Below are 70334 nucleotides of genomic sequence, written 5' to 3'. Positions count from 1 at the left end.
GGCGCCGGCTTTCGCCACGGCAGCTGGAAGAGGTTCTTCCGCCGACGAGATAGCCAGGGCCGCCCACGGGCCGACCTCCAACTCTACGGCCTTCTGCCCGTCCTTGCCTCACGAGTTTGGGCATGGGCGAGGGCCTCTTGGCAGCAGCATCCGCCCTGAGGTCAGCGCTGCCGCTGTTCGGCCCCCCGGAGCAGAAGTCGTCATCGTCACCGCTGCTGGAGCGGGCGACGGTGAGCCGTCCGTCGGTCTTCTGTTGCTCCGCAGGCCCCCCCCCTATCGAGTGGGGTTGTTCGTACATGCGGAGGTGGAACCGGAGTTCCGTTTGTAATGGCACTTTGAATGCCAGTGTTTTTGTTCATTGTGGCTGTCGAGGCCTGAACATGTATGTATTTTTGGCACAGAGCCGTGTTTTTCCTCATTTTCGAGCACTAAGACTCGCCTGTTGGTTGTCTGTACCGCTTCACCAAGCGTGAGTCGCCCCGTGTAAAGGTGACGAGTGAGGTATCCGTATCCCGGAGGCGTAGGAGTCCCTCGGCTCGGTCGGCCTTGTTGTCCTAGGCTTCTCTAGCTTAGTTAAAGGAACCCCTCGGCCGCTCTTCGATGAGCCGAGGCCAGGGGTAGCGTATCAGCATGAACAGGGGCAGAGTTGGCTCGAAAAGGAAACCTGGTTAGCTGGAGCCTAGCCGGGTCGTCCGTTAGCGGGACCGACACCGGAGTTGACCAGCCGAGGCCTCGGGTCGGGCTGACGTTCTTGGAGGACGGCTGGCCGAGGCCCCGGGGTGACCGGCCGAGCCGCCTGCTCGGGCCGGATTCCTGGAGAAGACCCTGGCAGCGATTGCCCGGGCGTGGCGATGACGTCGTCCTTTAGAGTGGAGATCCTCGGACCGCGTCACCGTCCGAGGCTAGGTCGGACCTCGCCGAAGGTGTCGTCGATGCCGAGGGTGCCGCTGCTCCCTTCAGCCGTCAAGATCCGAGCCTGCAGGATCGGATTATCTTGTAGCGTGTGTTTTCTGCGGCCGCCGAGGCCTAAACACACCTTCGCCGTGTTGTAAAGCTGCGTCTCTTTTCCTCTTGTTTCGAGTATCTGGACTTTTTTGTCGGTAACAGAATTGTTTTGCGCGAGCGAGTAGTTGCTTCTCACGGAAGGTGATGAGTGAGGTATCCGTATCCCGGAGGCGTAGGAGTCCCTCGGCTCGGTCGGCCTTGCCGCTTACGCGCACTCTTGCCCGTCCATGGGGTTCTGTTCCCGACGCAGTCGAGAAGGCTCAAACAATCGCTTCAGCAGAAGAGCTTCCGAACGTGAAGACTTGTTCGGTCCGTGGAATCACTTATCCGAACGTGAGTTACTTATCGCAGAAGGTGATGAGTGAGGTATCCGTATCCCGGAGGCGTAGGAGTCCCTCGGCTCGGTCAGCCTTGGCTGCTTACGTGTACTCCGTCGTTTTCAGGATCCACTTTCGAAGTAGTCAAAAAGCACGAAAGACATTCTGGCAGAAAAGATCTTTTTTCGAGGAAACAATTCGACGCAGAGGGGGTTCCCCCCCTTTTAGCCCCCGAGGGAGGGTCGGGCTTTGCCGAGGCAAGGCTGACCCTTCCTTGATGACTAAACTTTGCGTGGGAGCGAGGTTTATGAACAACTTGAAAACATCTTAAGGGTAGAAGCGACGTAGCTGTTGGATGTTCCAAGCGTTGCTGTAGACCTCGCCTTGACTGTTGGCCAGCTTGTACGTTCCGGGCTTCAGAACTTTGGCGATGACGAACGGCCCCTCCCAGGGGGCGTGAGCTTGTGCCGCCCTCGGGCGTCTTGTCGCAGCCGAAGCACCAGGTCGCCCACCTGAAGGTCTCGGGACCGGACCCCTCGGGCGTGGTAGCGTCGCAGGGACTGCTGGTACCGCGCCGAGTGTAGTAAGTCCTTGTTCCGAGCCTCCTCCAGCTGGTCCAGCGAGTCTTCTCGGCTAGCTTGGTTGCTTTGGTTGGTGTAGGCCCTCGTCCTCGGGGAGCCGTATTCCAGGTCTGTGGGCAAGACGGCCTCGGCCCCGTAGACTAGGAAGAACGGCGTGAAGCCCGTGGCTCGGCTTGGCGTTGTCCTCAGACTCCAGACCACCGAGGTGAGTTCCTTCATCCATCGCTTGCCGAACTTGTTGAGGTCGTTGTAGATCCGAGGCTTGAGCCCTTGTAGAATCATGACGTTGGCACGCTCTACTTGCCCATTTGACATGGGATGAGCCACGGCGGCCCAGTCCACCCGGATGTGATGATCCTCGCAGAAGTCCAGGAACTTTCTGCCGGTGAACTGAGTGCCGTTGTCGGTGATGATGGAGTTCGGGACCCCGAAGCGATGGATGATGTTGGTGAAGAACGCCACCGCCTGCTCGGACCGGATGCTGTTCAAAGGTCGGACCTCGATCCACTTGGAGAATTTGTCGATGGCGACCAGCAGGTGCGTGTAGCCCCTGGGTGCCTTCTGCAAGGGGCCGACAAGATCCAGACCCCACACAGCGAAAGGCCAGGTGATGGGTATCGTCTGTAGAGCCTGAGCGGGCAGGTGGGTCTGCCTTGCGTAGAACTGACACCCTTCGCAGGTGCGGACAATTCTAGTGGCGTCGGCCACCGCCGTTGGCCAATAGAAGCCTTGTAGGAAAGCATTCCCGACAAGGGCTCGAGGTGCTGCGTGATGGCCGCAAGCCCCCGAGTGTATCTCTTGCAGGATTTCCTGACCTTCGGTGATGGAGATGCATCGCTGGAGGATGCCGAGGGGCTGCGATGGTAGAGCTTCCTCTCATCACCCAGCAAGACGAACGACTTGGCGCGTCGCGCCAGCCGCCGAGCTTCGGCTCGGTCGGAGGGTAGCTCTCCTTGGTGGAGATATTGCAGGTACGGGGTCTGCCAGCTTTGATCAGGCGTGACCCCACTTCGCTCCCCCCCAACGTGCAGCGTCTCGCCCTCGGGGGCCGAGGGTACCTTGGGCTGAACCGAGGATGCCTCGGGCCAAGACGAGGGTGCCTCGGACTGAGCCGAGGGTACCTCGGGCTGGGCCGAGGGTGCCTCGGGTTCGGGCGTGTCGTCGATCTTGACGGAGGGTTGATGCAGATCCCGGGCGAAGACGTCCGGGGGAACCGTCGTTCGCCCCGAGGCTATTTTAGCCAGCTCGTCCGCAGTTTCGTTGTAGCGCCGAGCGATGTGGTTGAGCTCGAGCCCGTAGAACTTGTCTTCCAGGCGCCGAACCTCATCGCAGTAGGCCTCCATCTTCGGGTCGCGGCAGTGGGAGTTCTTCATGACTTGGTCGATGACGAGCTGCGAGTCACCGCGAGCGTCGAGGCGTCGGACCCCTAGCTCGATGGCGATCCGCAACCCGTTGACCAGAGCCTCATACTCGGCCACATTGTTGGACGCCGGGAAATGGAGGCGTAGCACGTAGCGTAGGTGCTTCCCGAGGGGCGAGATGAAGAGTAGGCCTGCGCCGGCTCCTGTCTTCATCAGCGACCCGTCGAAGAACATGGTCCAGAGCTTCGACTGGATCGGAGCTGTTGGGAGCTGAGTGTCGACCCATTCAGCTACGAAGTCCGCCAAAACCTAGGACTTGATGGCCTTCCGAGGAGCGAACGAGATCGTCTCGCCCATGATTTCCACCGCCCACTTTGCAATCCTTCCCGAGGCCTCCTGGCACTGGATGATCTCCCCTAGGGGGAAGGATGACACCACAGTTACCAGGTGAGACTCGAAGTAGTGTCGCAACTTCCACCGCGTTAGGATCACCGCGTACAGCAGCTTCTGAACTTGTGGGTAGCGGATCTTGGTTTCGGACAGTACCTCGCTGACGAAGTAGACTGGCCTCTGAACGGGCAATGCATGCCCCTCTTCTTGCCTCTCGACCACAATCGCGGCGCTAACCACCTGAGTGGTCACGACGACGTAGACCAAGAGGGCTTCTCTGGCAGCTGGGGGTACCAAGATAGGCGCCTTCGTGAGGAGCGCCTTTAGGTTCCCGAGGGCTTCCTCGGCCTCAGGGGTCCAAGTGAAGCACTCGGCCTTCCTTAAGAGGCGGTACAGCGGTAGACCTCTCTCGCCGAGGCGTGAGATGAAGCGGCTCAGAGCCGCGAGGCATCCCATGACCCTCTGTATGCCTTTCAAGTCCTTGATGGGCCCCATGCTGGTAATAGCTGCGATCTTCTCTGGGTTGGCTTCGATGCCCCGCTCGGAGACGATGAAGCCCAAGAGCATGCCTCGGGGCACCCCGAAGACACACTTCTCGGGATTGAGCTTGACGCCTTTCGCCTTGAGACATCGGAATGTCACTTCAAGGTCGGAAAGGAGGTCAGAGGCTTTCCTCGTCTTGACCACGATGTCATCGACGTAGGCCTCGACCGTGCGGCCAATGTGTTCGCCGAACACATGGTTCATGCACCGCTGGTACGTCGCGCCCGCATTCCTCAAGCCGAACGACATGGTGACATAGCAGTACATGCCGAAGGGCGTGATGAAAGAAGTCGCGAGCTGGTCGGACTCTTTCATCCTGATTTGGTGATACCCCAAGTAGGCATCGAGGAAAGACAGGGTTTCGCACCCAGCAGTGGAATCCACGATTTGGTCGATGCAAGGCAGAGGGTAGGGAACCTTCGGACATGCTTTGTTGAGACCAGTGTAGTCTACACACATCCGCCATTTCCCCCCTTTCTTTCTCACAAGCACAGGGTTGGCAAGCCATTCGGGATATAATACCTCCTTGATGAACCCTGCCGCCATTAGCTTGTGGATCTCCTCGCCTATGGCTCTGCGCTTCTCCTCGTCGAATCGGCGCAGAGGCTGCTTGACGGGTCGGGCTCCGGCTCGGATGTCCAGTGAGTGCTCGGCGACATCCCTCGGTATGCCGGGCATGTCCGAGGGACTCCACGCGAAGACGTCGGCGTTCGCGCGGAGAAAGTCGACGAGCATTGCTTCCTATTTGGGACCGAGCTCAGAGCTGATCCGGACTTGCTTGGAGGCGTCACTGCTGGGGTCGAGGGGGACGGACTTAACCGTCTCCGCTGGCTCAAAGTTGCCGGCGTGACGCTTCACATCTGGGACCTCCTTCGAGAGGCTCTCCAGTTCGGCGATGAGGGCCTCGGACTCGGCGAGGGCCTCGGCGTACTCCACGCACTCCACGTCGCATTCGAACGCGTGTTTGTACGTGGGGCCGACGGTGATGACCCCATTGGGGCCTGGCATCTTGAGCTTTAGGTAGGTGTAGTTGGGGACGGCCATGAACTTCGCGTAGCATGGCCTCCCCAGTACCGCGTGGTAGGTTCCTCGGAACCCGACCACCTCGAACGTTAGGGTCTCCCTTCGGAAGTTGGAGGGTGTTCCGAAGCAGACGGAAAGGTCGAGCTGTCCGAGGGGCTGGACGCGCTTCCCGGGAATGATCCCATGGAAGGGCGCAGCGCCTGCCCGGACAGAGGACAGATCGACACGCAGGAGCCCGAGGGTCTCGGCGTAGATGATGTTGAGGCTGCTGCCTCCGTCCATGAGGACCTTGGTGAGCCTGACGTCGTCGATGATGGGGTCGACGACGAGCGGGTATTTCCCCGGGCTCGGCACATGGTCGGGGTGGTCGGCTTGGTCGAAGGTGATGGGCTTGTCGGACCAGTCTAGGTAGACTGGCGCCGCCACCTTCACCGAACAGACCTCCCGGCGCTCTTGCTTGCGGTGCCAAGCCGAGGTGTTCGCCGCTTGCCCACCATAGATCATGAAGCAGTCGCGGACCTCGGGGAACTCTCCTGCCTGGTGATCTTCCTTCTTGTCGTCGTCGCGGGCCTTGCCACCCTCCGCGGGCGGCCCGGTCCTGTGGAAGTGGCGCCGAAGCATGACGCACTCCTCAAGGGTGTGCTTGACGGGCCCCTGGTGATAGGGGCACGGCTCCTTGAGCATCTTGTCGAAGAGGTTGGCACCTCCGAGGGCTTCCGAGGGTTCTTGTACTCGGCGGCGGCGACAAGGTCCGCGTCGGCGGCGTCGCGTTTCGCTTGCGACTTCTTCTTGCCCTTCTTCTTGGCGCCGCGCTGAGTTGACGCCTCGGGGGCATCTTCCGAAGGGCGGCCCTGGGGCTGCTTGTCCATCCGAAAGATAGCCTCGACCGCCTCCTGGCCGGAGGCGAACTTGGTGGCGATGTCCATCAGCTCGCTCGCCCTGGTGGGGGTCTTGCGACCCAGCTTGCTCACTAGGTCGCGGCAGGTGGTGCCGGCGAGGAACGCGCCGATGACATCCGAGTCGGTGATGTTGGGCAGCTCGGTGCGCTGCTTCGAGAATCGCCGGATGTAGTCCCGGAGAGACTCTCCCGGCTGTTGTCGGCAGCTTCGGAGGTCCCAGGAATTCCTGGGGCGCACCTACGTGCCTTGGAAATTGCCAGCGAAAGCTTGGACTAGGTCGTCCCAGTTGGAGATCTGCCCCGGAGGCATGTGCTCCAACCAGGCGCGAGCGGTGTCGGAGAGGAACAGGGGGAGGTTGTGGATGATGAGGTTGTCATCGTCCGTTCCACCCAGCTGACAGGCCAGACGGTAGTCCGCGAGCCACAGTTCCGGTCTCGTCTCCCCCGAGTACTTTGTGATAGTAGTCGGGGGTCGGAACCGGGTCGGGAACGGCGCCCGTCGGATGGCCCGGCTGAAGGCCTGCGGACCGGGTGGTTCGGGCGAGGGACTCCGATCCTCCCCGCTGTCGTAGCGTCCCCCACGCCTGGGGTGGTAGCCTCGGCGCACCCTCTCGTCGAGGTGGGCCCGACGGTCGCGGTGATGGTGCTCGTTGCCGAGGCGACCCGGGGCCGCAGGCGCGGTGTTGCGCGTGCGCCCGGTGTAGACCGAGGCTTTCCGCATGAATCGGGAAGTCGCGGCATGAGGTTCCGAGGGGTACCCCTGCCTTCGGGAGGCAGAGCTCTCGGCCCGTCGGACCGCGGCGCCTTCCAGGAGATTCTTGAGCTCCCCCTGGATTCGCCGCCCCTCGGTGGTTGATGGCTCCGGCATCGCGCGGAGAAGCATCGCTACTGCAGCCAGGTTCTGGCCGACCCCACTAGATGCAGGTGGTGGCCTGACCCTCACGTCGTCGGCGACATGGTGCTGGAAGCCCTGGGGTAGATGACGTATTTCTCCGGCCGGGGGTTGGCCCGCCCATGCCTGCCCGACGTCCCGGCGGATCGGCTAAAGCGCTCCTGCTCCCTCGTCGAGCCTGGCCTGCACCCCGCGGATTTGCTCAAGCTGTGGGTCATGGCCCCCCACCTGAACGGGGACCACAGCTAGCTCCCGTGGGATGTCAACGCGAGGCACCGTCCTCCGGCATGCCGAGATGGTTGCCTTCGGAGGGACCCCCTAGATCGACGTGGAAGCATTCGCGACTTGGGCCGCAGTCCTCGTCGCCGAGGCTACGGCTACCGTCGGAACAGTCAGAAAGGCAGTAGTCGCATGCGGTCATGAAGTCCCGCATGGCACTAGGGTTGCCAAGTCCAGAGAAATCCCAACAGATGCTGGGCTCGTCATCTTCCTCGGACCCAGAGGGCCCGTAGGTCGAGACGTCCGTCAGCCGGTCCCAAGGTGACCGCGTACGAAACCCCAGAGGGTTTGGACTTGCCTCTACGAGAGCACCCGCCAAAGCGAAGCCGCTACGCGGGTCGAGGCTGAATCCGAAAGACGTGGGATGGGAATCGGTCGGTACCTTCTGGTCGACGGGCGGCGATGAGGTCACGTCAGGGACTGACTGCACCGTCGTCTCAGGTACGAGGGTGACGTCCAGCAAGCTTTTCGCGAGCGTGCTGGCGTCGTCCGCTTGCCCGGGATTGGCGTGTCGCGGGGAGATGGCGCTCGCCTTCGTCTCAAATGCGGGGTCGATGCCCGACGCGCCCCCCGTTGGGGCGCTGGGGCCGTCGACTCGCTCGATAGCCGACGAGGCGCTGCCTCCTGCTTGGCCTTGGTTGCCCCGCCTCCTCCTCCATCGGCGGGGGAGAGGACGGGGTGAGCTCGAATGTTGTTCTTCCACCACGCGGGGAAGACGTCGTCGATTCCGCCGCCGGCGGGCGGGCTGTCGGTCGCCATTGTCGTTGTCGCACGGCGGTGGAAGGAGTATCATGTCGTAGCTGCCATCATCGCCTATCTGGCGGAGCGAGCCAGATGGGACGCCGGTCTTGTTCCCCGTGGCCCGAGTTAGCTCGGGGTAGGGTGATGATGGTGCCTCCTGTTGACGTGGCTGGTCTGCGCCCTAGGTTGGGCGACGTGGAAGCTCCTCCGAAGCTGAGGTCGAGTCTGTCTTCCGTGGCCGAGGTTGAGTCCGAGCCCCCGGGTCGGGCGAGGCGGAGGTCGCCGGCTGATGCCGGGGCGGAGTCCGAGCCCTGGGGTCGGGCGAAGCGGAGTTCATCGTCTTCTGGGGCTGAGCCCAAGTCCGAGCCCTGGGTCGGGCGAGGCGGAGATCGTCGTCTTCCGGGACTTAGCCCGAGTCCGAGCCCTGGGTCGGGTGGAGTTCGCCGTCTTCCGGGACTTAGCCCGAGTCCGAGCCCTGGGTCGGGCGAAGTTCGCCGTCTTCCGGGACTTAGCCCGAGTCCGAGCCCTGGGTCGGGCGGAGTTCGCCGTCTTCCGGGACTTAGCCCGAGTCCGAGCCCTGGGTCGGGCGAAGCGGAGCTTCCTATGGTGCCTTCGACCGGGCCTGGCTGCCTGTCAGCCTCACTCTGTCGAGTGGCACCGCAGTCGGAGCGGCACAGGCGGCGCTGTATTTCTGTCAGGCTGGTTAGTGGAGCGGCGAAGTGACGGCGGTCACTTCGGCTCTGGGGGGCGCGCGTCAGGATAAAGGTGTCAGGCCACCTTTGCATTAAATGCTTCTGCGACTTGGTCGGTCGGTGCGGCGATTTGGTCAGAGTTGCTTCTTAGCGAAGACAGGGCCTCGGGCGAGCCGGGAACACATTCGCCGTTTGGGGGGGGGGCCTCGGGCGAGACGGAGATCCTCCGGGGTCGGCTGCCCTTGTCCGAGGCTAGGCTCGGGCGAGGCGTGATCGGGTCCCTCGTATGGACCGATCCCTGACTTAATCGCACCCATCAGTCCTTTGCAGCTTTATGCTGATGGGGGTTACCAGCTGAGAATTAGGAGCCTTGAGGGTACCCCTAATCATGGTCCCCGACAAGTTTGCATAATGTAAGTGCAAAGGTTGCTTGGAATTGAGACAATGTAAATTCTTACAAGATATGCATGGATTGTTTCTTTGTCTTTAACATTTTGGACCACGCTTTGCAAACTTTTTGTAAATCCTTTACAAAGTTCTTTTGCAAATAGTCAAAGATGAATGAATAAGATTTTGCAAAGCATTTTCAAGATTTGAAATTTTCTCCCCCTGTTTCAAATGCTTTTCCTTTGACTAAACAAAACTCCCCCTAAATGAGATCCTCCTCTTAGTGTTCAAGAGGGTTTTGATATACATTTGTGAAATACTACTTTCTCCCCCTTTTTAACACAATAAGATACCAATTTGAAATTTACCAATTGAAAAACTCTCCAATTTTAAAATAGGTGGTGGTGCGGTCCTGTTGCTTTGGACTCATACTTTCTCCCCCTTTGGCATGAATCGCCAAAAACGGAATCATTAGAGCCCTCAAAGTACTTTCTTCCCCTTTGGTCATAAATAAATGAGTTAAGATTATACCAAAGACGAAGTCCTTTTGCTCTCTCCCCCAAAGATGGAGAGTGACATGGAGCGACGACGAAGGATGAGTTACGGAGTGGAAGCCTTTGTCTTCGCCGAAGACTCCAATTCCCTTTCAATATACCTATGACTTGGTTTGAAATAGACTTGAAAAGCACATTAGGTATACAAATGAGCTATGTGTGCAAATCAGCAAAAGAAGTTTCTAGAATCAAGAATATTGAGCTCATGCCTAAGTTTGTTAAAAGTTTGTTCATCAAGTGGCTTGGTAAAGATATCGGCTAATTGATCTTTATTATTAATGTAAGAAATCTCGGTATCTCCCTTTTGTTGGTGATCCCTTAGAAAGTGATACCGAATGGCTATGTGTTTAGTGCGGCTATGCTCGACGGGATTATCCGCCATCTTGATTGCACTCTCATTATCACATAGCAAAGGGACTTTGGTTAATTTGTAACTGTAGTCCCGCAGGGTTTCCCTCATCCAAAGCAATTGCGCGCAACAATAGCCTGCGGCAATGTACTCGGCTTCGGCGGTGGAAAGAGCGACCGAATTTTGCTTCTTTGAAGCCCAAGACATCAAGGATCTTCCCAAGAACTTGCAAGTCCCCGATGTGCTCTTTCTATTGATTTTACACCCCGCCCGATCGGCATCCGAATAACCAATCAAATCAAATGTGGATCCCCTAGGATACCAAAGCCCAAACTTAGGAGTGTAAGCCAAATATCTCAAGATTCGTTTTACGGCCGTAAGGTGAGCTTCCTTTGGGTCGGCTTGGAATCTTGCACACATGCATACGGAAAGCATAATATCTGGTCGAGATGCACATAGATATAGCAAAGAACCTATCATCGACCGATATACCTTTTGATCCACAGACTTACTTCCCGTGTCGAGGTCGAGATGCCCATTAGTTCCCATGGGTGTCTTGATGGGCTTGGCATCCTTCATCCCAAACTTGTTTAGAATGTCTTGAGTATACTTCGTTTGGCTAATGAAGGTGCCCTCTTGGAGTTGCTTCACTTGAAATCCCAAGAAATACTTCAACTCCCCCATCATAGACATCTCGAACTTTTGTGTCATGATCCTACTAAACTCTTCACATGTAGATTCGTTAGTAGACCCAAATATAATATCATCAACATAAATTTGGCATACAAACAAATCATTGTCAAGTGTTTTAGTGAATAAAGTAGGATCGACCTTTCCGACTTTGAAGCCATTAGCGATAAGGAAATCTCTAAGGCATTCATACCATGCTCTTGGGGCTTGCTTGAGCCCATAAAGCGCCTTAGAGAGCCTATAAACATGGTTAGGGTACTCACTGTCTTCAAAACCGGAGGTTGCTCAACATAGACTTCTTCCTTGATTGGTCCATTGAGGAAGGCACTCTTCACGTCCATTTGATAAAGCTTGAAGCCATGGTAAGTAGCATAGGCCAATAATATACGAATTGACTCAAGCCTAGCTACGGGTGCATAGGTTTCACCAGAATCCAAACCTTCGACTTGTGAATACCCCTTGGCCATGAGTCGAGCTTTGTTCCTTGTCACCACACCATGCTCATCTTGCTTGTTGCGGAATACCCACTTGGTTCCTACAACATTTTGGTTAGGACGTGGAACTAAATGCCATACCTCATTCCTAGTGAAGTTGTTGAGCTCCTCTTGCATCGCCATCACCTAATCCGAATCTTGGAGTGCTTCCTCTACCCTGTGTGGCTCAATAGAGGAAACAAAAGAGTAATGCTCACAAAAATGTGCAACACGAGATCGAGTGGTTACCCCCTTATGTATGTCACCGAGGATGGTGTCGACGGGGTGATCTCGTTGTATTGCTTGGTGGACTCTTGGATGTGGCGGCCTTGGTTGTTCATCCTCCTTGTCTTGATCATTTGCATCTCCCCCTTGATCATTGCCGTCATCTTGAGGTGGCTCATCTCTTTGATCTTCTCCTTCATCAACTTGAGCCTCGACCTCATTTTGAGTTGGTGGAGATGCTTGCGTGGAGGAGAATGGTTGATCTTGTGTATGTGGAGGCTCTTCGGATTCCTTAGGACACACATCCCCAATGGACATGTTCCTTAGCGCGATGCACGAAGCCTGTTCTTCACCTATCTCATCAAGATCAACTTGCTCTACTTGAGAGTCGTTAGTCTCATCAAACACAACGTCACAAGAAACTTCAACTAGTCCTGAGGACTTGTTAAAGACTATATATGCCCTTGTGTTTGAATCATATCCTAGTAAAAAGCCTTCTACAGTTTTAGGAGCAAATTTAGATTTTCTATCTCTTTTAACAAGAATAAAGCATTTGCTACCAAAAACTCTAAAATATGAAATATTGGGCTTTTTACCGGTTAGGAGTTCATAAGATGTCTTCTTGAGGATTCGGTGTAGATATAACCGGTTGATGGCGTAGCAGGCGGTGTTGACCGCCTCGGCCCAAAACCGATCCGAAGTCTTGTACTCATCAAGCATGGTCCTTGCCATGTCCAATAGAGTTCGATTCTTCCTCTCCACTACACCATTTTGTTGTGGTGTGTAGGGAGAAGAGAACTCATGCTTGATGCCCTCCTCCTCAAGGAAGCCTTCGATTTGAGAGTTCTTGAACTCCGTCCCGTTGTCGCTTCTAATTTTCTTGATCCTTAAGCCGAACTCATTTTGAGCTCGTCTCAAGAATCCCTTTAAGGTCTCTTGGGTATGAGATTTTTCCTGCAAAAAGAACACCCAAGTGAAGCGAGAATAATCATCCACAATAACTAGACAGTACTTACTCCCGCCGATGCTTATGTAAGCGATCGGGCCGAATAAATCCATGTGAAGGAGCTCTAGTGGCATGTCACTTGTCATGATGTTCTTGTGTGGATGGTGAGTGCCAACTTGCTTCCCGGCTTGGCATGCGCTACAAATCCTGTCTTGCTCAAAATGAACATTTGTTAGTCCTAAAACGTGTTCTCCCTTTAGAAGCTTATGAAGATTCTTCATCCCAACGTGGGCTAGTCGGCGGTGCCAGAGCCAACCCATGTTAGTCTTAGCAATTAAGCAAGTGTCGAGTTCAGCTCTATCAAAATCTACCAAGTATAGCTGACCCTCTAACACTCCCTTAAATGCTATTGAATCATCACTTCTTCTAAAGACAGTGACACCTACATCAGTAAAGAGACAGTTGTAGCCCATTTGACATAATTGAGATACAGAAAGCAAATTGTAATCTAAAGAATCTACAAGAAAAACATTGGAAATAGTATGGTCAGGTGATATAGCAATTTTACCCAATCCTTTGACCAAACCTTGATTTCCATCCCCGAATGTGATAGCTCGTTGGGGATCTTGGTTTTTCTCATATGAGGAGAACATCTTCTTCTCCCCTATCATGTGGTTTGTGCACCCGCTGTCGAGTATCCAACTTGAGCCCCCGGATGCATAAACCTACAAAACAATTTTAGTTCTTGATTTTAGGTACCCAAACGATCTTGGGTCCTTTGGCATTAGAAACAAGAACTTTGGGTACCCAAACACAAGTCTTGGAGCCCTTGTGTTTGCCCCCAACAAACTTGGCAACTACCTTGCCGGATTTGTTAGTCAAAACATAAGATGCATCAAAAGTCTTAAATGAAATGCTATGATCATTTGATGCATTAGGAGTTTTCTTCTTAGGCAACTTGGCACGGGTTGGTTGCCTAGAGCTAGATGCCTCACCCTTATACATAAAAGCATGATTAGGGCCAGAGTGAAACTTCCTAGAATGAGTTCTCCTAATTTTGCTCTCGGGATAACCGGCAGGGTACAAAATGTAACCCTCGTTATCCTGAGGCATGGGAGCCTTGCCCTTAACAAAGTTAGACAAATTTCTAGGAGGGGCACTAAGTTTGACATTGTCTCCCCTTTGGTAGCCAATGTCATCCTTGATGCCAGGGCGTCTCCCATTATAGAGCATACTTCTAGCAAATTTAAACTTTTCATTTTCTAAGTTATGCTCGGCAATTTTAGCATCTAATTTTGCTATATGATCATTTTGTTGTTTAATTAAAACCATGTGATCATGAATAGCATTGATATCAACATCTCTACATCTATCACAAATAGACACATGCTCAATAGTAGATGTAGAGGGTTTGCAAGAATTAAGTTCAACAATCTTAGCACGCAAAATATCATTGTTATCTCAAAGATTGGAAATTGTAACATTGCAAACATCTAATTCTTTAGCCTTAGTAATCAATTTCTCATTCTCATCTCTAAGGCTAGCAAGAGAACCATTCAACTCATCAATCCTAGCAAGTAAATCAACATTATCATTTCTAGGATTGGAAGTTGAATCAATACAAACATGAGAATCAACCTTAGCAAATAATCTAGCATTTTCATTTCTAAGGTTGTCAATAGTCTCAAGGCAAGTGCTTAGCTCACTAGACAATTTTTCGCATTTTTCAACTTGTAGAGCATAAGCATTTTTAACCTTAACATGCTTTTTATTTTCCTTGATTAGGAAGTCCTCTTGGGAGTCCAAGAGATTATCCTTCTCATGGATGGCACTAATTAATTCATTTAATTTTTCTTTTCGTTGCATGTTTAGGTCGGCAAAAAGGGTACACAAATTATTTTCCTCATCACTAGCATTATCGTCACTAGAGGATTCATATTTAGTGGAGGATTTAGATTTAACCTTCTTCCTTTTGTCGTCCTTTGCCATGAGGCACTTGTGGTCGACGTTGCGGAAAAGGAGTCCCTTGGTGACGACGATGTTGGCGGCGTCCTCGTCGTCGGAGGAGGAGTCGGTGGAGCTCTCGTCGGAGTTCCACTCGCGGCACACGTGGGCATCGCCGCCCCTCTTCTTGTGGTACCTCTTCTTTTCTCTCCTCTTGCCCTTCTTGTCGTTATCCCTGTCACTGTCACTTGATAATGGACATTTAGCAATAAAGTGACCGGGCTTACCACACTTGTAGCAAACCTTCTTGGAACGGGATTTGTAGTCCTTCCCCTTCCGTTGCTTGAGGATTTGGCGAAAGCTTTTGATGATTAAAGCCATCTCCTCATTGTCGAGCTTGGAGGCGTCAATTGGTTGTCTACTCGGTGTAGACTCCTCCTTCTTCTCCTCCGTCGCCTTAAATGCCACCGGTTGTGCTTCGGACGTGGAGGGTTCATCAAGCTCGTTGATCTTCTTTGATCCTTTAATCATACATTCAAAGCTCACAAAATTCCCGATTACTTCCTCGGGAGTCATTAGTGTATATCTTGGATTACCACGAATTAATTGTACTTGAGTAGGGTTAAGGAAAATAAGTGATCTTAAAATAACCTTAACCACCTCGTGGTCATCCCATTTCTTGCTCCCGAGGTTGCGCACTTGGTTCACCAAGGTTTTGAGCCGGTTGTACATATCTTGTGGCTCCTCCCCTTGGCGAAGACGGAAGCGACCGAGCTCCCCCTCGATCGTTTCCCGCTTGGTGATCTTGGTGAGTTCATCACCCTCGTGCGCGGTCTTGAGAAGGTCCCAAATCTCCTTCGCACTCTTCAACCCTTGCACCTTGTTATATTCCTCTCTACTTAGAGAGGCGAGGAGTATGGTTGTGGCTTGGGAGTTGAAGTGCTCGATTTGGGCCACTTCGTCCGTATCATAATCTTCATCCCCTACGGATGGTACCTGTACACCAAACTCAACAACATCCCATATACTTTTGTGGAGTGAGGTTAGATGAAATCGCATTAAATCACTCCACCTAGCATAATCTTCACCATCAAACATTGGTGGTTTGCCTAATGGGACGGAAAGCAAAGGTGTATGTTTAGAAATGCGGGGGTAGCGTAGGGGAATCTTACTATACTTCTTACGCTCTTGGCGCTTAGAAGTTACGGACGACGCATCGGAGTCGGAGGTCGATGTTGATGAAGTGTCGGTCTCGTAGTAGACCGCTTTCCTCATCCTCTTGTGCTTGTCGCCTTTCCGATGCGACTTGTGGGAAGAAGATTTTTCCTTCTTCTCTTTGTGGTGTGAAGAAGAAGATCTTTTCTCCTTCCGTTTGGAGGAGTCCTTCTTCTTCTCCTTCCTCTTGGTGCGGGACTCTTCCGATGAAGTGCTCCCTTGGCTCGTAGTGGGCTTGTCGCCGGTCTCCATCTCCCTCTTGGTGTGATCTCCCGACATCACTTCGAGCGGTTAGGCTCTAATGAAGCACCGGGCTCTGATACCAATTGAAAGTCGCCTAGAGGGGGGTGAATAGGGCGAAACTGAAATGCTCAAAAATAATCACAACTACAAGCCGGGTTAGCGTTAGAAATATAATCAAGTCCGCGAGAGAGGGTGCAAAACAAATCGCAAGCGAATAAGGAGTGAGACACGTGGATTTGTTTTACCGAGGTTCGGTTCTCGCAAACCTACTCCCCGTTGAGGTGGTCACAAAGACCGGGTCTCTTTCAACCCTTTCCCTCTCTCAAACGGTCCCTCAGACCGAGTGATCTTTCTCTTCTCAATCACTTGGAACACAAAGTTCCTACAAGGACCACCACAAGATTGGTGTCTCTTGCCTCAATTACAAGTGAGTTTGATTGCAAGAAAGAAGAAAGCAATCCAAGCGCAAGAGCTCGAAAGAACACAAGCAAATCTCTCTCACTAGTCACTAAAGCTTTGTGTGGAATTTGGGAGAGGATTTGATCTCTTGAGTGTGTCTAGAATTGAATGCCTAGCTCTTGTAAGTGGTTGGAAATGTGAAAACATGGATACCATGAATGGTGGGGTGGTTGGGGTATTTATAGCCCCAACCACCAAACATAACCGTTGGTGGAGGCGTCTGTCGTATGGTGCACCGGACAGTCCGGTGTACACCGGACATGTCCGGTGCGCCAGCCACGTCACCAAAGGCGTTGGATTCCGACCGTTGGAGTTCTGACTTCTGGACCCGCCTGGATGTCCGGTGGCGCACCGGACATGTACTGTAGAGTGTCCGGTGCGCCAGCATGGGCGTGCATGACGCCTGCGCGCTCTGGCGTGCATTAATTGCTGTTGCAGGCGACCGTTGGCGCGAAGTAGCCGTTGCTCCGCAGTTGCACCGGACAGTCCGGTGTACACCGGACATGTCCGGTGAATTATAGCGGAGCAGCCGTTTATGATTTCCCGAGGCTGCCAAGTTCCAGAGCCACGTCTTCTTGGAGCACCGGACAGTCCGGTGAATTATAGCACGCCGGCTTCTGAAAATTCCCGAGGCTGAGGAGTTCTGCGCGAGGTCCCCTGGTGCACCGGACACTGTCCGTTGCGCCACCGGACAGTCCGGTGCGCCAGACCAGGGAGCCTTTCGGGATGCCTTTAGCTCTCTATTTTGAACCCAACTTTGGTCTTTTTAATTGGCTTGTTGTGAACTTTTGACACCTGTATAACTTAGACACTAGAGCAAACTAGTTAGTCCAATTATTTGTGTTGGGCAATTCAACCACCAAAATTATTTAGGAACTAGGTGTAAGCCTAATTCCCTTTCACTAAAGAGCTATATCTATCGAACTAAAATATAACTGCAAGTGTTAGATTGTCTCCAGCAGCGTCCCCTAAATTTCGTCCCCTAAAGGAATATTCTCTGTCCTTTACAGAACACTCTAAAAGATTATGTTCTCTATATATTCTCTGTCTCCACCAGCGTCCTCTAAATTCCGTCCCCTAAAGCTACAGTGTTAACAGATTCACATTTCCATTTCTTTTTCATTTTTCTTTGTTTTCTTCGCATTTCACGCTGCATAAATGATACGTAAAAATTGTATTTATTAATTTTGAAATTAATAAATTCGAATAGTCAATATTAATTACATTGCTTGTTTTGTTGTTGTGTAATTGTTGTCGATAAAGCACCACATAGTATAATATCGTTGGCAAAATATGTTTTCAAATGGACAAGCTTGCACCGTAAGCCAGTACTCTTCTTCGAGAAGCCATAGCCTAGCTTCCCTTGCACGGCAACCGCATGGCTTCTATCCGAAGCGTACTTCCTCTATAAATACCGAGTGAGCCTTCCATACTTCACTCAACCTTGCCTTTACAAACTCCACAACCATGAATCCCTACTTAGAAAACAATTTTCTTGTGCGGTTGATGGAAGAAATGGAAGAGGAAGAAGAAGAGTTGCAGTTGGCGAGGCACATGGTCAATAGGAGGCGACGTGCACGCAATGAGCGTCGTCATGGTGGTTCGATTCCAGGGCGTGTTAGGATTCATCGTGATCACATGAGCGGCGATGCAAGAATCCGAGCGGACTACTTTGGAGCGAACCCGGTGTACACGGATGCTCAATTTCGTAGGAGGTATTTACAATTACCACATTCTTTTTACCATGTACATAACTTCATGACCCCTATTATGACACATGAATTCTATGGTAGGTTCCGCATGTGTCGCCATGTGTTTGAGCGGCTTGTTGATGTTGTGCAACAAGTGGATCCTTATTTTATTCAGCGTCCAAACTGTGCGGGTGAGATTGGTCTTTCTGCTCTACAGAAAGTTGTTGCTGCTGTTCGAATCCTTGCTTACGGTATTCCGGCTGATGCCGTTGACGAATACGTACACATTGGTGAATCTACTGCTCATGAGGCATTGAAACACTTTTGCACGGTCGTCCAAACCGCGTTTGCTCCGTATTATCTCCGTGCACCAAATGCAGAAGATATCGCACGCCTTCTCCAAGTTGGCGAGTCACGTGGGTTTCCTGGTATGCTTGGTAGTGTTGATTGCATGCATTGGGAGTGGCGTAACTACCCAAGTTCATGAAAGGGCATGTTTACAGGGCGTGGTAAACATCCTACCATGATCTTGGAAGTTGTTGTGTCGTATGACCTGTGGATATGGCATGCATATTTTGGTCTGCCAGGTAGTTGCAACGACATAAACGTTCTTCACCGTTCAAACCTTTTTGAAAGGCATCTGAGCGGTGACACACCTCTAGTTTCATTCACTGTGAATGGTCACACGTACAATATGGGATATTACCTAGCCGATGGGATTTACCCTGACTGGCCCGCATTTGTGAAGACAATCTGTAACCCCTACGACGTTAGAACCCAACACTTTGCAACAATTCAAGAGTCTGCTCGAAAAGATATAGAACGAGCTTTCAGTGTACTCCAGAAGAGATGGGGTGTGGTCCGTGGCCCTGCATACGGTTGGAGTCCTGAACACATTGGGGACATCATGAAAACATGCATAATATTGCACAACATGATAGTAGAAGACGAAGGTCCATTGTCTTTGAACACAACCTTTGAAAACATCGGAGTGCTGGCAGACACAACTCAAGGTTCAATGGAAGAGCGCAACGACTTCGTCAATCAAAGGTACAACCAACTGAAAGACCGCAACAAATATACTCAGCTTCAGGTTGATCTGATACACCATCACTGGGCGTGACATGGATCCGGAGTTGCATAGGAAGCAATGAAACAAGTTGTGTCGTGTCTGTTCTTATCTACTGTCGAACTGTTATTGTGTTGACATGTTTAGTTTACATTGTTGTACTGTCTGTCGTAGTGTCATGTCTGTTCTTATCAAGTGTGTGTACTGTCTGTCGTAGTGTCTCATGCTGCTGTTTCAATTCAATAACAAGGAGTACTACTGTCATGCAACCACATGTGTGTACAAATGCTAAACAAAAAGTACACCAAGCTCACAGTTAATGAAACCAAATAGTTCAACACATATAGTAAAACATTCAGGTACAAACCATGACAAATAGTTCAAAACAAATACTTGAAAACAAATAGTTCAAACAAGACCTAAAAAAATCTGGTACAAACCAGATTAGGGTCTGACGACAGCAAGCTCACAGAAACAAGTCCGACTACGCCTCATTCATAAATGACAAACAAACATATTAAGTAAGGAACCATCACTGGCCAGATGAAGTAGACCCAGTAACCCTTGCCAGTATCTCTTGTTGCTTGGCTTCATAGTACTTGCGGAGTAGAGGGTTACATTTGCTCAAATTCATGCTTAAGATCATTATCTCCTCTTCCTTGTCCTCCTTTAGTTTCTGCCTTTCAAGCCTTAATTTCTCTAGGTTCAACTTCTTCTTTTCTAGGAGCAATTTCTGCCTCTCATTTCTGTTCATTGAATCCAACTTCTTTTCCTCAGTTGTAACAGCTGTTTTGTACACTGACAGGCGCTCCAAAGAAAGATCTCCCATGTGTGTCATGAACTCAGAATCTGATGAAGATGTGTCCACAGATTTAGTCCTCTTTGCCTTTTCCTTAGAAGAATCTCGACCCAGTGGCCTCTTCTATGTGAAGCTTGATGGTACAGATTCTTCTGCATCCACATCGACAGTGTTAGAATGTGTGGGATTAGGGTTGGCTTGCTGATTTTGTTGACCCATGTGGTTGTCCATCCATTTTGGTTGGTCCTTAAGAATGGCCCAACAGTGTAAAAAGTGGAAAGGCTTCTTCTCAATTGCTGCAAACTGAAAGTCGCCTAGAGGGGGGGTGAATAGGGCGAAACTGAAATTTACAAATATAAACACAACTACAAGCCGGGTTAGCGTTAGAAATATAATTAGAGTCCACGAGAGAGGGTGCAAAACAAATCGCAAGCGAATAGTGAAGTGAGACACGCGGATTTGTTTTACCGAGGTTCGGTTCTCTCAAACCTACTCCCTGTTGAGGAGGCCACAAAGGCCGAGTCTTTTTCAACCCCTTCCCTCTCTCAAACGGTCCCTTGGACCGAGTGAGCTTTCTCTTCTCAATCACTTGGAACACAAAGTTCCTACAAGGACCACCACAAGATTGGTGTCTCTTGCCTCAATTACAAGTGAGTTTGATCGCAAGAAAGAATCAAGAAAGAAGAAAGCAATCCAAGCGCAAGAGCTCGAAAGAACACAAGCAAATCTCTCTCACTAGTCACTAAAGCTTTGTGTGGAATTTGGGAGAGGATTTGATCACTTTGGTGTGTCTAGAATTGAATGCTGGAGCTCTTGTAAGTGGTTGGAAGTGGGAAACCTTGGATGCAATGAATGGTGGGTGGTTGGGGGTATTTATAGCCCCAACCACCAAACTAGCCGTTTGGTGAGGCTGTCTGTCGAATGGCGCACCGGACAGTCCGGTGCACACCGGACAGTCCGGTGCCCCAGCCACGTCACCAAAACCGTTGGGTTCCGACCGTTGGAGCTCTGACTTCTGGGCCCGCCTGGATGTCCGGTGGCGCACCGGACATGTACTGTAGAGTGTCCGGTGCGCCAGCATGGGCGTGTCTGACCTCTGCGCGCGCTGGCGCGCATTTAATGCGCCGCAGGTAGCCGTTGGCGCTAGAAGTAGTCGTTGCCCCGCAGTTACACCGGACAGTCCGGTGAATTATAGCGGAGCAGCTGAAATGAATTCCCGAAGCTGGCGAGTTCCTGAGGCCGCTCTTCCTTGGAGCACCGGACACTGTCCGGTGTATACCGGACAGTCCGGTGAATTATAGCGGAGCTGCCTCTGGAATTTCCCGAAGGTGACGAGTTTGAGTTGGAGTCCTCTGGTGCACCAGACATGTCCGGTGGTGCACCGGACACTGTCCAGTGGTGCACCGGACAGTCCGGTGCGTCAGACCAGAGGTGCCTTCGGTTGGCCCTTTGCTCTTTTGTTGAACCCAATACTTGGTCTTTTTATTGGCTAAGTGTGAACCTTTGGCACCTGTATAACTTGTACACTAGAGCAAACTAGTTAGTCCAATTATTTGTGTTGGGCAATTCAACCACCAAAATTATTTAGGAACTAGGTGTAAGCCTAATTCCCTTTCAATCTCCCCCTTTTTGGTGATTGATGCCAACACAAACTAAAGCAAATATAGAAGTGCATAAATGAACTAGTTTGCATAATGTAAGTGCAAAGGTTGCTTGGAGTAGAGCCAATACTTACAAGATAGACATGGATTGTTTCTTCATTTTTAACATTTTGGACCACGCTTGCACCACAGATTTTGTTTTTGCAAATTCTTTTGTAAATCCTTTTCAAAGTTCTTTTGCAAATAGTCAAAGGTAAATGAATAAGATTTTACGAAGCATTTTCAAGATTTGAAATTTTCTCCCCCTGTTTCAAATGCTTTTTCTTTGACTAAAACAAAACTCCCCCTAAATGAGATCCTCCTCTTAGTGTTCAAGAGGGTTTTAAGATATCAATTTTGAAAGTACTACTTTCTCTCCCTTTTGAACACAATAAGATACTAATTTGAAATTTTCCAACTTGAAAATCTCTATTTTAAATTTAGGTGGTGGTGCGGTCCTTTTGCTTTGGGCTCATATTTTCTCCCCCTTTGGCATGAATTGCCAAAAAACGGAATCATTAGAGCCCTTCGAAGTACTTTCTCCTCCTTTGGTCATAAAATAAATGAGTGAAGATTATACCAAAGTTGGAGAGATGCTCGGAGTGACGGCGAAGGATGAGTTGTGGAGTGGAGTGGAAGCCTTTGTCTTCACCGAAGACTCCAATTCCCTTTCAATATACCTATGACTTGGTTTGAAATAGACTTGAAAACACATTAGTCATAGCATATATAAAAGAGACATGATCAAAGGTATACTTATGAGCTATGTGTGCAAGTTTAGCAAGAGAAGTTCCTAGAATCAAGAATATTGAGCTCGTGCCTAAGTTTGGTAAAAGTTTGTTCATCAAGAGGCTTGGTAAAGATATCGGCTAATTGATCTTTAGTGTTAATGTATGCAATCTCGATATCCCCCTTTTGTTGGTGATCCCTAAGGAAATGATACCGAATGGCTATGTGTTTAGTGCGGCTATGCTCAACGGGATTATCCGCCATGCGGATTGCACTCTCATTATCATATAGAAGAGGAACTTTGGTTAATTTGTAACCATAGTCCCGCAGGGTTTGCCTCATCCAAAGCAATTGCGCGCAACAATGACCTGCGGCAATATACTCGGCTTCGGCGGTAGAAAGAGCGACCGAATTTTGCTTCTTTGAAGCCCAAGACACCAAGGATCTTCCCAAGAACTGGCAAGTCCCCGATGTGCTCTTTCTATTAATCTTACACCCTGCCCAATCGGCATCCGAATAACCAATCAAATCAAATGTGGATCCCCGAGGGTACCAAAGCCCAAACTTAGGAGTATAAGCCAAATATCTCAAGATTCGTTTTACGGCCGTAAGGTGGGATTCCTTAGGGTCGGATTGGAATCTTGCACACATGCAAACGGAAAGCATAATGTCCGGTCGAGATGCACATAAATAAAGTAATGAACCAATCATCGACCGGTATACCTTTTGATCCACGGACTTACTTCTCGTGTCGAGGTCGAGATGCCCATTAGTTCCCATGGGTGTCTTGATGGGCTTGGCATCCTTCATTCCAAACTTGGTTAGAATGTCTTGAGTGTACTTCGTTTGGCTAATGAAGGTGCCCTCTTGGAGTTGCTTGACTTGGAATCCTAGAAAATACTTCAACTCCCCCATCATAGACATCTCGAATTTTTGTGTCATGATCCTACTAAATTCTTCACATGTAGATTCGTTAGTAGACCCAAATATAATATCATCAACATAAATTTGGCATACAAACAAATCATTGTCAAGAGTTTTAGTGAATAAAGTAGGATCGGCCTTGCCGACTTTGAAGTCATTTGCAATAAGGAAATCTCTAAGGCATTCATACCATGCTCTTGGGGCTTGCTTGAGCCCATAAAGCGCCTTAGAGAGCCTATATACATGGTTAGGATACTCACTATCTTCAAAGCCGGGAGGTTGCTCAACATAGACCTCTTCCTTGATTGGTCCATTGAGGAAGGCACTCTTCACGTCCATTTGGTAAAGCTTGAAGCCATGGTAAGTAGCATAGGCTAATAATATGCGAATTGACTCAAGCCTAGCTATGGGTGCATAGGTTTCACCAAAATCCAAACCTTCGACTTGTGAATACCCCTTGGCCACGAGTCGAGCTTTGTTCCTTGTCACCACACCATGCTCGTCTTGCTTATTGCGGAAGACCCACTTGGTTCCTACAACATTTTGATTAGGACGTGGAACTAAATGCCATACCTTATGCCTGGTGAAGTTGTTGAGCTCCTCTTGCATTGCCATCACCCAATCCGAATCTTGAAGTGCTTCCTCTACCCTGTGTGGCTCAATAGAGGAAACAAAAGAGTAATGCTCACAAAAATGTGCAACATGAGATCGAGTGGTTACCCCCTTATGAATATCGCCGAGGATGGTGTCGACGGGGTGATCTCGTTGGATTGCTTGGTGGACTCTTGGGTGTGGCGGCCTTGGTTCTTCATCCTCCTTGTCTTGACCATTTGCATCTCCCCCTTGATCATTGCCGTCATCTTGAGGTGGCTCATCTCTTTGATCTTCTCCTTCATCATTTTGAGCCTCGTCCTCATTTTGGGTTGATGGAGATGCTTGCGTGGAGGAGGGTGGTTGATCTTGTGCTTGTGGAGGCTCTTCGGGTTCCTTAGGGCACACATCCCCAATGGACATGTTCCTTAGCGCGATGCACGGAGCCTGTTCTTCACCTATCTCATCAAGATCAACTTGCTCTACTTGAGAGCCGTTAGTCTCATCAAACACAACGTCACAAGAAACTTCAACTAGTCCTGAGGACTTGTTAAAGACTCTATATGCCCTTGTGTTTGAATCATATCCTAGTAAAAAGCCTTCTACAGTCTTAGGAGCGAATTTAGATTTTCTACCTCTTTTAACAAGAATAAAGCATTTGCTACCAAAGACTCTAAAATATGAAATATTGGGCTTTTTACCGGTTAGGAGTTCATAGGATGTCTTCTTGAGGATTCGGTGTAGATATAACCGGTTGATGGCGTAACAAGCGGTGTTGACCGCCTTGGCCCAAAACCGATCCGGTGTCTTGTACTCATCAAGCATGGTTCTTGCCATGTCCAATAGAGTTCGATTCTTCCTCTCCACTACACCATTTTGTTGTGGAGTGTAGGGAGAAGAGAACTCATGCTTGATGCCTTCCTCCTCAAGGAAGCCTTCTATTTGTGAGTTCTTGAACTCCGTCCCGTTGTCGCTTCTAATTTTCTTGATCCTTAAGCCGAACTCGTTTTGAGCCCGTCTCAAGAATCCCTTTAAGGTCTCTTGGGTATGAGATTTTTCCTGCAAAAAGAACACCCAAGTGAAGCGAGAATAATCATCCACAATAACTAGACAGTACTTACTCCCGCCGATGCTTATGTAAGCGATCGGGCCGAATAAATCCATGTGTAGGAGCTCCAGTGGCCTGTCGCTTGTCATGATGTTCTTGTGTGGATGATGAGTGCCAACTTGCTTTCCTGCTTGGCATGCGCTACAAACCCTGTCTTTCTCAAAATGAACATTGGTTAATCCTAAAATGTGCTCTCCCTTTAGAAGCTTATGAAGATTCTTCATCCCAACATGGGCTAGTCGGCGATGCCAGAGCCAACCCAAGTTAGTCTTAGCAATTAAGCAAGTGTCAAGTTCAGCTCTATCAAAATCTACCAAGTATAGCTGACCCTCTAACACTCCCTTAAATGCTATTGAATCATCACTTCTTCTAAAGACAGTGACACCTACATCAGTGAATAGACAGTTGTAGCCCATTTGACATAATTGAGATACGGAAAGCAAATTGTAATCTAAAGAATCTACAAGAAAAACATTGGAAATGGAGTGGTCAGGAGATATAGCTATTTTACTCAATCCTTTGACCAAGCCTTGATTTCCATCCCCGAATGTGATAGCTCGTTGGGGATCTTGGTTTTTCTCATATGAGGAGAACATCTTCTTCTCCCCTGTCATGTGGTTTGTGCACCCGCTATCGAGTATCCAACTTGAGCCCCCGGATGCATAAACCTACAAAACAATTTTAGTTCTTGACTTTAGGTACCCAAACGGTTTTGGGTCCTTTGGCATTAGAGACAAGAACTTTGGGTACCCAAACACAAGTTTTTGACCCCTTGTGTTTGCCCCCAACAAACTTGGCAACTACCTTGCCGGATTTGTTAGTAAGCACATATGATGCATCAAAAGTTTTGAATGAAATGTCATGATCATTTGATGCATTAGGAGTTTTCCTTTTAGGCAACTTAGCACGGGTTGGTTGCCTAGAACTAGATGTCTCACCCTTATACATAAAAGCATGGTTAGGGCCAGGGTGAGACTTCCTAGATTGAATTCTCCTAATTTTGTTCTCGGGATAACCGGCAGGGTACAAAATGTAACCCTCGTTATCCTGAGGCATAGGAGTCTTGCTCTTAACAAAGTTAGACAAATTTCTAGGAGGGGCATTAAGTTTGACATTGTCTCCCCTTTGGAAGCCAATGCCATCCTTGATGCCAGGGCGTCTCCCATTATAGAGCATACTTCTAGCAAATTTAAACTTTTCATTTTCTAAGTTATGCTCGGCAATTTTAGCATCTAATTTTGCTATATGATCATTTTGTTGTTTAATTAATACCATGTGATCATGAATAGCATTGATATCAACATCTCTACATCTATCACAAATAGACACATGCTCATCGGTAGATGTAGAGGGTTTGCAAGAATTAAGTTCAACAATCTTAGCACGTAATATATCATTCTTATCTCTAAGATCGGAAATTGTAACATTGCAAATATCAAAATCTCTAGCCTTATCAATCAATTTTTCATTCTCATTTCTAAGGCTAGCAAGAGAAATATTCAACTCATCAATCCTAGCAAGTAAATCAACATTATCATCTCTAGGATTGGAAATACAAACATGAGAATCAACCTTAGCAATTAATTTAGCATTTTCATTTCTAAGGTTGGTAATAGTGTCATGGCATGTGCTTAGCTCACTAGATAATTTCTCACATTTTTCTACCTCTAGAGCATAAGCATTCTTAACCTTAACATGCTTTTTATTTTCCTTTATTAGGAAGTCCTCTTGGGAGTCCAAGAGATCATCCTTTTCATGGATGGCACTAATTAGCTCATTTAGTTTTTCCTTTTGTTCCATGTTAAGATTGGCAAAAAGGGTACGTAAGTTATCCTCCTCATCACTAGCATTTTCATCACTAGAAGACTCATATCTAGTGGAGGATTTAGATTTAACCTTCTTCTTTTTGCCGTCCTTTGCCATGAGGCACTTGTGGCCGACGTTGGGGAAGAGGAGTCCCTTGGTGACGGCGATGTTGGCGGCGTCCTCGTCAGAGGAGGACTCGGTGGAGCTCTCGTCGGAGTTCCACTCGCGGCATACGTGGGCATCACCTCCTCTCTTCTTGTGGTACCTCTTCTTTTCTCTCCTCTTGCCCTTCTTGTCGTTATCCCTGTCACTGTCACTTGATAATGGACATTTAGCAATAAAGTGACCGGGCTTACCACACTTGTAGCAAACCTTCTTGGAACGGGATTTGTAATCCTTCCCCTTCCGTTGCTTGAGGATTTGGCGAAAGCTTTTGATGATTAAAGCCATCTCCTCATTGTCGAGCTTGGAGGCGTCAATTGGTTGTCTACTTGGTGTAGACTCCTCCTTCTTCTCCTCCGTCGCCTTGAATGCCACCGGTTGTGCTTCGGACGTGGAGGGTTCATCAAGCTCGTTGATCTTCTTTGAGCCTTTAATCATACATTCAAAGCTCACAAAATTCCCGATTACTTCCTCGAGAGTCATTAGTGTGTATCTAGGATTACCACGAATTAATTGAACTTGAGTGGGGTTAAGGAAAATGAGAGATCTTAGAAAAACCTTAACCACCTCGTGGTCGTCCCACTTCTTACTCCCGAGGTTGCGCACTTGGTTCACCAAGGTTTTGAGCCGGTTGTACATGTCTTGTGGCTCCTCCCCTTGGCGAAGACGGAAGCGACCGAGCTCCCCCTCGATCGTTTCCCGCTTGGTGATCTTGGTGAGTTCATCACCTTCGTGCGCGGTCTTGAACCCTTGCACCTTGTTGTATTCCTCCTTACTTAAAGAGGCGAGGAGTATGGTTGTGGCTTGGGAGTTGAAGTGCTCGATTTGGGCCACCTCATCCTCATCATAATTTTCATCCCCTACGGATGATACCTGTGCACCAAACTCAACAACATCCCATATACTTTTGTGGAGCGAGGTTAGATGAAATCGCATTAAATCACTCCACCTAGCGTAATCTTCACCATCAAAAGTTGGTGGTTTGCCTAATGGGACGGAAAGCAAAGGTGTATGTTTAGAAATGCGAGGGTAGCGTAGGGGAATCTTACTATACTTTTTGCGCTCTTGGCGCTTAGAAGTGACGGATGCCGCGTCGGAGCCAGAGGTGGATGTTGATGAAGAATCGGTCTCATAGTAGACCACCTTCCTCATCCTCTTCTTCTTGTCCCCACTCCGATGCGGCTTGTGGGAAGAAGATTTCTCCTTCTTCTCTTTGTGGTGAGAAGAGGATTTCTTCTCCTTCCCTTTGGAGTGTGAAGAAGACTTCTTCCCTTTGGAGGAGTCCTTCTTCCTCTCCTTCCTCTTGGTGCGGGACTCTTCCGATGAAGTGCTCCCGTGACTCGTAGTGGGCTTGTCGCCGGTCTCCATCTCCCTCTTGGTGTGATCTCCCGACATCACTTCGAGCGGTTAGGCTCTAATGAAGCACCGGGCTCCGATACCAATTGAAAGTCGCTAGAGGGGGGGTGAATAGGGCGAAACTGAAATTTACAAATATAAACACAACTACAAGCCGGGTTAGCGTTAGAAATATAATAGAGTCCGCGAGAGAGGGTGCAAAACAAATCGCAAGCGAATAGTGAAGTGAGACACGCGGATTTGTTTTACCGAGGTTCGGTTCTCTCAAACCTACTCCCCATTGAGGAGGCCACAAAGGCCGGGTCTTTTTCAACCCCTTCCCTCTCTCAAACGGTCCCTCGGACCGAGTGAGCTTTCTCTTCTCAATCACTTGGAACACAAAGTTCCTACAAGGACCACCACAAGATTGGTGTCTCTTGCCTCAATTACAAGTGAGTTTGATCGCAAGAAAGAATCAAGAAAGAAGAAAGCAATCCAAGCGCAAGAGCTCGAAAGAACACAAGCAAATCTCTCTCACTAGTCACTAAAGCTTTGTGTGGAATTTGGGAAAGGATTTGATCACTTTGGTGTGTCTAGAATTGAATGCTGGAGCTCTTGTAAGTGGTTGGAAGTGGGAAAACTTGGATGCAATGAATGGTGGGTGGTTGGGGGTATTTATAGCCCCAACCACCAAACTAGCCGTTTGGTGAGGCTGTCTGTCGAATGGCGCACCGGACAGTCCGGTGCACACCGGACAGTCCGGTGCCCCAGCCACGTCACCAAAACCGTTGGGTTCCGACCGTTGGAGCTCTGACTTCTGGGCCCGCCTGGATGTCCGGTGGCGCACCGGACATGTACTGTAGAGTGTCCAATGCGCCAGCATAGGCGTGTCTGACCTCTGCGCGCGCTGGCGCGCATTTAATGCGCCGCAGGTAGCCGTTGGCGCCAGAAGTAGTCGTTGCCCCGCAGTTACACCGGACAGTCCGGTGTTCACCGGACAGTCCGGTGAATTATAGCGGAGCAGCTGAAATGAATTCCCGAAGCTGGCGAGTTCCTGAGGCCGCTCTTCCTTGGAGCACCGGACACTGTCCGGTGTACACCGGACACTGTCCGGTGTACACCGGACAGTCCGGTGAATTATAGCGGAGCTGCCTCTGGAATTTCCCGAAGGTGACGAGTTTGAGTTGGAGTCCTCTGGTGCACCGGACATGTCCGGTGGTGCACCGGACACTGTCCGGTGGCACACCGGACAGTCTGGTGCGCCAGACCAGAGGTGCCTTCGGTTGGCCCTTTGCTCTTTTGTTGAACCCAATACTTGGTCTTTTTATTGGCTAAGTGTGAACCTTTGGCACCTGTATAACTTGTACACTAGAGCAAACTAGTTAGTCCAATTATTTGTGTTGGGCAACTCAACCACCAAAATTATTTAGGAACTAGGTGTAAGCCTAATTCCCTTTCACAAACCTAGAAGCTGCCAGTGATGTCTGCCACATAAAACAACTGGTTACAACAGGAACATACTAACAAACCTACAATAGTGATGTCAAAATGTTACATGAAAGATGTACCTTGTCTGCGTCACTGAGTCCACTAGGATTCTGTCGGAGGACTGCCATCATGTATCCAGCAAAAGTGGAACACTGTGTTTTGATAGTATCCCATCTACTCATCAAAGATTTTGTGGACCTTTCGGGCAATGTTCCTCGTCTTGAGTTGTATGCTTCAGTAATTCTACTCCAAAATCCTTGACGTTTCTGCCCTATGTTAATAATGGGATCGCAACTAACAGCAAGCCATGCATGGCATACCCTTGTGTCCTCTTCAGCAGTGAAGTTTGCTAGCTTAGTTCTTTGAGTTGGCTTTTTAGTTACAGCTGGTGTTCTTGAGCCCTCGGGTTGCCCATCAACTGGAAATTCAGAATGTTGTGTTCCGATAGGCTGCTCGTCAATCTGGCTAAGGAAGCTTCCATATTGAGACATCACCTGGTTCCAATCACTCCCCATTCTATGCAATAGAGGCAGATCAAACATGATATAAATGAGCATGTAGTGAACATGTAACATGGTATAAAGTAAGGCAAACATAGTCCAACAAAACACAATAATTATTGTAGTAACTGAACCGGTTTCAGTTTACATAGACCAGAACATTTAAATCCCCCAAAAGCATGATCATACCAACCGACAAGTAGACCTGAACAATGACCTGAACATGCTACAATACTTCTACTTAAGTTAAACCTAGACACTAGTAGGGATATGTGTCGTCGGTTGAGTAGTCACGACCATTGTCATAGCCCACAAGGTCTTCATAGTTAATTGGTGACTCTTTGTCTATCAGTAGGTCGTCTTCTGAACCATCTTCTATCAGAAGGTCCTCTACTGCTTCCTCTTGTTGTGGATGTTTTTTCACTTGACTGTTAGCCATATTTTCTACCTCCCACTGAGTTTGCACTGCTACGTCTTCAAGATCCTTGGCGAGGTCGTCAATCTCAACTAGTGCTCGGTTCAATTCGTCGACCAAAGGTGAGTTGAAAGGCTGAAAGGCTGATTTGACGACATCAACGATGTCACAACTACGCTTTTGAACAACTCTGAGCAGAGTAGCCAGTGCTTTACGGAGCTTTTCGTTCTCCGAATCCATGGCTACATCAAACATAGTGTTGAATTAGTTAACACCGACTACAAATTAGGTATCTTATACAAACTACTGCATAGAAGGGATTCCAAACTATGAGTACACAGTTGAAATGAACCCTTCATCATTGTACATTCCATCTATGTCAACCTGTTATAAATTTGCAGATTAGGTTACCATGGTCGCATAAAAAATGCATGCTGAGGTTGAGACCCGACAAAACAACGAGGGACAAAACAGGACTCCATTGAAGAATTAATGTTGAGTAATTTGAATCCGGACAGAACCTCATCATCTGGGACGAACAACCCCCCAAACCCGAAATGGATCCCCCCAAAACCGGTCTAAATTTAAGCATCCGGACACAACAATAAGCCATTGATGCATGAATTTGAAGCGCATTATTTAGAATGCTTCATATCCTAAACCCTAAACATCCCACAAACCCTAATCCATGCCTCCAAATACAAACAATACAATACGGTAATGAATCAGTACTAAACAAAAAGGATTTGTGTAGTTCGTACCTCGCCCTTCGCGGATCTGCCTCGGTGGACCGAATCGAAGAGGAAGACGACGGTGGCGACGAGCTTCTCTTCCTTTTGTCGGCTGCCTTGAACGAAGTCGGCGGACGACGAAGCCTTTTGCCGATGGCGACTCTCCGGCGACGAGCAGGGGGAAACTGGCTTGGATCTTGGGTTGCGGTGGGTCGCGCGGCCTCGGTTCGAAGGGGTGCGAGCTCTACGCCGGCAGACCCGCCTCCGCACGCCCGCTTCTCGCCCTCCTGCCTCGATGCCGGCGGCGAAGCACGCCGGATCGAGGGTTCGGCCCCGGAAGATGCAGTCGCCAGCGCGGGGTAGGAGGACGCGGAAGTTTCCTCGCGGCAGCTGGTGGAGGAGTAGCGCGGATAGTGCACTCTCGGAGGCCTCCACATTTAGAGTGCCTGCCAGATCCTCTAAAATTTAGAGGACGCTATAGAGTCCCTTGCTGGAGCCGTAGGGGACCTGACAGTCCTCTATATTTAACGGACAGGACCCTTTACAGGGTGTTGTTGGAGACAGTCTTAAAAGAGCAAACCACTAAGGGCCAGTGATACACTAATCTTTCTCCAAGGTTCGACTGTTTGTCGGTAACTTACATCCTCTATTAAGGTCTTGTTCGATTAATCCCGTTACTTATGGATTAGATAGGATTGGAAAAAAATATGAAGAAATTTGACTTTCTTGGATTTAAACCCACCTAATCTCACTCAATCTACATGAATTGAGAGCTAACCGAACGAGCCATAGACCACCACTTAGAGCATCTCCAACAATGCCTCAAACTAGTGCCTCAAATTGAAATATATAGCTCTACACAGAAAAAACTACTCCAACAGTGCCCCATTTCATAAAATTTTGTCAAAAAACTATATGGCACCCTCTCAAGTGACTCAAATATACTACACCGTAGTGGGCTGCCCTATAATCTAGATTTGAGGCTTTACTGTTGGAGCGGGGTGTTTTGTTGGTGCCCTAAATTCTATAAAATATACTTATTTTTAAATTATAGGACATTTTTATAGGTCACGTTGTTGGAGATGATCTTATACCGCACTGCTGAGCACACGCCAGTACGCCACCTGCAACGCAGACGAGCGGCCAACAAGACGTTCCGCCCTCCCCGGCTCTCCAACCTCGCCTGAGCCGACGACTACTATTTCTTCGCACTCCCACACGCATCATAAGACCCGTCACTCCACCACCACTCCAACTCGGTCTGCACTGCGCACGCGCCGCCCAGCTACTACCCGTCACTCACTCATATAACGACTCCAGAGTCCAGACGGTCCAGGAAGCCAATCGCCAGCCAGCCAGGAAGCGCGGCCGCACCAGTCCTGCACACGCCCAACGGCCTAATATTTGCGTAGCCGCTACAACCTACAGGATTCTCGATCCGTCATCCATCCGGTCCGGATCTTGATTCTTGCCAAGGCGTGCAAGATTCCTGCTTCGCCGAGGTTAAATTTTAGCCGCCGGCTGAGCTTCTGCGGAGAACCGGCAGGTTTGCTTGGTGCCCCCGATTTGCCTGCTACTCGTGGCGCGCCGCTCCTAGGCGAAGGGAAGGATCCGACTCAACATGGCCGCCGCCGCTTCTACCATGTCCCTGCTCCCGATCTCCCAGCCCAGGAAGCAGCAGCAGCAAGGCGCGGGCGCCGTGGTCGTGTTCCAGCGGCGGCCCTGGGACGCGCGGCGGAGGCGATACGTCGTCCCGGTACGCGATTCCCACCCGATCCCGTCTCGTCTCGCGCGATCTTGCTCCTTCCTTTGCTCCGGTTTCTGATGAGTGGGCAGGGGCTGTGGTGGTTGTGATGGATGGGTGCCCTGTTTCGGTTAATTTCTAGACGGCGAGGTTGTTCGGGCCGGCGATCTTCGAGGCGTCCAAGCTGAAGGTGCTGTTCCTGGGCGTGGACGAGGGCGAGGGGAGCAGCAAGCATCTGCATGCGCACCACCCGGCGCCGGCGCCGGCGCTGCTGCCGCGGACGTACACGCTGACGCACAGCGACGTGACGGCCAGCCTGACGCTCGCCGTCTCCCACACCATCAACCGCGCGCAGCTGCAGGGCTGGTACAACCGCCTGCAGCGCGACGAGGTGGTGGCCGAGTGGAAGAAGGTGCGCGGCCGGATGTCGCTGCACGTGCACTGCCACATCTCCGGCGGACACTTGCTCCTGGACCTCATCGCCGGCCTCCGCTACTACATCTTCCGCAAGGAGCTCCCCGTGGTACGTACGTGTACGTGTGTACCTGTTCTGCTGCCCCCACATGCGTGGAAACATGTACACGAGGATGCTGCAGATTGCGATTTGATTTCTCCGCAGGGCCCTTGTTGTGTTCAGATAATCAGATCGTTTAAGTCGTCAGTCACCGGCACCGCGGATGCTTCTTATCTTGCGGCTCTGCTTTTGGTGCAGGTGCTCGAGGCGTTCGTGCACGGCGACGGCGACCTGTTCAGCCGTCACCCGGAGCTGGAGGAGGCCACGGTGTGGGTCTATTTCCACTCCAACCTGGCCCGCTTCAACCGCGTCGAGTGCTGGGGTCCGCTCCGCGACGCCGCCGCCCCCGCGCCCGCCGAGGACGACTCCACCGCGCCGGCCGCCGCCTCCATCGCCATGGAGGGCCAGATGCCCGTGGGCGAGTGGCCGCACCGGTGTCCCCAGCAGTGCGACTGCTGCTTCCCGCCGCACAGCCTCATACCCTGGCCGAACGAGCAAGACATGGCCACCGCCGCCGGCCAGGTCCGACAGCAGTAGTGAAGCTGCACCTGTACCTGTACGTACGGAGGAAGAGCCTTTGCCGCAGCTAATAATACACTACTAGCGCGTTGTTTGGTTTGCTATTGCTAGATGCAAGCGTGTGCGTGCACCGTGCAGTGCAGGTGTGGAGTGGCGTCAACACCTTGCATGCACGCGCTATTCTTTAATTGGTAGCTTAGCTCAGCTCAGCTCAGTTCCACTTCTACACCTTCGTATTTGGAAGTAGCTTGGTTGAGGTTGGGGGATGAACATTGTGGTCTTGTTATGGATGCCAAACCTGCAAAGAATCTGCAGGTGCATACATGTTGCTGCAAAGTGGCACTCGGCACTCGGCAGGCAAAGTATCATCGGATGTAGTACTTACATATTTATGTACTCCCCTTCCCAAAAGGATAAAATAATGGTTTAAATGGTTCACATTTAATCAAATTTCTAATAAATAATATTTATATTTATAGTCATACAGCAATTTATTATATAATAAATTTTATAATTACTCTAATGGAGTAATGGGATAGATATATTTTTATTGATAATTAGTTACATTTCGGTGTTAACAGTTTTTCTTAATAATATCTCCGATCTCGACCGTCTACTAGTTTATTTGAAATTAAAACCTAATAAATAAAAAGAACGGATGTTTGTTTGAATTAAATCTTAATAAATAAAAAAGAAAGGATGAACTACTATTTTTACTAATAGGAACTCTAATAGATTTGTGTTTGTGAAATATCCGTACAAAATATATAAATGGCTAATTATTTATTCGACCGTACGATCCTCGTCACCCATGTCTCAGTCAGGATTCAGGAGGTGTGAAGCTGCATCTGGAACTGAGATAAGCGGTTTTGAGCGGCGGTGATTGATTTCTTGCTCTCTCTGAAATAAGTGTTATTAAATGTTTTAAATTTTATCCAAATACATATAATAAAATATTAATATACTATGTAAGTAGTATTACTTTATACCTTAAATTTATTTTTATAATATATTTATTTAGAGATATAAATGTTATTATTTTTAAAATAAATTTAACTAGTTTTTAGAAATGTTGATGGATAGAATATTATAGCAATATTTATTTTAGTACCCGCTCGTCTGCAGTTGTGCAATGCTAGGACTGGAGTTACGGTAGCTTTCAAACTTGCGTGCTGGTTCGAGTGTTCGACTGGCTGCGGAGTCTTCTCCCAAACTGATGGATTCCCATGTGAGTAGGTCGTTTAGGGCGAAAGATCGTCTTGTTTCTTTGCGTTTGCGTGGTGTTCTAGAATCGGCAACTTTGTCAGCATAGCAGCCGTTGATTGGCGTGCTTGTTAGGTACAGTAGAACGACTTGCAAGCATCTGGGAAAGAAATTACCAGAACCCCTCCCGGTATGCCGATGGAGAGGAAGGATGGAGGAAAGATACAAACGAAGAAATGAGCAGGCTTGGCTGTATGCGGTTTAGTCATTTTATATTCCATCGGCTTTGATTTTTTTTTTATGCCCAGATCTGACAACTAACCGATGGATGAAAGCGGCGAGACAGGAGTATACAAGACCTGTAGTAACTTTTTTAGTGCAAAAGGAGTTGCATGATCTTCATTTTCTTTGACAAAGTATATGCAAAAAGATGCTGGCACTTTAAACAGTTGTATCTACGAGTCTTGTGACCGTCAGAAGACGTCTCTAATACTACCTTGTAATAATAAGGGAATAGAGGAGTGGTGACTTAAAAATGAAGAACTCCGGCGAAGCGAAGCGTAGGCACACTGCTCTCCGGCGAGCAGCCAGCCGCCGGCGGATCGGATCCGGATCTCGACCAGCACTGGCATTGCCGCGACGGAGATGCCGACCCCGAAGCAGCGGCTCCCCTGCTCGACCTTCGGCCGAGGCGGAGGAGGGAGGCGCGCCGCCTGCGGCTCCGCCGTGCTGCCACCCGTGGTGGTCCTCGTGTTCCTGTTCGTGGTCGCGCCTTCGCTCTTCTTCGTCGTGCGCAATGGCGGTCGCGGCTACGGCCACGGCCACGTAGCCGTAGCCTCCGGTCCGATTCGCGTTCCCTCCTCGAGAGCACCTGTTGCTTGTGCCGACGCGAGGTGTTCAATTCTGCATTGCCTTGTTCGATGAGCGCCGAGATTGGGTGGAGCTCGGTGGAATCTGTCTAGGTTTTGGGATTGATGCGCTCTCCAGCCGTAGTTTGATGCGACTTAGTTGGATAAGGGGATCATCTGAGTAGTTTCAGAGCGGTTTAGGGCTTTTATATTTGTTACTGGCTGCGCTGTTGCTTGATTTCCCGTTTGGATGGAACCGTGTATGTGGCTCTAAGGAAATGAACCTAGTCACCCTAGGGATTGCAGAAATCATTATCCCCTGGCACTCAGATATTATTGGATTACAGGAATTGTTGTCCCTTATATGTTGATGTTTCTAGGTTGTATATATATGATATATAAGTGGGTAGCGATGGGTTAATGTTATGGAAATTGAAGTGCATGCATACAATAGTGACTAACAAAACTATAATGAAACTGTGTAATAGGTGGTCATAAGCATTAAAAGCATGCTGAACAATAATACATGGCATGGCCATTGTTGGCCGAAATGTAGTATATCTATATAAAACAATGTATTACTCCTCCTTTTCCAAAATGTATTTTGATTTAGTTTGCTTCTTAGTCAAAGTTCTGTAACCTTGGCAAAGTTTATAGAAAAACATCAAAATCGACGACATTAAATTAGTTTATTTAATGTCCTAGATGTTAATATATTTTTATCTGAACTTCGTCAAACTTAAAGATGTCTGACTTAGGACCAAACTAAAATGATATATATTTTGGAACGAAGGGGGTATATTTTTTGTGAATTTCAACATTGCATTATCTGAATGCATTGTTTTACACCTGAAATTGGTAAGCATTGACATATTTTGTTTGTCTGCAGATCCCAACGGTAAGAATGATGATCAGGTAGTTACCAACCCTGAAAGGGTTTCGATCGCTTAATGAGCGTAGTTTTTGACGATTCATTTCATCTTTCGATTTGCCTTGCAGGAACCAACGGCAATGAAGAACCTCAAATCTTTTTTGCCTAAGGAGGTCAGAATGTCTTGTGACCAGCCATGCAAGGGTTTCAATTGCTTCACTAAAAATACTTTCGATTTTTCACATTTCACATATCCTCCTTAGGTTAAAATGCTTTAGATACTTCTCCTATCGTACTAATACTAAGTCCAGCTGTTCTACTTTTCAATTATGTGTGTAGCTTATGCACCAAACTATGTCAATGGATGGCCCATGTCATAATTGTAGTGAATAAATCATAGATTTAGACCTTGTTAATGACCCAGTTTTTTGTCTCATTCTTTGCAACTGTTGTTATTTCCCTGTCTTATGTAGTTATCTGTTATAGAAAATATTATTCCCAGTCTAGTCTGTCTGACTAACCTTGTTCCACTATTTTTGTGCACTTTCTGTATTTGCCGTTTCTCCATTTCCTCTTCTTTTTTGCTTTCTGGTTCTATTTCCCTTTTCTTTTTCTGTTTGGGTCCAAACTTATTATTTGATCTTTTCATTATTTAACTTATTATCTACTGGCTATACTATTGGAGTCTGTTTATTGCAGGTTTGTGTTAATTCAGTAATTAGTATTCATGGTGTTGGTTGTGTTTGAAACAGCCGTTAATATCTTTTATGTGTCCTTAATTTTTTTGTGTTTGGATATTTTTTTTCGTCTTCAGGTGTTTGATGCTATAACTGCTAGACAACAAGAATCAGACACTTTGAGTCTTGATTTTTTTAGGAATCACGCATCGCCCTCTTGGAAAACTAATGATCTAGTCACTGAGAAGAGCATGGATGTCGATGACAAGGCTAAAGCTGAAATCAGTTTGCCAGAACATGATCTACCAACAAATAGATCACCCAAAGATCCAGGTACTAAACTAAACATGAATATCAAAAGCTATTATTGCTCCTCTTATGTGAACCAGAAAATAAAGTGTTCCTTTTAATGTAGATGAACATCAAGCTGACAATGCAGCAAAAGTAGCTCGAAGGGTAACATTACTATCCTTGTATACGAATTGCCTTGTTCTGGTCTCTGTGATGCACATTTCTTATGTTTACTGTAGAAACTTAGGGAGACAAGGCGCGAGAAGAGAGCAATGGATTTGGTTCATAAAGATGATGAAGCACATGTTAAGCAGGAGAATGCCGCTATTGAGCGATCAAAAGCTGTCGATTCTGCTGTGCTTGGAAAATACAGCATATGGCGAAAAGAGAACGAGAATTCAGATTCTACAGTTAGGCTGATGAGGGACCAAATTATTATGGCTCGTGTCTATTCTGCGCTTGCTAAATCAAAGAACAAGAGTGATCTATATCAAAAACTGCAGACCCGAATCAAGGAAAGCCAGCGGGCTGTTGGAGATGCTTCTGCTGATGCTGGCCTGCATCACAGGTGTGTATCTGCTTCACTTCTTTCCTTATTCTGGGAAAAACTGTTTCTTACTTTTCTCCTTTTAACTATCTACTTTGCAGCGCACCTGAGAAAATCATAGCGATGGGTCAAGTTTTATCAAAGGCTAGAGAAGAAGTTTATAATTGTATGGCAATCACTCAGAAACTAAGGGCTATGCTTCAGTCAGCAGATGAACAGGTCAGGTGCTTGAAGAAGCAGAGTACATTTCTTAGCCAATTGGCTGCAAAGACAATTCCAAACAGCATTCACTGCTTGTCTATGCGTTTGACGATTGATTACTATCTCCTCCTCCTTGAGGAACGAAAATTTCCAAGGAGTGAAAATTTAGAAAATCCAAATCTCTATCACTATGCACTTTTCTCAGATAATGTCTTGGCAGCTTCTGTTGTTGTGAACTCAACCATCATGAATGCTAAGGTATTTTCCATGCACTTTTAGTCAATTATTCAATTGCATTCCTCAAAGTAGTTCCTAACATTGATGTTTGGAATGTCCTTTTCAGAAACCAGAGAAACATGTTTTCCATCTTGTGACTGACAAGTTAAACTTTGGAGCCATGAACATGTGGTTTCTGCTGAACCCACCTGGCAAGGCTACCATCCATGTTGAGAATGTGGACGAATTTAAGTGGTTGAACTCATCATACTGTCCTGTGTTGCGGCAACTTGAGTCTGCTGCCATGAAAGAGTACTATTTCAAAGCTGATCGGCCCACCAGTCTCTCAGCAGGTTCTTCAAACCTAAAGTATCGGAACCCCAAGTACCTCTCTATGCTGAACCACTTGAGGTTCTATCTCCCAGAGGTCTATCCAAAGGTGGATAAGATACTCTTCCTCGACGATGACATAGTTGTGCAGAAAGATTTGACAGGGTTGTGGGATGTTAATCTTAATGGAAAGGTCAATGGTGCTGTGGAAACCTGTGGGGAGAGTTTCCACCGTTTTGACAAGTATCTCAATTTTTCAAATCCACACATTGCTCGGAACTTTGATCCAAATGCATGTGGCTGGGCTTATGGGATGAACATCTTTGATCTGAAGGAGTGGAAGAAGAAAGATATTACTGGGATCTACCACAAATGGCAAAATATGGTGAGAATTCAATTCTTGTTACTGAATTGCATGATTTACAAAAAAAAAGGTTTTGGAAATCTGTACATTATTATTTAAACTCATCATATCTCACATAGTCCTCCTGCTGTTCTATTCTGTTCTGTTCTGTTAGAATGAAGGCAGAGTTCTTTGGAAGCTTGGGACACTTCCGCCTGGCCTCTTGACCTTCTACAAGTTGACGCACCCACTGGACAAGTCATGGCATGTTCTTGGACTAGGATACAACCCAAGCGTAGACCGTTCAGAGATAGACAGTGCTGCTGTTGTTCATTACAATGGGAACATGAAGCCATGGTTGGAGCTAGCAATGACCAAATACCGACCATATTGGACCAGGTATATCAAGTATGATCACCCTTACATCCGTGGATGCAACTTGAGGGAGTAGTAGATATAGTCGTGCTGAAACACTGACAGATGAGGACGAGCCTGCTGGACAGAAGTGTTCCATGTCCTTGCGGTGCGTTGTTTTACTGAGCAAACTGGTACTACCTGAAGCTCTTGGTTGGACATAACGACATAGTTGCTCATGTGAGAGTAGACCAGACTTAGACACAATCACACAAGAGGATTCACTCACGTGGAATACATTTGCCCTACGTTGAAATTGATGCTACTTTGAAAACCAGTCTGCAAGAAATTAGATTAGTGAGGAGAAGATAAACCTGCGCACGGCGGCGTAAGAAACCAGAAATGTCCGCTGGTCGCCCGGCATTCTCCGCGCGCAAGCCCAACAGCTCAAAGCCAGGCACAGCCCATAGTGCGACAGCTTACTACCCCGCAAATCCAGCCACGCCCACGCGTCTCGACTGGAGTGGACCTGCGTCGCGCGGCTGGCCAGTTCGTTAGACGCGTGGGGATCAGCGATTCAGCGCGCTGGGCCTTGGCCGAGGCCGACGGAAGCGGACGAGCGAGAAGGATCGCACCGTCCATTCGTCCTCCAGCCACTGACCCGGGGCGACCCCCGCACTGCTCCCTCCGTGTCCGCATCCCCGCGCGGCAATCAGCGGACCGGCTTGCGCAGGCACGCAGCCGCCCGGGCAGGCGCATCGCGTCGCACGGGACGGGATGGGAGTGCGGCGCGACCACGCGCGCGGGGGTCAACTCGTGCGTGCGAGCGGGTACAACGAGTGACAGCGGCGCACGGCTCGAGGCGCGGGGCTGCTTGCTGCTGCATGCAGCCAACGAGCCTGCGCGCAGGCCCGGTCGCTTCCGGCTTCGCTTCATCTCAGGGGCCCGCCCGGACTTTCCCAGCAGGCAGCAGGCACTGCAGTAGTGCAGTTGCCCTGCAGTACCTGTGGGGGCAGTACTGTAGTAAACAACCGCTGCGTGCCTGTCGGTGGAGCTTTGTCGAGGGGACGGTGCCCGAGTATAATCCTGGTGGTAGTGCTGCTGCTGCCCCTGCTCCTGCACGGCGAGTTGTGACTTGTGAGTGACACGCAAGCAGCAAGCCAGCACCAGCCGCCTGGAAGAACAGAGGAACAGGCGATCCCGTCCAGAGCAGAGGAACAGGCGATCGGGACCAGGGACGAACAGTGCCCGGAATCGCGCGGTACAGCGAGCAACGTGAGGTTGCTGTAGTGGCCCGCTCCAACCGACATCCCGTCCGGTTTCCAATCTATCTATACCTACCGGACATGGATGGGAGTATGGTAGTACCGGCGCCGCTTTTCGAGCGCGTATACGCACGAATCTGTAACAGTGCTCAGGATTGCAGCATGTCTGGGAATGTCAAAACCAAACATCTTTACTACTAATCAACTCACGCGCGCCAGAGCCAGAGCCAGACACAGGCAAAGCAGCCCCCGCGGAACGTGACCAAGATATAGCTGTTAAGAACCCCTTGCTACCGAGTGTAGTCCAAGGGCTGCTTAACTGAATAATAGTAGAACACAAGAAGACAAGAGTGTAGAGAGGAACTGATTCTTTGTTACTATATGGTGCTGCTCTCCAAGGGTTACATAATATGGGGATCTCCTCTCTATTTATAGACAAAACTAGGGTTTCAGACATATGGGCCACATGGGCCTTCCTGGCCCAAGAAAGGTTTCTTAACACTCCCCCTTGGCCCAATGCCGCGAGATGCATATGTCCCAAAACTCCATAAAAAACCCAGTGGGAAAAAATTGGAGAAAGAGTACATAGCTCACACTTGCTGTGTCGCATGAATTGCCTCATCAAAACCTTAGTGAGAAACTTTCATGAAAACTCACATAAAGGAAAAAGAGTACAATTCACCCAATATAACAATTTAATCTTCTAGATTATTTGGGTACTTAAAATTTACGTTTAAGATTATTTGGGTGTGTGTGAAGTTTCTCCCCCTGAGATCTGCAATTCTCTAAGTCTCATCATTCCAAGTCCTCGGACGCATCTTTCAAAAGATGACGCAGGGAGTGACTTTGTGAACATATCTGCGAGATTTTCACATGACTTAGAGTGCAATATTTTAATCTCATTCATCTTATGCAGCTCATGTGCATAGAAGAATTTAGGGTTTATATGCTTCGTAAGATTACTTTTCACATAGCCCATTTGAACTTGTGCGACACAAGCTGCAATATCTTCATAAATGATTGTGGGTGTTTGCTCAATATTCAACCCACATGCGGATTGGATATGATTGATCATTCTTCGAAGCCATGCACATTCACGCGAGGCTTCATATAAAGCAATAATTTCTGAGTGGTTCGTTGAAGTCGATACCAAAGTTTGTTTTGACGACTTCCATGAAATTGCAGTTCCTCCACAAAGAAATACATATCCAGTTTGAGATTTGCCTGAATGTGGATCAGACAGGTATCCAGCATCAGCGTACCCGATAAGATTTAGATCTTGATTTTTTCGATAAAACAAACCAAGATCCTTGCTTCCTTGTAGGTAACGGAAGATATCCTTGATCCCTTTCCAATGCCTTTTGGTGGGTTCCGCACTGTATCTTGCTAGTAAGTTCACAGCAAATGCAATATCTGGTCTTGTGCTATTTGCCAGATACATCAATGCTCCAATTGCGCTTAGGTACGGATATTCAGCTCCAAGAACTTCCTCCCCCTCTTCCCTAGGTCTGTATGGGTCTTGGTCTACCTGTAATGACCTTCCAATCATAGGGGTTTTGGCAGGATATGCCTTCTCAAGACCAAATCTTTCTAATACTTTTTGAGTGTAAGTTGATTGGTGGATTAATATGCCACCTTCAAAATGTTCAAGCTGCAGGCCTAAACAAAATTTGGTTTTACCCAAATCTTTCATCTCAAATTCAGACTTCAAGTATGAGCTTGCCTCTTCAATTTCTTTATGTGTTCCTATGATGTTCAAGTCATCAACATATGCTGATATAATACAGAATCCATTTGGGGATCGCTGTATAAATACACATGGGCAATCCTCGTTGTTTATGTAGCCTTTCTTGCTTAGGAAGTCACTCAAGCGATTATACCACATTCTTCCTGATTGTTTCAATCCATACAGTGATTTCTTAAGTTTAACACTGTATAATGCTCTATTTTTCTCATCTCGGTTTGGGACTGGGATCCCTTCCGGTATTTTCAGATAGATGTCTGTATCCAGGTTTCCATAGAGGTAAGCTGTCACAACATCCATTAGTTTCATTTTTAAATTCAAGTTCACTGCCAATGAGATCAAGTATCTAAAGGTAATTCCTCCCATGACTGGAGAGTAAGTTTCTTCATAATCAACTCCAGGGCGTTGAGTGAAACCTTGAGCGACTAGCCTTGCTTTGTACCTTGATATTTCATTATTTTCATTTCTCTTGCGGACAAATACCCACTTATAACCTATAGGGTGTATGTGGGATGGTGTGCGGCTTACGGGCCCAAACACCTCTCTTTTGTCTAGAGAAATTAATTCTGCGGTAATTGCCTTTTTCCATTTATCCCAATCCGGTCTTTTCTTGCACTCTGCGATAGATGCCGGTTCCGGGTCATGATCAATGATCGAGGCAACTTTTTTTGCGAAATATATGTCTATGTTGGCTGTTGCTCTGTTCATGCATTCTCCAGTTAATACATAGTTTATGGCCATTTCATCATGGGATGCTTCTTGCATTTCTTCTTGTGTTTCCCTATTGCTTCTTGTTGCGGGAGCGAGTTCCTTTAGTTTTTCATCGCCTTTGTGTGCGCACATGTTTGGGTTGGCGGTTTCTTCTACGGGAAGGTTCAAGTCCGGAATGCTTTTCTTCATGTGTTCCTTCCCGGTGCCAGGTCTCGTCTGGCTCCCCTTCTTGCTTTGGGGCATTTCTGTGATCGGCTGTGGCAAGTCCTCTTGCCCTCTTTTCTTCGGACGTCTCCGAGTACTTGGGGTTTGAGAGGCCAGAGTTCCTGTCCTTTTGTTATGAGGCCTCTTAACAGGATCGGGTATACCTTCAATTTTTTTTGGTATTTCAACCCTCTCTGGTGCACTCAGTGCAGGGACATGCGACTTAACCACGCTCTTCAAATCACAAAAATGATCAGGCAGTTCATTTGCTAAGTTTTGCAAATCGATTATCTTTTGAACTTCTAGATTTGCTTCTTTAGTGCGAGGGTCATGAGCGGGGATTCCCATGGATTGCCATATAATTTCTCGGCATTTCTCATCCAAAGGTTCTTTTCCTCCCCCTAATGATGGGAAATTATCCTCGTCAAAAATACAATCGGCGAATCGGGCCGTATGCAATTCTCCGGTCATTGGGTCAAGGTGTCTAATTATGGATGCACTCTCATATCCAACATATATCCCTATTTTCCGGAGAGGACCCATTGCACTTCGTTGTGGAGGTGGTATAGGTACATATACCATGCATCCAAATTTTCTTAGGTGAGAGATTTTTGGGATGACTCCTTGCACTAGTTGCATTGGTGAGTGAATGTTGTATGCTGATGGACGGAAATTGATAAGTGCTGCTGCGTGCAGGATGGCATGGCCCCAACATGTGTTGGGTAGGTTACAACTCTGCAAGAGTGGTCTAGCAATTAGCTTTATTCTTTTAGTCAAAGCTTCGGCTAGTCCATTTTGCGTATGAACATGAGGCACAGAGTGCTCAACCGTAATTCCCGATGCGGTACAATAATCATCAAATGCCTTAGATGTAAATTCTCCAGCATTATCCATTCTAATGGACTTTATTCGATGGTCAGGGAAAGTATTTTTAATCCGGATGATCTGCGAGATCAACTTTGCAAATGCATGGTTTCGAGTTGATAGTAAGCATACATGCGACCACTTCGAGGATGCGTCGATTAAGACCATAAAATATCGAAAAGGTCCCGAAAGTGGTTGAATTGGACCACAAATGTCCCCTGGATTCGTTCCAAGAAGGCGGGAATTTCATTCTTTACTTTCAAGGGGGATGGTCTCAATATCAATTTTCCCATGGCACATCCCTGGCACACAAAATCTTCTTGATTTGGGAAGTGTTTCACATTTATGCAGTGTCCTTGTGAGTTATTGATGATATTTCTCATCATTCTAAGACCAGGGTGCCCTAGTCGACAATGCCATAGAGAGAATAATTCAGAATGTCTAAACACCGTCTTTAGGGAAGTGTACACTGCAGGTGCACTAATCTTAGTATAATATAACCCTGATTCTAGCGATGGGAAATTTTCTATGACTTCTTTGTCATATTCCCCATACTTTATGATGTATAGGTATTCCTTACCATTTTCCTCTGTGGTTTCTACATGAAAACCATTTGCACGAATGTCCCTAAAACTCAAGAGAGTTCTGGTTGATTCAGGGTATAATAGAGCTTCTTTGATTTCGATTTGAGTACCCATCGGGAGTGTAATTGTGGCTTTACCTGAGCCTATTACACATGAATCGCTTCCCGCGATTGTGGTAATACTACCAACGTTCTTCATGATCGTATGAAAGTATTTTGTTTCCCTTAAAATGGTATTTGTCGTGCCACTGTCGACAATACATATATCCTCCATAGACCTTTCATAATACAATTATTGCAATTAGTAATTATCATAAGGGAAATATTGCATAGTAAATTTAAATAGTTCAACATTCATGAAATAAAGATAATGCTCTTATAGAGCTTACAGACCATAATTATGTTTTTTTTTTCAAACTCTGAAAAATAAATGTGCATGCAAGCACTCAAATGGAATCAAGGAAGGCATCAGTGTCAGCCTCCACTAGAGCTATGGAGGTGTTCTCTTCGGTGGCAACCATCTTCACAGCACCTGCAAGATCAAGAGGCATGCCATATGCTTCAAGCGTATGGTCTTCTTCCATGGCTTCATTGTTGGTTGCCATGGTGAAGTGTGCCTCAGGTTTCTGTTTGGATATGTTCTTTGCCTTGTATGCTTCTATGACATGCTTTGGTGACTGGCATATTTTGGACCAATGTCCCCACACGCCACATTTGTAGCATGTTTGGTCTTGAAGTCCGTATGGCTTGTGTTGTGGCTTCTCTTTGCTTGTTTTCTTTCTGTGAGCATTGATGGGATTAACTGTGGTTTCTTTCTTTCCCTTGCCAGCACCATGCTTGCCTCTCTTTCTGTGGATAGGCTTTCTTATCTTGTACGAGGCGACATTAACTTCAGTGCTAATGCTCTTTCCATTTGGATAAGCATTAAAGTTCGTCTTCAATGCATCATCTTGTGCCTCATTTACTTGCATCATATCAATAAGATCGCTATACTGCTTGTATGCGTCTTGTCGATAGTTGCGGGCAGATTGAATGGCGCTTGGGTGGAAGGTAGACAAGGTTTTTTCAATCTTTTCCTCATCTGTTATCACCTTACCACAAAGAGATAATTTAGTGCATATTCGGTGCAGTGCTGCATTATATTCTCCCACAGTTTTAAAGTCAGCATATCTAAGACGAGCCCAGTCTTGCTGTGCTTGGGGCAAGACTGTGTACTTTAACCTCTCAAAACGTTGCTGCAATGCATTCCAGAGGTTGCTTGCCTTTCTTTCTGACATATACTCATTCTTGAGAGTAGGCAAAAGATGGTGCCGCAGAAAATGCAATGCTTGGTCATTTTGCTCGTCGGTGGCAACTTCATCCTTTTGGCCAAGCCCGATTGCAACCTTGAGCTTCTTGCCCCCAAGCACAATCTGCACATCAGATGCCCACGTGAGGTAGTTTTGGCCATGCGGGGCCAACACTTCGAATTCACGGCTCACAATACCAGTCATCTACATGTGATAAATTTTATAATTAGATTACTTCTTGTAATCATTTCATAAAATGGAATAAATAATTGCAAAAAAATACGAGAGAGTAAATAACTGTATAATAAATTTAGATGTACAGAAAACTATTTTATGAATAATTTATTTAGTCATTTTTTTTGACCAGCAGCGGCGCTTTGGTGCGCGTGCATGCAGCCACGCTTGCGATGACGTTTCGTTTTACGAGCAGCATCGGCTTGTGCGCGTGGGACTGCAGGACATCAATGATGGCTGCAATGCGTTGGCGCTTTGGTGCCCGCATGAGACAACGGCGGGTGGGTTATGCATGACATCATACTGGGTTACACTGCCTTGTAAAGGGAACAGTCAGAGCTTTTCATATCCACATCCTTTTCGTGGTGATATGCATCCAGTCAAGGACATTTTACTGTTAGTCACTTTTCTCACTCCTGCTGTTTGTTTCTAGTACAGGATGAACACCTTCCTTTCTGCATCTAGTCTGCTCCAGAACAAGATCTAATGGACAATTATATTCCATTAGCTCTACGCCCTATAATACATGCATGTGTTGTTCGCATGCTTTGCCAATACGTGGAGGGAAGCAAAGGCATGGACCTCGAGGCATGGAGGAAAGATGTGAGCTTGCTGCTGTTGCAAGCGCCTGCCATCATACAATCGGGATGGTCTGCTACTCAGCTGCTGCGTGTCAGCGTTGGGCAGCAATGGCCACCTGATGTGCGCGCCTGCGTTCGAGCGGTGATGGCGTGCTGCTGCTCCAGCAGCTAGGAGGAGCATATAGAGTGCGTTAGAAGTGTGGCTTTCTCTATTGTTCGTTCTGTCCCTTTTTTCCCTTTTTTAAATGTTTTCGTTTCACACGTGATCTGTCAATCTGTGCAGATTGGCGACTTCATGTCAGCAACACTCACGTGTTCATTTCTATCGACTTCGAGTCGGCGATATAATCAGCTAAGAAATGATCATACTTGTAATATGAAAAAGGAAAAACAGGATTCAAAATATCATGTATAATAGAGAACATAGTTCAAAGATTCTTCTCAATACCTTTGTTTGATCTTCTTGAATAGAGTCTCATGCTGATAACGTGTTAAGAACCCCTTGCTACCGAGTGTAGTCCAAGGGCTGCTTAACTGAATAATAGTAGAACACAAGAAGACAAGAGTGTAGAGAGGAACTGATTCTTTGTTACTATATGGTGCTGCTCTCCAAGGGTTACATGATATGGGGATCTCCTCTCTATTTATAGACAAAACTAGGGTTTCAGACATATGGGCCACATGGGTCTTCCTGGCCCAAGAAAGGTTTCTTAACAATAGCAACACGTTTCCCATGCATAATTAACAACACGAAGGTCCACGCACATCTACCCCGGCCGGCACACATGACTGGATCACCCGCCGCGAAGTTGATCGCGCATGTCGAGGGCCGCGGCCGGGCTGGAACGCCCCGACGATGTCGCCGCCGCGAGCTCCAACTTTGAACGTGGCCGGCCGATCGAGCCGGCGGCCGCCCGGGCGGGAATGCGGGATGATCAGCTTTGTCGCTGGATTGATTGAAAGCAGCGGTCCGTCGCACTCGCACGTAAAGACGGCAACAAAAGCAGCCCCCCGTGTTTCCCGGTCTTGACCCGCGCGGCGGCGGCGGGGTGTCGTGTGCGTCTGTGCGTGCGTGCATGCAGGCATGGCCCGCCCCGCGCCGCGTGACGCGTCAAGGCGCAAGTACCAAACAACGCAGCGCACCCGCCGTGCTGATGGATGCTGCTAAGCAACGATTTTTGGACAAATCAGCAGTGGGTACGAGCCATAGTTTTTGATCTGCAACAATCCGCGGATAGGTCACGGATCATAATTTTTGATCCAAAACTCGACCCAACCTGAATAAAATCCGACATAACCCAAAAAAAGAACCCACACCAACACGTCTAATCGAGAGACACAGACCAACCCTGACCTCAACACTATGCACGGGTAAGACATGAACCGTGTGAAACGATCTACGATCTGACCCCTTAACCGAACCCAAACACGATTCAATCCGACATTTGAACAAACATGCATGGAGACGCAGGCACTAAACTCTGGAGCACGCCATCATCATCATGCGCCAATCCTTGCCGGTACTCCAGCACATTCCATTCCATCTAGTAGGCCACATTCGGCGTCACCACACGGCAGGGGCAGGCCATGCAGCCCAAGTGCCCAACGTTGCCCCCAGTTCTGTTGGGTGACTGTACCCTCCTCGCTCCTTTTCCGACTCTTCTCTCGCAAGCAACGAGTGCTCTCACTCTGCTACCAGCAGCAGCGGCAGCAGCACACAGGCCACAGCGGCCGCGCTGCTGTGCTGGTGTGGTGCCTTGTCTCTTCTCTCGTGGTGCGGAAAGCAGGTAGAGAAGGAGAAGCGGGGGGAGAGAGAGCGTCAGGCAGGCAATAAATGGCAGTTTAGGTGCGCGCAGGCCGATGGCGGCGTGGCAGGTCCTCTCTGTCGCCTCCACCGTCTTAGTATAACTCCGTCCGCGCATCAGTCGCAGAGCGCATGAGCTAGCACAGACTACCAGCAGCCGTCTGTACTCTGTAGTAAGGGGAGGGAAGCGGGGAGGAGAGATCGGGGCGGCGGGCGCGCTGCTCTCTCTGACCTTCACCTTCCCTGCCACGGCGCACGGCACGGAGGCCTATGGATTTGGGCGCATGGCGGGGTTCCCTCTAGGCGGAGGAAGCCACACCCAGAGCCGCGACGCGCCCGCCTCGTCCGTCCCGCCGGTGCATCCCTCCGACGCCGCGTCCTTCCTCTACGCGGCGCGCGCGGGAGCGGGCCTGCAGCTATGGCAGCAGCAGCAGCAACACCCGTTCTACAACTCCAACATCATCCGCTTCTCCGATGATCCACCCGGCGCCGCGCCCTCGCTCACGGGCGCCGCGTCGCCGTCGTCGCCGTCGCGCGGCCCGAGGGCCGGCGGGGGAAGCGGCGGCGGCGGCGGGGTCAGCTGCCAGGACTGTGGCAACCAGGCCAAGAAGGACTGCGTGCACCAGCGCTGCCGCACCTGCTGCAAAAGCCGCGGCTTCGCCTGCAGCACCCACGTCAAGTCCACCTGGGTCTCTGCTGCCAAGAGACGCGAGCGCCAGCAGCAGCTCGCCGCGCTCGCGGCCTCCGCCGGCGACACAGCCGCGGCCGCCGGCCCGTCCCGCGACCCGACCAAGCGCCCGCGCGCACGCCTCTCCGTCGCCACCCCGACGACCACGTCCTCGGGTACATGGATGGCATAGCAATCATGCACGCTTGCGCGCACGCTCCGCCTCGTCTGATCCCATCTCTTAACAAATTTCTCGTCTTGTGTTCCCGTGCTGCGTACGCGCGTTCAGGGGATCAGCAGATGGTCACGGTCGCCGAGAGGTTCCCGAGGGAGGTGAGCTCGGAGGCGCTGTTCCGGTGCGTGCGCCTGGGGCCGGTCGACCGGGCCGAGGCGGAGGTCGCGTACCAGACCACCGTCAGCATCGGCGGCCACGTGTTCAAGGGCATCCTCCACGACGTCGGCCCTCGTAGCTTGCCTGCCGCTGGAGGCGGCGCCGCCGCCGCCGCCATCGAGTACTACTTCCGCCACGCCGCGGACGGATCGCCGCCGAGCACCACAGGCGCCGCTGGCGAAGCGTGCGGCGCCGGTGGTGTGGGCAATGTCGTCGTGTCATCGGCTGTGGTGATGGACCCGTACCCGACGCCCGGACCCTACACCGCCTTCCTGCCTGGCGCGCCGTTCTTCCCAGGCCACCCGAGACAGTGACCGGCGGCTCGCTCGATCGCCAGCCGTCTCGCTGTGTAACGACATCACGACTCCATCTCCAGCTCGCTAGATCTGTCAATTTCGTTGGGTACCTAAATTCTTAATCTCTTATTGAGATGCATAAATTCATATTTGTTCGTAGAGCCTAGCTAGCTTAGGCGCGGGTTAGACTTTATTTGCTTCTTGGGATCATTTGATGGGGGCGTGAGTAGTCGCTGCAAATGGCCCAAATCTGACAGTTAGGGAACTTGATGATAACATTTGACCTGTTTTCCTGAACTGTTCTCCTTGATGGTTTTGATTTTTTTTTTGTTGGTGTGATTTTAGTTAGTATTAAGGGTATGTTTGGAAGCAAAATATTTCAAAACTATGATTTTGTAATACTACAATTTTAATGTGATGACATAACCTTAGTAGACAGTATTTAAAACCATGATATTTAGTAAACATATGTTAGTAGATAGTATTTAAAACCATGATATTTAGTAAACATGTGTAAGACTAGCATATATAAAAAAACTTTGGATTGATGTGGAGTTTTAAATACTCCAAAAATATCATGGTATTTAAAACAGAGTTTTTTATAATGTAGCCAAACACCTTTAGCAAAAAACACTATAGTATTCTCAAACACTTTTGGCAAAAAACACTATGGTATTCTCTAACACCATGGTTTCACCTCAACTCCAAAAATACTTTGTTTCTGATCACCCCTTAATATGTTAATGATTCTATGTAGCTTCTATGCATGTGTCTACCATAAGGAGGGATCCCTTTGCTTTACTACTTGCACCTTTGCTCTTCAAAAGCTGAGCCCTAGAAACCTAGTTGGCCTTTAATTGGTAGCTCGTGAATCCTTGATATCGTGTCGTGTTAAGTATGGCCTGTGGTTAGACGCATGAGAGAGACAAGAGTCATCATATGCTCATGGGAGAGAGAGAGAGAGAATGATCCGATGATTATGGGAAGCTGTGACCGATCGAGCCATGCGCCGATCCCTTGTTTGATTCCGGGATTTTTTTTTTATGTTTCCGAGTGTAGCAACTCTGAGGAGATCTGGAGACGAGGGCTCGCACATTCTCGTGTTCTTCGTCTCACACATGCATGATCTTGTTTCCTCGTTGATCCCAACACGTCAGGTCCAGAATATTTATTTTCATGGCTTTTCCACAGCATCCTCGATTCCTGCTATTGCTCCACAGCGGATTAGCCTGTTTGGGCATAACTTTTCTAACTTCTGTAATGCATTATAGTATTGGCCTTCTCACAAAGAAATTAATATTATTTTTCTTCTAACCCCATGCAAATGGTTGCTAGACTAACGGAACCTACCTTTGCATTTTGCTAAGGTTTCAATTGCATGCATGTGAAAGGAAATAGTGACAAGATGATGCTTCAGTAATGTTGCTGTCCGACCTCATGTACAGAAGAGGATATATGTATATACACACTGACACACAAGCACATATGGACTCAATATAAGCAAAATCATTGGCAATTTGATGGCTTCTAACTTTTTCTTCGTACACGTGATATTATTGTCGTTGCTGTTTGACTAGTGAACTGGGTTATTTGATAGATTAAATAAATAGTTTGAGCATCAAAACATCACAAGACATACGCGGCCCTATATATATTGTTTGTTTCAAATCTAGTGTACCGATTGGTGCATATGATGAGTATTATAATTATTGTTTTTATTGTCGAATATAACCGATGGGATTTAGGGGTGACAATGAGCTCTCAATTTTACACTATATGATTTAAGGATCGAATTAGATCAGGTCTTATTTTTATTTTTTTTGAACTAAAATTATTTAGGTCTCTACTATTTTGTGAATAAGCATTTGAATTATGATCTACTACCACCCCTAATGGGATTCTTCCAGCAGATTAGTGTTTCATAGGATGTATTTTCAGCTTCATTCCAAATCGAAACTGTTTGAAATATTCATGTCCACTCAAAATTATACTATAAATCTAATTTATTTTTCAGTTATGTTTCTCTTTTGGCATTTCCGAGGAATGAAAACGCCCCTTCTGTCCATGTTTGATGGACCCCGAAAAAGTGGGAATGTTGAATACCTTTTGACTCAAAAAATTTGTTTTTGTCGTAAATGTTCAAATGCTAGATCTATTAACAAAATTGGGGTGGTGCCACTGCCATCGATCTCTGCTGATTAGCCGTTTAATCTAGAGGAAAGCACATATGCATACAAATTCTGCAAAGTACGCAGTTTACTCTTGGAGTGGACTGAATAGTGCATACGTTCATTTTGTTTATGCAGCCTGGTTTATGGTATGTGCCATCACATGCATATAATATAGTTATATACTACAAGCATATAGTTATATAATGCAAGCATATTGAATACTCCTATATATTTTACACTGAGCAACAAACTTGTTGTACAAAACAACTTCGCATTGTCCCTCATCTTCTCTTTCTTTCTATCTTTTTCTCGGCTTTTTAGAGCATGTTTAGGAAAAGAGGAAAGAGATTTTAGCCCCTCCAATCTCCTCCACCCCTAATTCCAAACAAGCTCTTAAAGAAAGGAATGGAATCTTCATGTTCCAATAAAGGGGTTTCATCAGTTTTTTTATTCGCGTTTTTAAGTCCAGAACAAGATCATCTCAGTTGTTACAGCTCGAAATACAGCCTCAATCCCAATATTGCCAATCGTTTTACTTCGCGAGGGAATAGCGGACGAGATCTTGATCTCGTGAGTCGTGAATCACTTCTGCTGTTGATTGCTGGATGTCTGGCTCGTCGTTGCCATGCATAACTTGCGAGGAGAGGGCACCAAAATACGCGCGCCTCAGCTTGTTTATGTTGGTCGGCTCTTGGTTGAGTCGATGTCCAGTTGTGCTGCTTTTTTTTATATGGAAACATAATGTTCTAGCATTTTGTAGTCTCCTGCGTACAGTTTTGCAAGATCAAAGATTATAAACACCTACCATAAAACAAAAGAAAACATCCTTAGAAAGAACACATCAATGAATCAAACGCCATTTAACCTAGCTTTGGACCTCCATGCATGGCTTGGAAAGATTTCTATAGCCACTATCTTTAAAGATCGACATACCACGAGGACCTCGTAGTGAGCTTCTTCTTTATGCAACAATCTCGAGAATCTAAATCATTATGTTTCTATGAAAAGAACTCGTATAATTAATGGTATTGGTTTAAAAAGCAGAGACCACATCATTGTGACAAAGCCAATTACATCAAAATATGACTGTAACTCCAATTGGTAAAGCAAAGTAAATAATTCTCTAAATGTTTCTAACAAGGTACGTAACAATTAAATAAAAGATGTTGAATAGTCTCGATTTGATTAAAAAACTACATCTCATACCACCTTTCCGTCCATGATCAGCTAAGTTGTCTTTAGCTAAAGTAATGCCCTCTCTAAGACTAGCTCCAACAATGACCTCTAAAGGGTCATGTATCCTAAATTTAGGATGCGTTTGGTTGCAATGATAGGACGGGACGAGATGAGACGATTCCTCAAATAAGGTTGTTTGGTTCAGGGTAAGGGTTTCCCAGTGTTGTCCCCAGTTGTCCCTCAAAATTGGAGGGACACCAGGGGACGTCCCTGTCCTAGCTGTCCCGCAAGCAAACGCACCCTTCCAGCAGCGTCCTCTAAACGGTTCTCTAAATTTAGAGGATGCTGCTGGATACTCTATATATAAAGTTTCTCTAAACGGTTCTCTATCAATTTGAATACTTTAAACAACCGGTTTAGCAAAACTAAAATATATACAGTACATTTGAGAGTATGACAAATACATATGTACAAAAATTAAAAATTAAAAATTGTCTCTAATATAGGTATTTGTGTATAGAGAACGTGATTAGAGGATGTTGTTGGAAATGAAGGAGATATATGGGATGAAATCTTTTAGTGTAGATTGTAAATGACGTATATAGAGGATGAATATAGATGATGTTGCTGGAGACAGTCAAAATACCTACATATTTGGTTGTGTGAGATGCATTAGTTTTTGAAGGACTATTTGGTAAATGACAATAAAATTTGCCTAACCAAATCGGTATAATAATATATAATATTAGTTTTAAAATAATATATTTATAGTCATAGTAATCTCTACTACTACTTATGTTAGTAGTGTAGGCGTCCACAGGCGCCCGTTCTGTCGCGCGCAGACGCCTGCGTCCCGCGTCCGCTCCGCAACCGCCCGCATCCGCGCCAGCACCGCAGCCGCTCCTTCCATCCACCGCGAATCCTAGCGCTCCCTCCCGCGCGCCTGCAGCCGCGCCGCATCACGCAGCCGCCCCGCACCGCGGATCCCAGCGCTGCCTCCACCGCACAAGCCTCCTTGCCATGCCCCATCCGCAACGACCACACCACTGTCCGCCGCCAAATCCGGATCCCACCCCCATCATCGGCGCCTCCTCCCCCGCTCGCTCGAGACCCTTTCGCTCGCCATGGACGCCGTGGCCTCCCCTTGAAGCCTCCGTCCTCACCAGTCCAATCTCCAACGTACGAATATCCGCTCGCCATGGACGCCGTGGCCTCATCCCGAGGCTCATGCCCAAAACCCTACGGGCGCCGCCTACTCCGACGACTCTGACGAGGCCGCTGCCCCGCGCCAGGAGGGAGGTCAAGAAGCCCTTGGTGAAGAAGCCGAAGGTGACGGTCGCCGAGGTCGTCATCCTGATCGACGCCAAGAACCTCGTAGCGCACCTCCTTGAGATCTTGGTAAGGCCGCGTCAAACCTCTCGTCCCCGTCAAATTCCTGTTAAAAAATGAGATCTTGTGATGACCTCCCTCCTGGCACCTCCCTCCTGGCATCGACGACGTGTCAGTCGTCGCGGCAGGCAGAGCTCTTGGGCTCCTACTCTTTTCTCCGCACCCAGCACCGTCATGGGTGATTCTAGGGTTTCGTCGCCGGCGGCAACAACCTGCCTGTAGCGATTCGACGTAGGCATCCCTGTTCCTCTCCTCCGGAGGCCTGTCTCCTTGCCATATCATCGATGTAGCCTGAGTGCGGGTCCACGCCCCTGCAGACCCACGACGACGGCCTGCAGATCCAGTCCACCTCCGACGAGATGGACCTATCTGCAACTTGTGGACAGCCTGCAGAAACAACTTGTATTGGAGGTTTGCCTTTTCTGTCCTTATGCCTTCTTCTAATCCTCCTCATTTATGTTCAGTGATGATAAATTCATTCATGCCTTTGAGAATGTTGATTTGTAGTTGGAAATTAGAGTTCATTTTAGACTTTGGAAAGTTGAGTTCATGAAAGAACACATCCGCAATCACTCCTAACCAATCAGCTCCCTGACAGCAACACATAATCAGAACTGCATATTAGAATTGATGATTGAATTGTCATATCAGTGTCTTGTTGCAGCTACTAACAAATTGCTTACGAGTTGTGGGCATATGGATATGTTCTCCTTGACTACATGTTAGATATCTAAAACTGTCATTGAAGATCGATTTTGTTTGGAGCATGGCACTGAAGGATGGTATAGTGCACTGGATCTTGGCCCTTTTTGTTTAATTTAGAGAAAAGTTATGGTTGGGAGAGAGCCTTTTGTTTTTAGGCAACTCGAATGTAAACTATTTTTTGTTGAATGTGCATGGTCATGGTGGCTGGTTCATTGACCATTATGAAGTGCTTGTAGATGAGAGTTTCTGGCTGCAATATATTTATGCTGAAGAGTGATGTGATCTGCATGCATGTTTTTGAACAATCAGAATAGGTCATTTTCAGAAACGGTTTATCACTAAGCTCATCAATGCCATTTATTTATCTTACCATGCACCTCATAAATTGGTAACCTGGTTTTATACACAAGAGTTGATTGTATTAAGCTTGCTATTTGACTGTATTAAGCTTGCTATTTGATTCCTCAAAAAAGCTTGCTATTTGATTAAACCCGTGCCTTTTCTGATGTAATGGTGGAATTCAGTGTTGAAGACTTTTTTTAAACCATTCTAGAATTTACTAATTTCTATTTACAGATTGTTGTATTTCATGTATATAAATCTCTGGCAGATCCTATGACTGATATTGATACATTTTGCCATCTACATTATTTATCACCTATGTTTTGTGGTTTATCCTTTGGCATGCATGTCAATGTTAAGTTGTTACTCTACTCCTATTGATAATCTGAAGTAAGGTTCAACAAACTGTCCATGTCAAAAAATGTCAGGATTACTAATCAGTCTATTCAGACATTTAGAGAAGCCCCTGTACCATCATTTGACAGTTTTTATTACATTTGACATTTAGACATTTAGAGGATGAGTATGCAAGGATTGAGGAAGAGGGTGGTAAGGTCATACAATGGAACAATTATCGAGTTTTTTTGTTCTTACAATGTCGCGATCAATTGGTATGCTTTTTATTACTCTCCAGCACACTACCTTGCTATGTATAATAAGTCACCTTGGTTTACTATTGCAATGATTTGGATAAACAAATTTGAATACATTTTTGTTAATGAATTACCGTTTGATTTAATAGTTCATCAACATCTCTACAACCTCAAGTTTAGTGACAAGGAATGTAACAGTAACAACAAAGGAATTACCTGGTGAGTTCACAATTCTTTTGTAAATTCTGGACCAAAGCAGCACAAAATATTGATTAAAAGACCATTACCAAAATGCAATATTTTTTGATTGATTGAAGATGCTACTCCGCTGTCATTTTTTTGAAAAAGTTGTTGGACAAATTAGCAGTCTAGCATGATAAAAGATACAGTTACCTGGCAAAATACGAATGTTATATAATAGCTGATTTAATTTTCATTACGTGATAAAATATTTCTAGATTCCAAGTGAACAACAATCTATGTTCATTAAGTGCCCATGAACAATTAGTGTTACTCCAAATTGTATATTACATGATTTAGTTTGGGGAATGTTTACAATTCTCTATCCGGATGAATGCACGCACACACAATCATTTTTAGTATTCCCAGTTCTCTATCCGGATGACTGCAAAATCATTGCTGCGAACTAATTCTTTGCTTTCCAATTTAGTTTACCGCTATTATGAACATTGTTGATATTTACCTGAACTTGTCCCAAAGCACTCTATGTTTTCAATAAGTATATGTTCAGAAAAAAAACTATGTTCAGAAGAGTAGCCGTATATGGTGTCACTGATATGCTCTTACTTCAGCTGAGGCTTTGTTATCACTTTCAGTGTGTATGTGTGTGCGTGCAGGGGGGAAGTAGGTGTAGGGTATTTTGTGGTGTAAAATATGTTCAATGAAAAACATCTGTAGTGTTAAATGAGAAACGATTTATAATACGGAACTAGCTGGTTAATGCTTAGTGCAAATGGGGCAAGTTCCATGGGTTAGATTTCTCTAGTAATATAAGTTTTCATATTTTTGAAATGTGGATACATTGTCAGCAAAATTCTGTGAGTGAAGCTTGTGTGACATAGGAGAGTTCAAGATTAATGTTGAGTGCAACCATGCTACTCTATCTGGACACATGTAAGGTTTTTTGCTTGCCTAAATTGAGTTGAATAATAGCTTAAAGAACTACATGTTAAACTTGCAGCTGCCATCATGAATTGGAGACCACAGATTAATGGGCTGCTTGGAAATATCGATGCAAACACTGGTGATCCTCAAGTTGGTATGTGTCACTGTTGTATATAACTCCTTTGCTTTTTAATAAGTGTATGACCCGATATTATTTGTGTTACACTAGAAACATACATGCATTTCTTTATTCTTTTATAGAGAAAGAAAAAAATAAAAAAAAATGAGGCATGCATAGTAACTTACCTTACCGTTATGGAAAGGTTGGGACACAAATCAGTTCATGATAGACATTGCAGAGGCTACTTTGGTTATGTCAAGTGTAGTTAAGAATGTGAGTGGCATGAACCAGCTCTCTCCCTTTTTACTCAAATCCACAGTTTGCCTATGTACTTCCTGGTTGCACTCATATAAGCTGCTGCGTTTTTGTTTAACAGGGTGGACTTGCACATGGTGGTTTCAACTTTGATGCCGAACTGTTAGTACCTTTTGTCATATTCTGGTGTGTTTTTCACTGATATACTCTGGTGTGTGTGTGTGTGTGTATACACTACATGTACAGTGGTAGTAGATATCTGAGGGTTGAAAGGTGCAGGGTGACGGCCACCTCAAATAAGAAAAGGAGGTAGAGTTCCAAACTGACCCCAAGAAGTTCGAAGGCTGCCTCTCGGCTTATGTTGGTAATCTCTTATGGAACGTCATTGAAAATGACTTGCGAGATTTCTTCAGCTCATCGAAGATTGCATTAGTAACATGGTTCTGCCTCCGGTCAATCGGTACCGCCCGTATCATCCGACGGCTCGTGTGCGTCGACCCGCCCCCGTTCTGTCGAGCTGTCGCCACTCCACCCCTCCAATTCTCTGTTTCTCATGGTTCTGCCTTCGGTCAATCGGTACCGTCCGTATCATCCGACGGCTCGTGTGCGTCGACCCGCCCCTCGTTCTGCCGAGTCGTCGCCACTCCACCCCTCCAATTCTTCGTTTCTCACGCCAGTAGGGTTTTGTCACCTCCCTGCCGCCGCCTCCGTTCGTTGTCCACACCACCGCCTCCATTCCCCATCCGCACCATCGCCGTCCACGCTGGTCGCCTTCGTTCCCCATCCGCACCATCGCCGTCCACGCTGGTCGCCTCCGTTCCCCATCCACACCAGCGATTCTGGTCAAGGCCGACCACTGTTAAACAATCGAGAGCTGGAATAGCGGCTGGCGCGCCTCCGCGGCGAGGTGGCGGCGTGGCAGGCCAAGGTGCTCTCTGAGCAAGCCGCCGCGGTCGCCCTGCACGCGCAGCTGTAGCACGCCGCGGCCGCGGCGCGGGTGTCGGTCGAGGAGCTCGCCACCGCCTTCCAGGCGGAGTAGTCGACATTCGTGGACCCTCGCCGCGCCAGGCTGCCGCTAGACCACGCGTGCCTGGGCTACCGTCGCAGACTGGCCTCCGTGGTGCTCCTCCCCTGCAGGCACTTGTCCCTCTAGGTGGCGGAGGCGGAGCGCGAGGCGCGGCGTGGCGCCGAGCTGGTGGAGTAGCTAGCGCGCCTGCGAGGCGAGGCGGCGGCGTGGCAGGCCAAGGCGCTCTCCGAGCAGGCTGCCGCGGTCGGCCTGCACGCGCAGCTGGTCGGTCGAGGAGCTCGCCGCCAAAGTGGGCGACACCGGCCAGGCGGAGTCGTCGGCGTTGGCATTCGTGGACCCTCGCTACGCCAAGCCGCCGCCAGACCACGCGTGCCTGGGTTGCCGCCTTAGGCCGGCCTTCGTGGTGCTCCTCCCCTGCAGGCACCTGTCCCTCTGCGGCGCCGCCATGCCGTGCCCCGTGTGCCTGTGCGTGCGGACGGGGAGCGTGGAGGCCATCCTCTGCTGAGCTTCCCCGCCTCTCATCATCGATCATCCGGCCGTCCACCTCGTGAGCCGGTGAGTGCATGATGTGCAGGAACCCATCAATGCCTTCCCAAGAAATCGAGAAGGAAAAAACGTAGGAAAGCTAGAACTTTCTCCTTTTTATTTATTTTTCTAGTTTTTGTTCATATTAATTTTGACTCCTCTGCCCTACCTTCTCTGGGTTTTAGGAGAATTCAATTGATAAGTTCATTGTTAATAGTAAGCAGAGATGAACGGGGGTGGCTCGGCACACCTTGATTTCTTTCTTTCTCAATCTAACGCTCTCGTGTTTCTTCTTGGGCACACTGATCAGAGAGCAGGTTTTCCATGACATGATGGTGGCGCCTAATTTGCTGGTCGTGTGTGCCGGATATCACGATGTCAGTAGATCGGCATGGTAAAGAGTCAAAAACAGTTGTTGTGCCATCTCTAGGACTAGCTTTTTATTTCATTCAGACCTTTGGACGGGTTGTGCCATCTCTGGGATGAGCACTAACATCTGCTGTTTCCCTTGTTCTAGAAATGCTGTCGAGAAGGGAGAAGGCCACAAACTTCAAACCAGACTATGATATTGATATCCATATGAAGGTGAGGCTGTTACAGATAATATATATAAAGAGCATTATGTGCTTCACAAAAAAACTATTTATGAAAGTAAAAATTAGAAAGGTTTCAACACTTAATGTGGGCTATCATAAACTTCTCTAGGTCTTAGCTATGAGTGGGCAAGAATCCAGTATTCTTACAGGCTACAAACTGAAGGTACATTTTGCTACATGTAACACAACAAGAATGACTTTTTTAAAAACAAAACAAGAATATGAGATCTCATGCCTGCTGCTCTCTCTATATTACCTGCAGTGCTGATACGGTGGTAGGAAATGAGATAATGATGGGTATTTTTGGTGCTTCATTTGCATGTCCAGTACCATAGCTCATAACCTGCTTGCCTCTAGGAATGTTGCGAACAACGATTTCACTGGTTAGATTCCCAATCAGCTTAAGAAGATAAACAATCTACAGTGAGTTATCTCGACTTCTTGACATGCAACTGCTAGAGACCTATATCTTGCACTAATATGCTTGTATATAGGACTGATGGAATTCTTGGAGCAAAGGACCAGCACACGGTCACCTCCAAAGCAAGACCCAGGCTGCTTCTACAAGGAGTTGTACAAAGGTATTGTTTTCTTTTTCATTTTTGTGACCATGCACTTGTCTATATTATTCAGTTTGCGCATTTGGTTGGGAATATACTATCAGTTATTGGCTCATTCAGTTATTAAAACAAAATGACCTGTTTATATAAGGGAGTATTTTTATAAATCCTAGTGGTTTGGATCCTAATCATCCATATCAAGACAGGTCCTTGAGTATCCCATGCGTCAAAGCTGTATTTTCATTAACACTGATCAAATCAGCCAATAATCATGTGCGTCAATGACGCAGGAGATAAAAAAACATTGCTCAAAGTGTCTTTGAAATGCACATCAACCCATTTTAGAATACCATAATTCCAATTTGGATACAATGTCCACTCCCACGCACTTCACAGCTATGTGAAAGGGAATTAGGCTTACACCTTTTTCCTAATTGATTTTGGTGGTTGAATTGCCCAACACAAATAATTGGACTAACTAGTTTGCTCTAGTCTATAAGTTTTACAGGTGCCAAAGGTTCACAACAAGCCAATAAAAAGACCAAAGATGGGTTCAAATAAAGAGAGCTAAAGACATCCTAAAGGCACCCTGGTCTGGCGCACCGGACTGTCCGGTGCACCACCGGACAGTGTCCGGTGCACCAGGGAACTCGATGCTGAACTCGCTACCTTCGAGAAAATGGGAGGCCGCTCCGCTATAATTCACCGGGCTGTCCGGTGAAGCACCAGACAGTGTCCGGTGACACATCGGACTGTCCGGTGTGCCAGCGGAGCAATGGCTACATCGCACGCAACGGTCGACTGCAACGTATTTATTGCGCGCCTGCGCGCGTAGAGGACAGAGCACGCACAGAAGGCGCACCGGACAGTCTTCAGGACCTGTCCGGTGCACCACCGGACGGACCAGAGGCCCCACCACTCAGAGCTCCAACGATCAGAACCTAACGGCCGGCTGACGTGGCTGGCGCACCGGATAGTGTTCGGTGCGCCATGCGACAGACAGCCTCCCAACGACCACTTTTGGTGGTTGGGGCTATAAATACCCCAACCACCCCACCATTCATTGCATCCAAGTTTTCCACCTTCCAATACATTACAAGAGCTATAGCATTCAATTCTAGACACAACCAAAGAGATCAAATCCTCTCCCATGTCCGGAATCACTCCAAATCAAATAGTGACTAGAGAGAGAGCGACATTTGTGTTCATTTGAGCTCTTGCGCTTGGATTGCTTCTTTTCTTTCTCATTCTTCTTGTGATCAACTCAATTGTAACCGAGGCAAGAGACACCAATTGTGTGGTGGTCCTTGCGGGAACTTTGTGTTCCGTTTGATTGAGAAGAGAAGCTCACTTGGTCTAAGTGACCGTTTGAGAGAGGGAAAGGGTTGAAAGAGACCCGGTCTTCGTGACCACCTCAACGGGGAGTAGGTTTGCAAGAACCGAACCTCAGTAAAACAAATCCTTGTGTATCACTCTTTATTTGCTTGCGATTTGTTTTTGCCCTCTCTCTCGGACTCGTTCATATTTCTAACGCTAACCCAGCTTGTAGTTGTGCTTAAGTTTATAAATTTCAGATTCGCCCTATTCACCCCCCTCTAGGCGACTTTCAATTGGTATCAGAACCCGTTGCTTCATTAGAGCCTAACCGCTCGAAGTGATGTCGGGAGCATCTGCCAAGAGGGAGATCGGGACCGGCGAGAAGCCCGCCACAAGCCATGGGAAGGCTCCATCCGGGGAGTCCGCCAACAAGGTGAAGGGATCCCCTTCACACGACAAGTCGCGTCGGAGCGGTTACAAGAAGAAGAAAATGAAGAAGGTGGTCTACTACGAGACCGACTCTTCGTCGCCATCCACCTCCGGCTCCGACACGCCGTCCATAACTTCTAAGCGCCATGAGCGCAAGAAGTTTAGTAAGATCCCCCTACGCTACCCTCGCATTTCCAAACGTACTCCATTACTTTCTGTCCCATTAGGCAAACCACCTATGTTTGATGGTGAAGATTATAATATGTGGAGTGATAAAATGAGGCATCATCTAACCTCACTCCACACTAGCATTTGGGATGTTGTTGAGATTGGAGTACAGGTACCATCACCAGGGGATGAAGACTATGATTCGGACGAGGTCGCCCAAATCTGGCACTTCAACTCTCAAGCCACCACTATATTCCTCGCCTCTCTAAGTCGAGAGGAGTATAACAAGGTGCAAGGATTGAAGAGTGCCAAAGAGATTTGGGACATACTCAAGACCGCACACGAAGGAGATGAGGTGACCAAAATCACCAAGAGAGAGACGATCGAGGGGGAGCTCGGTCGCTTCCGGCTTCGCCAAGGGGAGGAGCCACAAGATATGTACAACCGGCTCAAGACCTTGGTGAACCAATTGCGCAACTCGGGAGTAAAAAATGGGATGACCATGAAATGGTCAAGGTTATTCTTAGATCACTCGTCTTTCTTAACCTTACGCAAGTTCAATTAATACGTGGTGATCCTAGATATACACTAATGTCTCCCGAGGAAGTGATAGAAAAATTTGTGAGCTTTGAGTTGATGATCAAAGTCTCAAAGAAGATCATCGAGCAAGATGGCCCCTCCACGCCCGAAGCACAACCAGTCGCATTCAAGGCGACGGAGGAGAAGAATGAGGAGTCTACATCAAGTAGACTACTCATCGACGCCTCTAAGCTCGACAATGAGGAAATGACGCTCATCATCAAGAGCTTCCGCCAAATCCTCAAGCAAAGGAGGGGGAAGGATTACAAGCCCCGCTCCAAGAAAGTTTGCTACAAGTGTGGTAAGCCCGATCATTTTATTGCAAAATGTCCACTATCTAGTGACAGGGGCGACGACAAGAAAGGCAAGAGGAGAGAAAAGAAGAGGTACTACAAGAAAAAGGGCGACGATGCCCATGTGTGCTGCGAATGGAACTCCGACGAGAGCTCCTCCGACTCCTCTTCCGACGAGGACGCCGCCCACATCGCCGTCACCAAAGGGCTCCTCTTCCCCAACGTCGGCCATAAGTGCCTCATGGCAAAGGACGGCAAAAGGAAGAAGGTAAAATCAAAATCCTCCACTAAATATGAAACCTCTAGTGATGAGGGTAACTCTTGTGATGAGGAGGATAATTTGCGTACCCTTTTTGCCAACCTAAACATGCAACAAAAGGAAAAATTAAATGAATTAATTAGTGCTATTCATGAGAAAGATGAACTCTTGGATTCCCAAGAAGACTTCCTAATTAAGGAAAACAAGAAGCATGTTAAGGTTAAGAATGCTTACACTCTAGAAGTAGAAAAATGTGAAAAACTATCTAATGAGCTAAGCACTTGCCATGACATTGCCAACCTTAGAAATGAGAATGCTAGATTAATTCCTAAGGTTGATTCAAATGTTTGTGATGATTCAAATTCCAATCTTAGAGATGATAATGTTAGTTTACTTGCTAAGATTGAATAATTGAATGTTTCTCTTGCTAGCCTTAAAAATAAAAATGAAAATTTGATTGCTAAGGCTAAAGACTTAGATGTTTGCAATGTTACAATTTCCAACCTTAGAAGTGAAAATGACATTTTACATGCTAAGATTGTTGAACTAAAATCTTGCAAACCCTCTACATCTACCGTTGAGCATGTTTCTATTTGCACTAGATGTAGAGACATTAATATTGATGCTATCCATGATCACCTAGATTTAATTAAGAAACAAAATGATCACATAGCTCAACTTAATGCCAAAATAAATGAGCATGACTTAGAAAATGAAAATTTTAAATTTGCTAGAAGCATGCTCTATAGTGGGAGACGCCCTGGCATCAAGGATGGCATTGGCTTCCAAAAGGGAGACAATGTCAAACTTAATGCCCCTCCTAAAAGATTGTCTAATTTTGTTAAGGGCAAGGCTCCCATGCCTCAGGATAACGAGGGTTACATTTTGTACCCTGTCGGTTATCCCGAGCACAAGATTAGGAGAATTCACTCTAGGAAGTCTCACTCTGGCCCTAATCATGCTTTTATGTATAAGGGTGAGACATCTAGCTCTAGGCAATCAACCCGTGCAAAATTGCCTAAGAAGAAAACTCCTATTGCATCAAATGATTCTAACATTTCACTTAAGACTTTTGATGCATCTTATGTTTTAACTAACAAATCCGGCAAGGTAGTTGCCAAATATGTTGAGGGCAAGCACAAGGGGTCAAAGACTTGTGTTTGGGTACCCAAAGTTCTTGTATCTAATGTCAAAGGACTCAAAACCTTTTGGGTACCTAAAATCAAGAACTAAATTTTTTTGTAGGTTTATGCATCCGGGGGCTCAAGTTGGATCATCGACAGCGGGTGCACAAACCATATGACAGGGGAGAAGAAGATGTTCTCCTCCTATGAGAAAAACCAAGATCCCCAACGAGCTATCACATTCGGGGATGGTAATCAAGGTTTGGTCAAAGGATTGGGTAAAATTGCTATATCACCTGACCATTCCATTTCAAATGTTTTTCTTGTAGATTCTTTAGATTACAACTTGCTTTCAGTTTCACAACTATGTAAAATGGGTTACAACTGTCTTTTTACGGATACAGGTGTTACTGTCTTTAGAAGAAGCGATGATTCAATAGCATTTAAGGGAGTGTTAGAGGGTCAGCTATATTTAGTAGATTTTGATAGAGCTGAACTCGACACTTGCTTAATTGCTAAGACTAACATGGGCTGGCTCTGGCATCGCCGACTAGCACATGTTGGAATGAAGAATCTTCACAAGCTTCTAAAGGGAGAACACATTTTGGGACTAACAAATGTTCATTTTGAGAAAGACAGGGTTTGCAGCGCATGTCAGGCAGGGAAGCAAGTTGGTGTCCATCATTCACACAAGAACATCATGACGACTGACAGGCCACTCGAGCTCCTACACATGGATCTATTCGGCACGATTGCTTACATAAGCATCGGCGGGAGTAAGTACTGTCTAGTTATTGTGGATGATTATTCTCGCTTCACTTGGGTGTTCTTTTTACAGGAAAAACCTCATACCCAAGAGACCTTAAAGGGATTCTTGAGACGGGCTCAAAATGAGTTCGGCTTAAGGATCAAAAAGATTAGAAGCGACAACAGGACGGAGTTCAAGAACTCTCAAATCGAAGGCTTCCTTGAGGAGGAGGGGATCAAGCATGAGTTCTCTTCTCCCTACACCCCACAACAAAATGGTGTACTGGAGAGGAAGAATAGAACTCTATTGGACATGGCAAGGACCATGCTTGATGAGTACAAGACTTCGGATCGATTTTGGGCGGAGGCGGTCAACACCGCGTGCTACGCCATCAACCGGTTGTATCTACACTGAATCCTCAAGAAGACATCATACGAACTCCTAACCGGTAAAAAGCCCAATGTTTCATATTTTAGAGTCTTTGGTAGCAAATGCTTTATTCTTGTTAAAAGAGGTAGAAAATCAAAATTTGCTCCTAAGGCTGTAGAAGGCTTTTTACTAGGGTATGATTCAAACACAAGGGCATATAGAGTCTTTAACAAGTCCTCTGGACTAGTTGAAGTTTCTTGTGACATTGTGTTTGATGAGACTAACGGCTCTCAAGTAGAGCATGTTGATCTTGATGAGCTAGATGATGAAGAGGCTCCATGTGTCGCGCTAAGGAACATGTCTATTGGGGATGTGTGTCCTAAGGAATCCGAAGAGCCTCCAAATGCACAAGATCAACCATCTTCCTCAATGCAAGCATCTCCACCAACTGAAGATGAGGATGAGGCTCAAAATGATGAAGGAGAAGATCAAGATGTTGAGCCACCTCAAGAGGAGAGCAATGATCAAGGGGGAGATGCTCATGATCAAGATAAGGAAGATGAACAAGTTCCAAGACCGCCACACCCAAGAGTCCACCAAGCAATCCAACGAGATCACCCCGTGAACACCATCCTCGGCGATATTCAAAAGGGAGTAACCACTCGATCTCGTGTTGCTCATTCTTGTGAACATTACTCTTTTGTTTCCTCTATTGAGCCACACAAGGTAGAGGAAGCACTTCAAGATTCGGATTGGGTGGTGGCGATGCAAGAGGAGCTCAACAATTTTACAAGGAATAAGCTATGGCATTTAGTTCCACGTCCTAATCAAAATGTTGTAGGAACCAAGTGGGTTTTCCGCAACAAGCAAGATGAGCATGGTGTGGTGACAAGGAACAAAGCCCAACTTGTGGCCAAGGGATATTCACAAGTCGAAGGTTTGGATTTCGGTGAAACCTATGCACCCGTAGCTAGGCTAGAATCAATTCGCATTTTACTTGCCTATGCTACTTACCATGGCTTTAAGCTTTACCAAATGGACGTGAAAAGTGCCTTCCTCAATGGACCAATCAAGGAAGAGGTCTATGTTGAGCAACCTCCCGGCTTTGAAGATAGTGAGTATCCTAACCATGTATATAAACTCTCTAAGGCGCTTTATGGGCTCAAGCAAGCCCTAAGAGCATGGTATGAATGCCTAAGAGACTTCCTTATCACTAATGGCTTCAAAGTCGGAAAGGCAGCGGATCCTACTTTATTTACTAAAACTCTTGAAAATGATTTGTTTGTATGCCAAATTTATGATGATGATATTATATTTGGGTCTACTAACGAATCTACATGTGAGGAATTTAGTAGGATCATAACACAGAAATTCGAGATGTCTATGATGGGGGAGTTGAAGTACTTCTTGGGATTTCAAGTGAAGCAACTCCAAGAAGGCACCTTCATTAGCCAAACGAAGTATATTCAAGACATTCTAAACAAGTTTGGGATGAAGGATGCCAAGCCCATCAAGGCACCCATGGGAACCAATGGGCATCTCGACCTCAACACGGGAGGTAAATCCGCAGATCAAAAGGTATATCGGTCGATGATAGGTTTCTTACTCTATTTATGCGCATCTCGACCGGATATTATGCTTTCCGTATGCATGTGTGCAAGATTCCAAGCGACCCTAAGGAAGCTCACCTTATGGCCGTAAAACGAATCTTGAGATATTTAGTTTATACTCCTAAGTTTGGGCTTTGGTATCCTCGGGGATCCACATTTGATTTAATTGGTTATTCGGATGCCGATTAGGCGGGGTGTAAAAGTAATAGAAAGAGCACATCGGGGACTTGCCAGTTCTTGGGAAGGTCTCTGGTGTCTTGGGCTTCAAAGAAGAAAAATTCCGTAGCTCTTTCTACCGCTGAAGCCGAGTATATTGCCGCAGGCCATTGTTGCGCGCAATTGCTTTGGATGAGGCAAACCCTTAGGGACTATGGTTACAAATTAACCAAAGTTCCTCTTCTATGTGATAATGAGAGTGCAATCCGCATGGCGGATAATCCCGTTGAACATAGCCGCACTAAACACATAGCCATTCAATATCATTTTCTAAGGGATCACCAACAAAAGGGGGATATCAAGATTGCATATATTAACACCAAAGAACAATTAGCCGATATCTTTACCAAGCCACTAGATGAACAAACATTTAACAAACTTAGGCATGAGCTAAATATTCTTGATTCTCGGAATTTCTTTTGATATCTTGCATACATAGCTCTTTAATATACCTTTGATCATATCTCTTTTATATGCTATGACTAATGTGTTTTCAAGTGTATTTCAAACCAAGTCATAGATTGAAAGGGAATTGGAGTCTTCGGAGAAGACAAAGTCTTCCACTCCACTCCATCACATTACTCATCCTTCGCCGTCGCTTCGAGCCGCTCTCCAACTTTGGTATAATCTTCACTCATATTTTGTTCGCCAAAGGGGGAGAAATTAGTTCTAAGGGCTTATATTTCACTCAAGTATCCGTTTTTGGCGATTCACGCCAAAGGGGGAGAAAGTATTAGCCCAAAGCAAAAGGACCGCACCACCACCAATTTTCAAAATTTAAGTTAAGAAAAGAGTTTTCAAATAATGCTATTTTTAATTGGTATATTATTTTTAGAATTTCAAATTGATACAACCCCTTTCAAAACTAATATCTAAAACCCTCTTGAACACTAAGAGGAGAATTTGATTGAGGGGGAGTTTTGTTTAGTCAAAGGAAAAAGCATTTGAAACAGGGGGAGAAAATTTCAAATCTTAAAAATGCTTCTCAAAATTTTACTCATTTACCTTTGACTACTTGCAAAAAGACTTTGAAAAGAATTTACAAAAGAATTTGCAAAAACAAAACATGTGGTGCAAGCGTGGTCCAAAATGTTAAAAATAAAGAAACAATCCATGTATATCTTATGAGAATTTATATTGGTTCAATTCTTAGTAATCCTTTGCACTTACATTATGCAAACTAATTCAGTTATGTACTTCTATATTTGCTTTGGTTTGTGTTGGCATCAATCACCAAAAAGGGGGAGATTGAAAGGAAATTAGGCTTACACCTTTTTCCTAATTGATTTTAGTGGTTGAATTGCCCAACACAAATAATTGGACTAACTAGTTTGCTCTAGTCTATAAGTTTTACAGGTGCCAAAGGTTCACAACAAGCTAATAAAAAGACCAAAGATGAGTTCAAATAAAGAGAGCTAAAGACATCCCAAAGGCACCCTGGTCTGGCGCACCGGACAGTGTCTGGTGCACCACCGGACAGTGTCCGGTGCACCAGGGAACTCGATGTTGAACACGCTACCTTCTGGAAAATGGGAGGCCGCTCCGCTATAATTCACCGGACAGTGTCCGGTGACACACCGGACTGTCCGGTGTGCCAGCGGAGCAACGACTACTTCGCACGCAACGGTCGACTGCAACGCATTTATTGCGCGCCTGCGCGCACAGAGGACAGAGCACGCGCAGAAGGCGCACCAGACAGTCTACAGGACCTATCCGGTGCACCACCGGACAGACCAGAGGCCCCACCAGTCAGAGCTCCAACGGTTAGAACCCAACGGCCGACTGACGTGGCTGGCACACCGGGCAGTGTCCGGTGGCGCACCGGACTGTCCGGTGCGCCATGCGACAGACAACCTCCCAACGACCACTTTTGGTGATTGGGGCTATAAATACCCCAACCACCCCACCATTCATTGCATCCAAGTTTTCCACCTTCCAACACATTACAAGAGCTACAACATTCAATTCTAGACACAACCAAAGAGATCAAATCCTCTCCAAAGTCTGGAATCACTCCAAATCAAATAGTGACTAGAGAGAGCGACATTTGTGTTCATTTGAGCTCTTGCGCTTGGATTGTGTCGGCGTTTCGAGACCGGGGGGGTCCCTGGGCCGACGAGTGAAATGTCGCCGCGTGCCCCAGCCTAGATG

General features: G+C 47.3%; 4 protein-coding genes across 11 annotated transcripts; 3 read left to right on the top strand and 1 right to left on the bottom strand.

The window, feature by feature from the left end:
* Window positions 1-19874: 19874 nt before the first annotated feature.
* On the bottom strand, window positions 19875-30149 carry LOC109944373 (glutathione S-transferase T3-like). Its single transcript, XM_020549113.2, has 3 exons — window positions 29630-30149; window positions 29525-29545; window positions 19875-20069 (listed from the first exon to the last, which is right to left on the bottom strand). Exons 1-3 carry the CDS (start codon window positions 30143-30145, stop codon window positions 19890-19892), a joined length of 717 nt encoding a protein of 238 aa, XP_020404702.1. The 5' UTR covers window positions 30146-30149; the 3' UTR covers window positions 19875-19889.
* A 2226-nt stretch (window positions 30150-32375) lies between these two features.
* LOC606425 (senescence-inducible chloroplast stay-green protein 1) lies at window positions 32376-34454 on the top strand. Of its 2 annotated transcripts, NM_001112300.2 has the most exons (3): window positions 32510-32951; window positions 33082-33462; window positions 33652-34422. In NM_001112300.2, exons 1-3 carry the CDS (start codon window positions 32817-32819, stop codon window positions 33988-33990), a joined length of 855 nt encoding a protein of 284 aa, NP_001105770.2. In that variant the 5' UTR covers window positions 32510-32816; the 3' UTR covers window positions 33991-34422. The 2 variants fall into 2 exon arrangements, with proteins under 2 accessions (XP_035820927.1, NP_001105770.2); XM_035965034.1 differs by having other exon boundaries at window positions 32376-32951; window positions 33082-34454.
* Window positions 34455-35078: 624 nt separating this feature from the next.
* Window positions 35079-40190, top strand: LOC103647616 (polygalacturonate 4-alpha-galacturonosyltransferase). Of its 7 annotated transcripts, XM_020548534.3 has the most exons (10): window positions 35103-35200; window positions 35317-35933; window positions 36913-36938; window positions 37023-37067; window positions 37709-37904; window positions 37987-38027; window positions 38102-38430; window positions 38511-38868; window positions 38954-39541; window positions 39675-40190. In XM_020548534.3, exons 2-10 carry the CDS (start codon window positions 35711-35713, stop codon window positions 39948-39950), a joined length of 2082 nt encoding a protein of 693 aa, XP_020404123.1. In that variant the 5' UTR covers window positions 35103-35200; window positions 35317-35710; the 3' UTR covers window positions 39951-40190. The 7 variants fall into 7 exon arrangements, with proteins under 7 accessions (XP_008670349.1, XP_020404123.1, XP_008670345.1 ...); XM_008672127.2 differs by lacking the exon at window positions 35317-35933 and having other exon boundaries at window positions 35079-35200; XM_008672123.4 differs by lacking the exon at window positions 35103-35200 and having other exon boundaries at window positions 35234-35933.
* An 8606-nt stretch (window positions 40191-48796) lies between these two features.
* Window positions 48797-52017, top strand: LOC103647615 (protein SHI RELATED SEQUENCE 1). The gene is made up of 2 exons (XM_008672122.4): window positions 48797-49975; window positions 50089-52017. Exons 1-2 carry the CDS (start codon window positions 49417-49419, stop codon window positions 50502-50504), a joined length of 975 nt encoding a protein of 324 aa, XP_008670344.1. The 5' UTR covers window positions 48797-49416; the 3' UTR covers window positions 50505-52017.
* The last annotated feature ends 18317 nt before the right edge of the window (window positions 52018-70334 follow it).

This window comes from Zea mays, chromosome 2, assembly GCF_902167145.1.
Source record: "Zea mays cultivar B73 chromosome 2, Zm-B73-REFERENCE-NAM-5.0, whole genome shotgun sequence".
NCBI classification, from domain to species: Eukaryota; Viridiplantae; Streptophyta; class Magnoliopsida; order Poales; family Poaceae; genus Zea; species Zea mays.
The sequence above is the reverse complement of the archived record's forward strand: the minus strand, read 5'-3'. Positions and strand labels throughout refer to the sequence as shown.

Bases quoted from the DNA above. Each gene is read 5' to 3' on its own strand.
- LOC109944373 (XM_020549113.2), bottom strand. From the start codon at position 30,145: ATGTTTGCCTTACTTTATACCATGTTACATGTTCACTACATGCTCATT. The intron at 29,546-29,629 runs GTACATCTTTCA...TTTATGTGGCAG, and splicing joins GACTCAGTGACGCAGACAAG to ACATCACTGGCAGCTTCTAG. The intron at 20,070-29,524 runs TTTGTGAAAGGG...GGCGACTTTCAG, and splicing joins CATCACTGGCAGCTTCTAGG to TTTGCAGCAATTGAGAAGAA.
- LOC606425 (XM_035965034.1), top strand. From the start codon at position 32,817: ATGGCCGCCGCCGCTTCTACCATGTCCCTGCTCCCGATCTCCCAGCCC. The intron at 32,952-33,081 runs GTACGCGATTCC...GTTAATTTCTAG, and splicing joins GGAGGCGATACGTCGTCCCG to ACGGCGAGGTTGTTCGGGCC.
- LOC103647616 (XM_020548534.3), top strand. From the start codon at position 35,711: ATGAAGAACTCCGGCGAAGCGAAGCGTAGGCACACTGCTCTCCGGCGA. The intron at 35,934-36,912 runs GTTCGTGGTCGC...GTTTGTCTGCAG, and splicing joins GTGGTGGTCCTCGTGTTCCT to ATCCCAACGGTAAGAATGAT. The intron at 37,905-37,986 runs GTACTAAACTAA...CTTTTAATGTAG, and splicing joins TAGATCACCCAAAGATCCAG to ATGAACATCAAGCTGACAAT.
- LOC103647615 (XM_008672122.4), top strand. From the start codon at position 49,417: ATGGCGGGGTTCCCTCTAGGCGGAGGAAGCCACACCCAGAGCCGCGAC. The intron at 49,976-50,088 runs GTACATGGATGG...ACGCGCGTTCAG, and splicing joins CCCGACGACCACGTCCTCGG to GGGATCAGCAGATGGTCACG.